We start from the raw sequence: 60,948 nt of genomic DNA on the forward strand, positions 1-60,948 counted from the left end.
ATGAAAACATTTCTTAACAAATTGAAATCAGTGACCTATCTCTACTCATATATATATATATAATATAAAATATATGTGTGTTTATATATATGTGTGTGTGTGTGTATGCGTGTGTGTGTGTATACACATTGAACCCGGGAGGCAGAGTTCATATATATATACGTGTATATATGTATATATGTGTGTGTGTATATACACATATATGTATATATACACACATATACATATGTATATATACACACACACATATATGCTCTGGTCTAATATTTATACTTATGTATATACACACATATATCTGTAAAATACAAAGTAGAATCTTTTGAGCTAAGGGGAGAACGTGGAGTAGGGGTTACCAAATAATGCTAGAATAGCTTCATTAAAAAGCAGTGTAAACAACTTCATTGAAAAGTAACGCTAGAGGGAAGCAATAAACCCTCTCATTCTGTAATTAAGAATTTTAATAGATAAAATAAAAACAATAACTTCATTTCTCAAATAAGATAAAAACAATAACTTCATTTCTCAAATTTGAATTTTTCTTTAAAAAGTGCTTTAGTTGCACTTCATTTCACATACCATATTTGCCTCCCAGCATCAGCTTTTAGGAAATCTACCAGGACAACTGACATGAAAAATGTATATTCCTACAAAGAAACTTAAAAAAAAAAAAAGACTTGCTTCACTTTTATTAAAAAAAAAAAAAAACTAACAGGCTTTTCCAATTTTTTAATATTTCTGCTAGTAGAAAAAGGTTTTCAGTTACTCGACAGATACACCTTATCTCATACTGCAATTCTCTCAGGCAATGCGTACACATTTTGTGTCCTTTCACAGTGCAGTTCACTTGGAGACAAAAGCAAGAAGAATTTGTTTCACTTGAACTATTCCCTTTTAACATATGCTTTCCAGCTGACTAACGTTATCTTTAAAATTGTAACAGTCAAAAGGGCATCAGCCATAACCATCAAAATCGTTATAGTTTTTTTTAGCATGATAATGCTCAATGAAGGGACAAGAAATTTGTTATAATTTGTTCATTAATGTTCTAGCATTCATAGTATGTCATATATATAGATAGCCCTATAATTACCTACAAATTAACTATATTAAAAGATACCTCAATTTAAAATATCATGTTCAAAAACTACCTCCTATGAAATATTACCACTGGAGAAAAAATTCTTATGTTACCATTCTAAATAAGAATATCTCATTGGCCTTGCTGTTAAAAGAACAATAGAAGACTAATTAGCTCAACTATGTATTAGTCCCAGCGAGGGAACCCCAAAGCCCACAGTAATTTTGACATAGATGTATGCCACATGATACCTTTATTATATGCTAATGATATTTGACCAGGAAACATAATAAAACTTTTTAAAAAATTCAGTTAGAGGCCGGATGCAGTGGCTCATGCCTGTAATCCCAGCATTTTGGGAGGCCGAGGCGGGTGGATCATGAGGTCAGGAGTTTGAGACCAGCCTGGCCAACATGATGAAACCCCGTTTCTACTAAAAAAAAAACAAAAAATTAGCTGGGCGTGGTGGTGGGCACTTGTAATCCCAGCTACTTGGGAGGCTGAGGCAGGTGAATTGCTTGAACTCAGGAGGTGGAGGTTGCAGTGAGCCGAGATCGCACCACCGCACTCCAGCCTGGGTGACAGGACTAGAATCTGTCTCAAAAAAAAAGAAGAAGAACAATTTTATTATAATTCTAAAAAAAAAAAAAAAAAACCTGTGTATTTAGTGTAAGTTCTTTAAACATATTTGCTAATTTAGTTATGTTCTGTACTTATCTGTTTATAATCAATCTAGTATAGTTTTTAGCTGAAATAACTATTTTATCATCTCTAAATATCCACTGATAATATGTTGAAGGACATAGAATTGTATACAGTCAGCTAACAAAGGATTTGGGATTTCATTAATTTTTTGTCTATGATTGTTGCTGTTTTGAATATGGTACATCATACCTTCTTTTCTGAAGAATTTCATCAGGAGATACGAATATATTTAATGTATTAGATAGAAGGAGATTTTTTGGTTGTTGGTGATGGGTGGTTTTAAGCAATATCAGGAATATAGCTTGGAAATTTTAAAATTTGCATCTTGGATCACAGATGTTGAAAATTAGCTGATGACGCCCTCTGTTTTTTTTCTATTCTGGTACATTGAAATTCTGTGTGATCAGAGTTATTTCTAGTTTGCTTACCTCTGTATCTTTAGCATTCTGCACAGCATCTAGTCTTTGATCAATATTTACCGAATATGTTTATTATTGAATAAAGGAAGAAGTGAATGCTAAAATTCTAGATTGCAAGGAGTGACAAAGCAGATATTCATTTTAAGAAATTTTCCTGGTGTGTCATCTACCTTCCAAAATTAAACATCAAATAAAATTATGTGTTGCTGTTGATGGAAAATGACTATGATTGTGTAAAGCATTTCACTCAGCCTTGGCTTTATTTGGGAATCACCTGGGGAGTTTTAAAAAATACTGTTGTCTGAGTCCCATCCCCAGTGATTTCATTATAATGGGCTTGGGGTGTGGCCTGGGATTGGGACTTTTCCGCTAGAATCTCTCTAATAGTTTCTAGTTTGCAACTAAGATTGAGAACCACTGTTATATATGATGACATACAGACAACTATGAAGAAGGGACATTTCAGAACACCTAGCTTACAACCTTAATTTATGAAAATACAAAGGAGTCTTATTTTTAAAGTCAATTTTAGATAACACAATAAATCAATTCCATCTGTGGGTGACATACCAGCACACACCTACAGAAATAAATCTTCAAACACCTTATTTTGTTCTCTTCGTTGTTTGTAGTTCAATGAGAAACAAGGTATAAAAACACTAATCAAAAGAGCTAAATTTGGCCTATAACTTGAATGATAACAACATATTTATGTGTAAAAGTAAAAAGCTTGGGAAGGGGAGAAACAAGTGGAGAGGGGATACTGTTCCTAAACCTACAGTTGTAAATGACCTATTTCCCACAGTATCAAAGAATCAGAAGATGCATACACACTCATGTGCTTTTCTGCTCAGCTATCTGCTTGCTGGCCTGACTCTTCTAACTCTTGGCTTTGATTACTTAACTCCTCCTACCTGTTCATCCAACAACTCTGGAACCAATCTCGTCACAAACCTAAAAGAATTTAAGAAGCCTAATCCTATAACTCAGAAGTTCAACCCTTTGCTGAACTTGGGGCTCTGGTTTGGGGCTCTGGTTCCTGTAAGTGGATTCCTATCTTGTATCCATATGTGTAAGTCCCTGCTGTCAATGACTTTTACCTGATTATGCACCAGTCCTTTCAACAGGGTTCTTTTCCTTCTTGGTTTCTCCGACTTCTGGGGAACCAGAACCAGGATACTGCTCTTTGTACTCTCCAGAAGGTCCAAGTTTTTTGTTTTTGTTTTAGAAATAGTATAACTTTGGGGCCAAGATTACCAAGCAGCAGAATTGATAGCCACCTACATGGTGTAACATACAGAATTACAAATAGACCCCACAAAATGTACCCCAAAATATCTGCTGAAGTACCTCTGCTAAAAATGGATGTACTTCTGTTCAATTCAACAAATTCATTGAGTATGCTAGGGCTACTATTATGGAAGCTATGTTTTCCAAATGGAAAACTGGGATGCATCTTGAGAGTAACTAGTACTAGGAGAGGGTATCTAATGCAAAGCTCAGTAAATCCAGAGGTAACTAACTATTTTTCTTAAAGTATTCTTTTTGGTCATTCATATACTAATCCTTGAGGTTTTTCTTGCTCCAAATCCTGGAAGTCTTACTGCATTTTAGTACAGGGAAGAGTGATCTAAGTCCTGATGCCAGAAATGTTTAGAGGAAAAAATAGCTATGGAAAGTGTTCAGGCAAAGGGTAGTAATTCAAACACAGTATTTAATCTTTTAATCTGTAATCTTTCCATTTGTTGGCTGTATGAGAAGGAGGAGATTTTTTTTCCACAGAATTATTTTATCATCTGTAAATAATAATTCCTATTTGACAGAGTTGCTATGAGAATCAAATTAGATAATGCACCCAAGACAGTGCCCAGAGAATTAGGTACTAAAATGCAATTCCTATCATAATAATTAATACTGTTGCTAAGAGTAGAAATTATCTTCCATGCTTCTTCAAAAGTGCATAAAAGTTTGTTTCATCATTTCACAAGGACTCTTAATCTGTGAAGTCTAAAATTCTCTACCTATAGTTAAATAATGGTGGAAATGTAGATTACCACTTTTGCAGCTAACCCCCTCCCAAGATGATGCCTTGGCTAAAAATGTAACAGATAATATTAATTTCTGAAAGAGAAAGGAGAGCTAACAAGATGATGTTTCCAACTATTTAAAGCTATTTTTTTTTTGAATATTTATATTCCACAGCAGGATTGCTTCAATTCCAACAGCTCTTCATATGCAGCTACCAGGCAGGTTAAGAGTTTAGTGCATTGTTATTATGACATAGTTTTTTGACAAGAGCAATCAGCTATTGTTGGTAAGTGAAAGTTGAAAAGATTGAATTGGTCAAATAAAAGCACTTTCTGCTGGGAATGCGATTGAGAAAGGCAACAGTCAAAACACTGCCAAGGTGATTCACGATGTTGGAATGTTATCTGGATTGGGTCAGAGGAAATGTTCCAATGGTGTCATGGTTTACAGCTCAACTAAAAATTTAGGTTCTGATAATCTTTTAGATGAAAGTCCACAAGCATGCTCAAAACAGAGTAAAGACCACAAAGTCTTGTTGAATGTTTATCATTTATAAAAGGGAACAGCAAAGTGGCATAATGGTTCTGCTTTAAATTCTCTATTGTCAAGGAAAAATAAGTGCTATACATATGTTATCATAAAATAGATTTTTCTGCTTTATTTTTGATACACTGAGGTTTTTAAAAATTGGTTTCTATTTGGCAATCCCAAGTTCTTACTGAAAGTAATTGTTTTGTGATAAATGTGGGTGATTTATTTGGAGCTATAGGAAAGTTATTAATATATAATGTATCTGTAGCATTTAAAGAAATCGGCAAACTCAGCATCTGGTAAGCTCTAGTAAAGCAAGCTAACTGGAGACAGTTTATCAAGTAGCTAAGGTCCTTTGATTATGGAAAAAACTGCTTACTGGGTCTATGCTAAGAGGAAAGGGAACAGGGAGCATGAGAAGATGATTTCTTTATTCAATTATATCAGATTAGTATTATTAACAGATTGCTTATGACTTTCAGAAAATACAGCTGGAAAATCAAAAAAGCTCCCTCAAAAAAGGAGGAGAAGTGATCAACACCTGTCATTTATTTACTCATCCAGTAAATTCATCCAATGCCAGTCATTCATTTATAGCAGACAGTATATTAAATGGTAAGTAACACACCCCATGAGTGGAGGAAGTCACAAAGAGATAAATTGAAAACTTATTTGCTAAAGAAGGTTTGTATCATGGCTTAGAACTGTGGCCAAAATTGGCCTTCCTACTCCACTTCCCCAATATTTGACCTTGGCTTCCATCCAATAGGTAAAATAGGATTTGCAAAGTGACACCAACCAGACCTGTGACACATGCTTTTCCATGCATTCCCTCATGGAACTCAGAGAACTGGGATATGGAAAGACAGCCTTCTAGATTTGCTTTGTAAAGGCAGGCCCTTGATCCTGACCCAGATGTGTTTTTTTATGTGTGTGTGAATCCATAAAGGGTAGCAGAAGCCATGCATATACCAGGCAGATAGATCCTAAACTAAACTAAACATTTCCATAAAAGCTGGGACAGGCTTGTTCATGGCTGTGTATCACTCTATTTTCCTTATGGAACAGGAGGGATTAAAAATGTTCTTAATCAATATTGCCTCCTCCTGGTAAGTGCAGAGGATACTCCCTTTCCTTTCTATGGAAATGTGAGGAGTGAGTTTATAATCATCTCTCAACAATATTTTTGCTAAGTTTGAATGATGAGCAGGAGTTCATCAAGAACACAACAAAGAAAAAAGCTGATAGATATTATAAGTAGAGAACTAAGGCTTCCAAGACTGGAACCTAGGATGTGAAGAGGCAAGTGGTAGAAGGGAGGAAGAAGATGAGATGGAAGCGTAAGAAGTGACCCTTAGATTCCTGATCCATCGCTCCAGAAATTCGGATTCAGTGTGCTTAGATAGTGGGGTGTGAGGGTTAATTTCAAGTGCCCACTTGACTAGGTTAAAGAATACCCAAATAGCTGGAAAAGCATTATATCTTGAGATGCTTTTGACGATGTTTCTTGAAGAGATTAGCACTTATATCAGAGGACCAAAGTAAGAAAGATCAGCTTTCACCAGTGTGAGTGACCATCATTCCATCTGTTGAGGGCCCTCATAAAACAAAAAGTCAGAGGAAAGACAAATTCTCTCTCTATTCAAAGGTGGGACATGCATCTTCTCCTGCCCTCAGACATCAGAACTCCAGGTTCTCAGGCCTTCAGACACTGGAGCTTGCATCAGTAGCCCCAGGCTCTCAGACCCTTGGCCTTAGACTGAGAGCTGTACTTTTGGCTGCCCTAGTTCTCCCAGGCTTTTGGATTCAGACTGAATTAACCTCTGGCTTTTCCGGTTCTTCAGCTTGCAGACAGCATATGGTGGGGATTCTCAGCCTCCATAATCATGTGAGTCAATTCCCATAATAAATCCCTTCATGCCTATATATATCCAGTTGGGTCCATTTCTCCGAAGAACCCTGATGAATACATAGGACCATGGAAATTTAATTGTTTGTTTGTTTGGTTTTTAAACAGTGATCAACTAATTCTAAAATAGGTAAACCCCAGGTTGAGAATCTCTCTTCTAGGTTGTGAAGAGATTTTAAAGAATTTAAACCAAGGATTAAAGTGGGAGAGAAAAGAAGGGTAAATATCAAAGAGAAAGGTTCTGTCTAGAGTGACTGAGCAGATGGTGGGGCTATTAACATAGACCAGACACATATCTTCAGAAAACTTTACATTCTCAAATAAAATATTCAGTTTAAGTTTAAAGTTATGTACTCACTCCTGGATGAAGTCAGAGTTCAGTTATGTTGTAATTTATAAACACTAAGAATGAGTAGATGGTTAATTTACTCAGGCTCATTAATTTATTGAAGAAAAGTGTATCGAACCAGGCAGTGTGAGGAGTCCCTATTCTGACCTTTGACATAAGAAACTGAAGATAAAATTTGGCCTTTCTGTCAAGTGGGGTCATCTGTGCTACTCTTGGTCTTTGGGCTAACAAGTCTACAGACAACCAACAGTTACTCAGCCAGGTTCTCATGGGAGTGAGTATATGTCATGCTCATCCTGTTTCTAACAGGACAGTATCATACCCATCACTACTTCACCAAGGTTCCAGAACCAAATGCTGGTCTAGCTGAAGAATATGAAGTTTTTCTATAGCAGGGTAGAGCAAAATTAACCAGAGTGGTCAAGTGTGGGAGTTATTTTTGGCCTCTCTGGCTAATGACTAGGGCCTTCTAGAAAAGGCTGACATACCCTCCCCTGGCTCCCTCCCTCCTCACTGTTGGCCTCAATCCTTTACATAGTCTCCTCTTTACCTTTGCCCCAAATTTAGTGTCAGATTCCCTTTTCTTCCCTGTAATTGAAGGCTGCAGCAAGTCCCTATCCCAACCCTTGAGAAATTCAAGCTCTGGCTAGAAGCTCTGAGAGGGTCTTCTGAAATAGAGAGTTGACTACTGAGCAGTGGGAGAGTGGGTACTCCTTCAAATTCACTTTCTCTACCAGTAAAATTTCTCACTAGGTACATAGGAAACAAGCAAGACCAACACATGTAGTTGTGTAAGTTGGAAAGGCTGTGCTCTGCACAAATGCCCAAATGAAGGAACACACTGAGGCTGAACTCCAGCCCACACTTTGTTTCCCTAGCCATGTGTCCTGACATAAGGTTGCATCTACCTAGAGAGATCTCTTTTGCTTCTCGGCTCAAAAATCCATCTGGCCCAGAAATGGCCCTAGAGCAAGTCTCATCAAGATTAGCCTTTATTTACTGCGAAAGGCTTGACTCATTCCAGACCCTACCCTGCACTAAAACAGTCATATAAACTGTAAATTGCTTTTCTCTAGTCTTCAGCATCAATTTCTGTTAGATACAATAATTGACAAGAGCAATTTGTTATCTTCTGCTCCGAGTAAGTAAAACATGCTTCTATTGCTATAGGAGTATTTTATCTAGCAAGTCAGAAAACATGTGCACAAATAACTAATCAAAACAGTGCCATATAAAAAGCACAAAGGCTTTCATGAGTTTGGAAAGTTTCTTCTAACAGAGGAAGTATTCCAGGAAACAGTAACATTTAAGCAGCCATTGAGAGGTGGAGAGAATTTTAATAACAGATGGGACAGCATTGTGTGCAGAACAAACAGCCCAAAGGCAAGATTGTCAACAAGCATGGAGACATAGGGAAACTGTAGTACTTTCAGGGAGGCTGCAAATCACTCAAGAGTGAGTGAAAGAAAGGGGAAATGTTACTACAGTGATCAAAAGAGAAGGTCCAGAGGACTGCACACAATTTCACCCTGCGATTTGAAACCATGCAGCCCAGAACTGCCTGTATGACCACTTTGACTTCTACCAGAAGAGCTTCACTTTATCTGTTATACATACCGGTGTCAGAAGCCAAAAAGGACAAAAAAAAAAAAAAAAGTTGAAATCGACTTGTCTAATCTGACTTCATCTTTCAGATGGAGATACAGGAAAAGATACAAGAGTCCTAGCTAGCATCACGTAACTAGTTAATAGCAGGCCAGGACAAGAACTCAAGGCTTTAGGTATTTTCGCTTCCCAGCTACTTATACTGGAATACTAATATTCTCTGGTACATAGGACAATGTACTAGAAAATAGGTTGAGCTAAAAAGAGTTTACATGGCACATTTTCTGGAGCATGGATTTACTTTGATGGGAGATAAGTAAAAGTATTTTTTCTATTAAAATAAAGTGCGCAATTGTTTAAGATAAAAGTATTATTGGTTATATTAGGTATTCTAGATTCTTGGGATATATTATGATTTTTGCTGGCAATAGAGGTATTTGGATGGAACATTTTATGAGGCACTTTGTTATAAGCCTGGGAAAATAGTTTGTTGCCAAATTATGGAGGGCCTCAAGGGTTGAATGCAGTTTACATAACATGACATTTCTGAAACTCTGAAATGAAATTACTGGACCTAATTTGTTTTAATTGCCTTGCTTAAATGTCCCTGTTGCTTATTTCTTTTATGTAAGGTATGAGCATTGCCTTTGCCTTTGTTGCTACTATTGTTGACCTGGAGCCAAATAATTTCGTTACCTGGGGTTTGTTTTTCCTTTTTCCCATTCTCTTTTTGTTTTTCCTGATTTACAGGTTCTTTGAACTTCTTTTGAATTTGAGGTGAGACCCAAGCTTAAGAGTAGCACAATTCCTCCAAAAATATATTTCTGCTGAGTATAAGAAACAAACAAAAAAAAATGTGATGACTGAGGGAGACACTCCTTTTAAAAAGGCCTTTTTAAGATTCTAGCTCCTGTATTAGGGGAGGTTTGTAAAGTCAAAAGCTCCTGAGAATAGATGACCCTGATTTGCCTTGGAAGGTTTGATCGTGGAAGATACTGTGGCTGCAATTGCACTGTCCAGCACCATGTGCACACTTTGGAATTTAAATTTAGAGATCATTTAGTCTCTGCAACTATGTCTGGGGAAACTTCCAAATCAATAGTCTGCTTTCTTTCAAAGGCTAGACAAGAATTTGCAAAATATCATCCAGTTTTCTCTGTATAGGTTGAATAAGGTAAAAATGCACAGTAGCTCAAAGAAGTCAAAAACAATTCAAAGCTGCCCTAATTATAGTGAAGCCGCCCCTTAGCCTCCTGGATGATGTGTCATCTATTTTCTCAGGAAACAAGGATCAAGAAACTCCATCTGGACTGAAACTGTTTTTTCTGGATATTTTTTAAACGTTTATATCATTTTAATATATCACTCTAAAATATTAGCTCAGACTCTCAAAAGGACAAAGTAGCTTTTATGGTTAATTTGATGTTTACTTCAAAAGTAATATTATATGATTAAAAAATATAAACACTTACTGCATGCAATCAGTTTCTGACATTTTTACTGTCTAAAAATTTTAAAATTTGTGAGAGCTCATACAAATGCAATTCAAGAGTAGTAATTAGAATGCCAAAATCTAAGAGTTCTTTCACTCCCATAAATTGTTTCTTAAAAGGCAGAATTTAACAACAGCTTCATGTAGGATGTTCTGTTGCATTGCTAAGGATAACTTTAATCAATAAATATATTTTCTAACTTTACTGAAAAATCCTAAATTCCTGTTTCTCTTACTTTACAAATGTCATATATTTTGTGGTGTTTTCTTATTAATGCTATTGTTTAAAAATGAGTCCCAGAGAGTCCTGATCTCAGCAAATATCTTGGTGAATATACCTTTGCTTTGGGGCAAATACAACTTAATATTCATAACTCTTAGAATTGCAGAAGCAGAAAGTGAAAAGAATCATTGTGATTCCCAAGCTTTAGGTATTGGGGCTAAATAGCTGATGTGAACAACTTATCAGGGGATTGGCAACATTATTAAAGTATCATGTAAAAGCCACGATTACTCTGAGTTTCAAAAATCCAGGGAAAGGAAAACTCTAGTACTAGTTGACATTTCAATAAAATATGGCTAAGAAGAAAATGCCTTGTATCAAGAGATCCTCAATGGACTAGTTTTGAGCAAAACAATAAAGCAGAGACAAAGCAGTAAAATGAAAGTGTATTCCAGTGATGACACTTGCAATCTGAAAATCAATTAAGGCAATTTTGGAACAACATGGAATTAAGTAATTTTATGAGAAGTTTAAACGAGAACCAAGTAAATGAGGTACCTGTGTGCGGTAGCACTTCTGCTCACGAAGTGTTACTGCTCTCTCCCCACGGTGTTCACCAAAGTCATTCTAGACGCTAGCGAATTTTTGAAGTTAGTTTTTCTACTCCATGAAATTAATGTTATGCAGTATATATCACAGTGGATAGCATAACTAAGAACTGGAAGGAATTCTTAGGTTTTTAGGGATGTGGGTAAATTATTTTCTGGAGAAGCCCAAAATTAGCTCTTTACTTTTAAGAAAGACTATTTCATTGAAAATCAAGAAATATGAAAGGATATCGCATATACGTATTTCTGTCTCTGTTCATCTATCTTAATCTTTCTTTAATATTTCAAACAATGGTCATGTGCCATTTATATTCCTATAATGTATCATTTGTAAATTTATAAAGGACGACACAAACAAAAAGATTACACCGAAAAATAGAAAACTGGGATGAGTTTAACAGTATTGAGAGGAAGAAGTAATTTTACAATTTCTAAGAATATTTTGAATATTGCATATTCCACCCTAATTTGGAGAAATTTGGACTGAGAGTGAATAGGCAGACTTAACCTCCGTCTCTAAAGTGAAATTCAGAGGAAAATATTAAAATGTTCTAGATAAAAGAGAATTCGATCATATTCTATATGAGCACTGAAAACATCTAACAGAGTTACTGATGTAAAGCATGCAAAAAAAAAAAAAACTAGAAATAAATGGCATGGCAACTATAAAAACATTATATATGGAAAAAATGATAGAAAGAAATAAGCAAATAAATATATTCTGGAAGGAAATAATCTAAGATGAGAGGATAATTCCTCATGAAGACTTTATTCTCCCTTCTATAGGAGATTATAAGAACATAATTTTATAAAAGAAGGGCATTAAGAAAATGATAAATGGGAACTAAATTCCAGAACGAAGGAAGCAACTTAGGTAGTAAAAGTCACTATCACAGAATTAATAAATAAGTTAGACAAAGTTACGTCCAACAAGAAAAAATAGACACAATAAAATATCAAACTACTAAGGAAAAGAGTGTAATTATGGTGACTCTATACAGGAAAAAAATATTGAGATTAGTGTGATTAAAAGACAATAATAGGTAGAAACAGCAGATAAAAAATATAAATCCAGCAAAATAAAAATTTGTGTCTCTAAAATAGGTAAGTCAACTAAGGCGACAGAAAAAGGCTTCCAAGAATAATCAAGCAAAATAAGGAAGAATTTAATTACAGATCATCCAAAAGATTCCTTACAGTCTAGGAAAATTTTCTACAGCAATCTAAACTAAGAAAGTCTAGATGAAGTTTTAAACTTTGGAGGTAAAGAAATAATTCTTTAGCCTGAAAAAATGTGTGTGTGTGTGTGTGTGTGTGCACACGCACTTGTATATGTGTATATAAATAATGAGAGATGAAATGTCAGACTGGTCTTAGACTTCTACTAAATCCAATGTCAAAAGAAATCAGAAGATAGGGCAACAAATGTTAGCAACCTTCAATGGTGTCTCGGTATGTTTTGTGTTGCTGTAACAGAATAACACAAGCTGGGTAATTTATAAAGAAAAGAAATATTTCTTACAGTTCTGGAAGCTTAGAAGTTCGAGGTTGAGAGGCCCCCATCTGGCAAGGGGCTTCTTGCAGTGTCATCCCATGGCAGAAGGCAGAAAGGCAAGGGAGCATGAGAGCGAGCCAGCAAAAGAGGGCCAAATGCCCCTTTATAACGGGCCACTTCCTTGATACCAACATCGATCCACTCAGAAGGGCAGAGCCCTGGTGACCTAATCACCTCTTAATGGTCCCACCTCTTACTACCATCACAATGGCAATTAAATTTCAACATAAGTTTTGAAGGGGACATGCAAACCACAGCAATTAGGAAAGACTGTAACTAAAGATTATTATGCCCAACTGAGGTTGTCAAACAAACGTAAGGGCAACAGGAAGACATTTTATAAACAAAAACAGCAACAATCAAAAGAATAGTCAGAGAATATACAAGTCTTGAGCCCTTTCTGTAACAATGGAAAGAAATCATTTGATGTCAAAAATCCAACCAAAGATGCTTGATTGGAGATGCTGGAGTAAAAGATGAAAGCCATCTGTCAACACACAAAGGCAGTGAAGCAAATACTACAAAAGCAGTAAAGAAAGTATGAATGAAAATGTACACGCAGCCAAATGATCATTCAAGAATAAAGGAAATCGGAAGACATTCTCATTCATGGAGGAAATGAAACAAGTATGCACCTTCTGGAGAAAAAAAAAAATAGAGCAGGCAAAACAAACAAAAAACCTACTTAGTGCTACAAAAAAACCTACTTTGTCCCAAGAGATGACTTTTACTAAAGTCCAGGACTGAAAAACAATGAAACAATGGTAAAAGAACTGACAGCAAGTTTTGAATCCACTAAAATAAAAACAAAGAGCTGAAAATGTAGAAATCAGAGAAAATTAATATCATTAACTTGGATAATGTATATGTAACAATATGGCTTAAAAATTTGAAAAAAGTTGATGCTCTGTAAATAGGTGTTTAGCCAATCTGACAAATGACTTTAATTTATAAAACAGGAATTTCCACCTACCACCATGCCTCCAAAATATTTCCCTTTGTGTAAGCACCAAAACTGCATAAAAGGTAGCTTTTAGTTCTTTGGGAAGTTGGATCAGGAGAGGAAATATGGGAACATCTTTGTGTGCTTATTTCTCATCTTTCAGCATAACCCACTCCATAAGAGAAAAAAAAATTGCAACATGTTTTAAAAGTTTACTTTATACTCTCGATATTTTTCATCATATTTCCGTTAATCTCAACAGATGATTTGGAAGTTATATCACAAGTGGTAGTAAATTTGTATCTAGAGCTCAGAAATTCCGTAAGTTCCACTTCAGTTTTTAAATTCTGTTAAAGGCAATCAAAATTATAAATAATATTTTTAATTAAAAAAGCATACTACTGCTATGAAATCTTTTATCTATCTATTCTTCTGCATACAAATATGCATTATTTTGAGTGATCATCCAGTTTTTTGTTGTTGTTGTTTATTTGTTTTTTGAGACGGAGTCTCGCTCTGTCACCCAGGCAGGGAGTGCAATGGCGCCATCTCGGCTCACTGCAACCTCTCCCTCCTGGGTTCACACAATTCTCCTGCCTCAGTCTCCCGGGAAGCTGGGACTACAGGCACATGCCACCATGTCTGGCTACTTTTCTGTATTTTGAGTAAGACGTGGTTTCCCCGTATTAGCCAGGATGGCCTCAATCTCTTGACCATGTGATCCACCCATTTTGGCCTCCCAAAGTGCTGGGATTGCAGGTGTGAGCCACCACGCCCGGCCCTGATGATCCAGTTTTATTAACAATGACTACTTCAGATATTTTGGTGGTTTGTTAATTTTGGTTGCTTTTTAAATTTGTCCTTTTTTTCTGTTTTGAATGCATAATTTATCATTGAAATACGTCATTTAAAAAGTAGATTTGAAACAGGAAGATGAAAAACAATTGAAATTTTAAAATGCAATGTTATGGGTAGATAACAATATAATTGATACTATTGTGTAAGGGACCATTGTTTCTTAATCTATAAAATAATTTTACTTAAATTTTATTTAAATTCTATTTCTTCATACAAAACCTTCAATGAGACTTTTATTTTTCATGTATGTTTCAACCCATATCTAGGATTTTAATATCTTAATCAAGAATAATATTTTATTGGAATCAGAGGTATGACACTTAAAAGTTTAACAGACATTAATTTCATTTGCCTGATACCAAATTCTGGATCCCTTCCTTACATCTTATACAAAAATTAACTCAAGATGAATTAAAGACTTGAACGTAAGACCTAAAACCATAAAAACCCTAGAAGAAAACCTAGGCAGTACCATTCAGGACATGGGCATGGGCAAACACTTCATGACTAAAACACCAAAACAATGACAACAAAAGACAAAATTGAGAAATGGGATCTAATTAAACTAAAGAGCTTCTGCTCAGCAAAAGAAACTATCAGCAGAGTGAACAGGCAACCTACAGAACGGGAGAAAATTTCTGTAATCTATCTGTCTGACAAAGGGCTCATATCCAAAATCTACAAGGAACTTAAACAAATGTACAAGAAAAAACAACGCCATCAAAAAGTGGGCAAAGGATATGAATAGACAATTTTCAAAAAAAGACATGTATGCGGCCAACAGATATATGAAAAAAAGCTCATCATCACTGGTCATTAGAGAAATGCAAGTCAAAACCACAGTGAGATACCATTTCATGCCAGTTAGAATGCCAATGATTAAAGTCAGGAAACAACGGATGCTGGAGATGATGTGGAGAAATAGGAATAATTTTACACTGTTGGTGGAAGTGTAAATTAGTTCAACCATTGTGGAAGACAGTGTTATGATTTCTCAAGGACCTAGAACCAGAAATACCATTTGACACAGCAATCCCATTACTGGGTATATACCCAAAGGATTATAAATCATTCCACTATAAAGACACATGCACATGTATGTTTATTATGGCACTATTCACAATAGCAAAGACTTGGAACCAGCCCAAATGCCCATCAATGTTAGACTGTATAAAGAAAATGTGGCACATATACACCATGGAATACTATGCAGTCATAAAAAAGGATGAGTTCATGTTCTTTTCAGGGACTTAGATGAAGCTGGAAACCATCATTCTCAGCAAAGTAGCACAGGAACAGAAAACCAAACACCGCGTGTTCTCACTCGTCAGTAGGAGTTGAACAATGAGAACACATGGACACAGGGAGGGGAACATCACACACTGGAGCCTGTAGGGAGGTGGGGGGCTTGTGGAGGTATAGCATTAGGAGAAATACCTAATGTAGATGACGGGTTGGTGGGTGCAGCAAACCACCATGGCATGTGTATACCAATGTAACAAACCTGCACATTCTGCACATGTATCCCAGAACTTAAAGCATAATTTTTAAAAAGTACAATTATGTTTTAAAAAAGTTAACATTTATCAGAATTTACACACACAGACAGACCATACCTGGTGCTATTCGAAGTTGAGGTAAGTGTAAACAAATGTAAAGATACTGATACAATATTATATAATAACTGCATAAAATTTTGTAAAAATGTATTCCAAATTTATTCTTCTAATTTCAGATTATTTCTTGTTGATCTGAAATTTCTTGTTTTCAGCCTAGTATTTGAAAAATTAACAAATTGTATGTTTCTAATGTAAAAACAGTATCTTCTTTTTTAAAAGGTAAGACCCATCCAGGATGAAGACGTCCTTGGCAAATAAGCTATGCTTTAGAGAATTCCTGAAGTTCCTCGTAATTGCTCTACATATGTTAGGCTCCTAAGCATTCCTCAAACCTTTGCACAGTCTAACCCATACCAATTATCATGTGCAAAAGTTCAGTTAGATGCCTAGCATAAGTTGCAATTTGTACATAACACATTAAGTTTAGTAGACAGGGTGTGGACTGTGGAGGCAAACTGCTCGTGTTTGAATCCCAGCTCCTTTAGTCACCAGCTGTGTCACCTTGGGCAAGTTATTATACGTCACTTCTCTGTGCCTCAGTGTTCTGATCTCTATAATGAGGATGATAACAGTGTCTGGCTTATAACATTGTTGTGAAGATTAAATGGGTTGAAATAAATCAAACCCTTAGGTATGACCTGGCACATAGTAAGCATGATGTGTTAGTTTTTAATCTTTATCATGGTAACAAGTATTAAACTATAACTTATTTATTCTTTTAAAATCTAAGAGTATACATGCCAAATATAAGTATTAGAAATACCATGTGTTAACTTGAAAATCAAGTTAGAGACTCAAAACATAGCCTCTGTAACTATAGGATACAATTTAACAGGCTAGACATACTGTTTGGATTGCTTAGGGCAAACAGATTGCCCAGGAACATCTAAGTTTCTGCTTATTGTCCTGGCATATTTTTAATATATTTCTTTCACTGTTAAAAGAAAGCCAGTTTAGATGATGTGATATGATTGTGCTGTAATTTAAAGGACAGAACTGTGCCACTTGGATGGACTTGGTTAAGGTTAGAACCTAACCATAGTTTTTAATTAATGTTACCTATAAGAAATTAAAATAAAATGTTTCTTTTAGTCTTCAATTAAATATTTGTTAGCAATTAGTAGTTCATTCATTTGTTCATTCAATAAATATTATGGAGTCCCTATTTTGAGGATAAACTTGTGAATAAAACAGATAAGCTCTCTGCTGATGAAGCTTACCTTTTTGTGAAGAACATAGATAACTAAAAAGTAAACAAGTATCTAGAATAACATATGACACATAGTAGACATACAATAAGTACCATTAATTCTTTATTTTTAAAATATACAAGATGTGATTAATTTTGGTAAATATTCTGAAGAAAATAAAATGATGAGGAAAAGGCAATATTTGAATGTTATGCAAATAACAGGACTGTCAAAAAATGGCCCTCGGTATTTGATCTGGAGTGCCTGGATTTGGACAAGGTAGCTGGGCTCAGCCCCACTCCCTTGCTCCCAGCCCTTCTTCTAATAGCTGGTCTGCTTCTGAGCTCAGCTTCACCAGTCCAGTGTATTTCTCTACCTGGGTCCCAGCGTCTTTATATGCTGTCACTGGAAGTTCACAGACAATTCCTATTCCTACTTGGCCTCTCAAATCCAGATTCTCTGGTGCCCAGACAGTCTGGTCTCCTTTATTAATGAGGTCACTCTAATGTCTAACCCATTAAAAGGGAGAGAAATGAGAGAACAAGGTTTTTCCACTTGAGTATGGAACCACACTGCATTTACAGCAGAGCTCCTTGGCCCAGTATCTCTCTCTCTTACTCTAGATGATGGAAGATGCCTTCTCTCTTGAAGATGTTGACCTCAAAAGTTTTGCATTTCATTCAAAAAATAGTAAGTAACCATTGGAAAGTTTAAAACTAGAAAGTGATGTGATTTGATTTGATTTTTAAAAATTATTTTGATGGTCATGTAGATAGCATGGATTGGAGAGGAACAAGAATGAATTTAGGAAGTGACTGTCACTGTCTTAAAATAAACTATGTGGCTTTGACCAGCACGATGGTAGTGAAAACTGGAAGAAGTGAATCAATTTGAGATCTATTTTTCAAGGTTTGGAGATTATTTAAGTGTCAGAGGTGGGAAGATGAGCCAAAATTACTTCTTTCTTTTATTGATCCACTGGATGGATTGGGTAATATTATGTGAAGGGAACAGGTTAAATCAATAGCTCTCTTTTAGATATATTATGTTTGAGATGTCTATTACCCATTCAAGTGAAGATACTATACAATGTGGATGGAAACATAAAACTGAGGTTTTTGAGGAAAGTCAGGTTAAAATGTAAATTTGACACTCATCAGCATATAAATTATATTTTAAAAGCCATGCGACTGCATATAATCACCTGGAGAGAAAGCAAAGAAAGAAATAAAAGGAGCCAGGATGGGACCCTAAGACACATCAACATTTAGGGTTTAGTTAGAGAAGGAACAAGCAGAAAAAAGAAAAACTAGGAAAACCTGAAGAGTGATCATCAAGAAAGTCAAGAGTGGAGACTATTTCAAAGATAAGGAATGAGACAACTGTACTGAAATCTTCTTCTAGGTCCAGTAATATGAGCACTCAGGAGTGTACGTTGGATTTGGCAATATAGACACGTTGATAAATTGACAAGAGCAGTTTAAAGGAAAGGCTGGAAATTGACTAGGAAGTTGATTGTCCATAGAAGAAAAAGTGGGCTCATTGAAAGCTTGCTTGTAAATAGAAGATACCAGAGCATGAGTGTAAGCTGAAATAAGTAAACAGTGGAGAGCATGTGATTGATGATATAGGGAAGACTAAAGGACCAACCTTTACAGGAAGGTGCAAGATGATGAGACGCAGAGAACATTTGAAGAAATTTTCCTTTGAGAGTCAGTTATTTTTTTATTTGTTTTTTATTCTTCGCTATTCTTAATTTTTTTTGAGCACATAAAAGGTATATATATTTATGGAGTACATGAGATATTTTTATTCAGGCATACAATGCACAATAATCACATCAGGCTGGGCACGGTGGCTCATACCTGTAATCCCAACACTTTGGGAAGCCAAGGCAGGAGGACCACTTGAGCCCAGGAGTTCAAGATCAGCCTGGGTAACATAGTGAGGTCCTGCCTCTATGAAAAAAATTACAAAATTAGCCAGGCACAGTGTTATATACCTGTGGTCCTAGTCTACTTGGGAGGCCGAGATGGGAGGATTACTAGGGCCAAGGAGGTCATGGCTGTAGTGAGCTGTGATTATGCCAGTGCATTCCAGCCAGGGAGACAGAACTAGAACCTGTCACAAAAAGAAAAAAAAGAAAGAAAAGAAAAAAAAGAATAATTAGGGTAAATAGAATGTCTACAATCTCAAGCACTTATCATTTCTTTGTGTCACAAACATTCCAGTTATGCTTTTAAGTTACTTTTAAATGTACAATATGTTATCATCGACTATAACCACCCTATTGTGTTATCAAATACTATATCTTATTCATTCTGGGTAACTATATCTTTGTAACCATTAACCATCCTCACTACCCCCAACACCACTCACTACCCTTCCTAGCCTCCAATAACCATCATTCTACCCTCTATCTCCATGAATTCAATTGTTTTAATTTTTTGTTCTCACAAATGAGTAAGAACATGTGAGGTTTGTCTTTCTGTGTCAGGCTTATTTCACTTAACATAATGTTCTCCAGTTCCAATCATATCCTAAATGACAGGGTTTCATTTTTTTCATGGCTGAACAGTACTCTATTGTGTATATGTACCACATTTTCTTTATTCATTGGTCTGCTGATGGACATTGAGGTTGCCTCCAAATCTCAGCTATTGTGAATAGTGCTGCAACAAATAAATAAAAATATGTATATCTATTTGGTACATGGATTTCCATTTCTTGTGAGGGGGTATATAGCCAGCAGTGGGATTGCTGGATCCTATGGTAGTTCCATTTTTAGTTTTTTGAGGCACCTCCAAACTGTTCTCCATAGTGATTGTAGTAATTTACATTCCTACCAACAGTGTATGAGAGGGCTCCCTTTTCTCCACATTTCCACCAGCATTTGTTATTGCCTGCCTTTTGGATAAAAGCCGCTTTAACTGGAGTGAGATGATAGTTCATTGTAGTTTTGATTTGCATTTCTGTGATGATTAGTGATATTGAGCACCTTTTCATATACCTGTTTGCCATTTGTATGTCTTTTTTGAAAAATGTCTATTCAAATGTTTTGCCCATTTTTAAATCAGACATTAGATTTTTTTCCTATAGAGTTGTTTGATCTTCTTATACATTCTGTTTACTAGTACATTGTCAGAAGGGTAGTTTGCAGATATTTTCTCCCATTCTGTGGGTTGCGTTTTCATTTTACTGATTGTTTTTTGTTTTGCTGTCAAGAAGCTGTCTAACTTAATGTGATCACATTTGTCCATTTTTGCTTTGGTTACCTGTGCTTTCAGGGTATTACTCAAAAAATAATTGCCCAGACCACAGAGTTAATCTTTTTGGAAAAAAAAAAATTGCTGAAGGGGAGTCAGAGATGATGGATACCAGTGCAGGAAAGTTTGTATTACTGGAAGCATTCCCTTCTGAGAGTTTGTCATTTCTTGGTGAAGTTATGGAGTATTGGAGTTGGGTGAGGTTTGAAAGGGAGGAGAAGGTATGGCATAGGGTTGTAGACAGAATTCTAAGAATGACACCCCCCAAGCTCCTCATGCCCGCCCCCAACCAACCCTCTCCCATGTACAGTCACTTCACCTTAGAGTAAGGCTGAAACATATACATATGATAAAATGTCATTCATGTGATTATGGTATGATATATGTCAAACTGGAGATTATTTGAGTTGGCCTAATCTAATCATAGAGACCCTTTCAAAGCAGTTTTCTCAGGGTGCTGAACAGAAGAGGAAGTCAGAGATTTGAAGCATGAGGGAGATTCTATGCATTGTTGCTGACTTTGAAGATACAAGGAACTAGGGTCCAAGGAACAAGGGAAACCTGTAGGAGCTGGCAGTGGCTCCCAGTTGACAGTCAGTCAGGAAATAGGGATCTCAGTTTTACAACCATGAAGAATTTTATTTAACCACAACCTGAATGATCTTGCAATGTATCCTTCCCTTGAGCTTCCAGATAAGAGCCTGCCCTGTCCATCATCTAGATTTCAGCCTTGAGAGATCCTAAGCAAAGAACCCAACCCATCTCATTCAGGCTTCTGACTTACAGAATTATGAGATGGTAAATTGGTATTGTTTTAAGCCAGGACATTTGTAGTAATCTGTCATGCAGCAATAGAATACTAATAGAAATAGTTATTCTGGGATTGAGGAAGTTAACACACTAGGAAAGGTAGTAGAATCTTAATATTGTTCAGTGTCCAGTAGGGATATGTGGTCAATAATATAAAGTAAAACCAGATATTCTATATGTGATATGATTTTTGTATCATCTGGTATTCATCACTTCTGACTCTCTTCAGCTTCAGGCATAGAGATGTAGGATATTTGGGTTAAATCAGAATTATGATTTTGACAGTTAAGTATGAAAAAAGACAAGAACAAGCATTTTGCAAGGGAGAGTTTATAATAATGTACAATGGGAGCCAGGTGGGGAGAAATTTAAGACGGGCATACTGGATGGTAAGAAAGTGAGTTATAGTGATCTCAGTGAAGCATAAAAAACATGACAGAGGAAGAGCTGGTGGGAGATGCGGATTGCCAGTGGCGTGTTTAGAGTCCATGTTGGTGATATCAAGATCCAGGGGGGTGATCATGGGAGTACAAGGAAAATGTTGTTAGGGGTGAAAAAGTGGAGGAACTGGCAAGATAGAAAGTGATGATTCAGCCTTATGGATGACAAATTACCAAGAATGAAAATGCAACTAAGAGGAGGACAGAGAGACCAAATTCTCTAATAAATAGAAGAATCAACCAGATAGGTCATAAGTTGATAGTACCAAGGAGGGACAGTAAGTATAATATCTTCATGGAAAATGTTTTAGTTTTTCAAAAAGGAAAAAAGATAAATGTCTTGGAGGCAACAGGAGAGAGTAAGAACACTAACCTCCTAGTCCTAAAATACACAAAGGTTGAGAGAAAAAGTAATCTTTACTCCAGAGTACTACAGGGAGACCAGTACTCTCAACAGGTGGCCAGGTTTCGCTCACAGTAAGATGATGAAGGAAACTTTCAATGAAGACATTAAGTATATAATAGAGTTGACTGATCCCAGATCTTGAATCTCAGAGGACATAGAGAAAGAGTTTGGGATGAGAGGTTCAGGTGGAGACTTAGTGGTCATGGCAGTAGATATATGAGGCTAAGTCTTAGAGACAGCGGGTGACCTGAAGGCTTAGACTTCTGTAAGCAATGGTAATAATATGAGGCAAGCTGGAGTCAGTGCTGATTATCTCTTACAAGGAGAAAAGTAACAAGTTCAAGCTGTCTTCTCAAATACTTAATGTGGCTGTTTAGGAAGCTATTTCTCTTCCTGGGCACTCTCAATGCTATGAAGGCTTGGTGGGGAATACTGACCCAGAGTGACTCCTGTACCATCCTCTAGTTCACCATTCAGTAGTAGTAATGATCCCATAGAAGCGTAAATGGGAAACTCTTTTTGTAATATTGGCATCAAAGAAATTGTGTTATATGAATGGGAATTTAAATACGAATGGTGGAAATATTCATAGCTGGTCCCTAGATTCAGGATCACGCAGTGCCAACTTGGCCACTGGGATTCACCTTTCTAACAGGGATTGTGATACAGGACTTCCAAAGGAGGGACTGGGATTTGGGTCATGGTTTCTATTTATTTCAGTATTTCTTTAGTCCTCACTTATTTAATTCTAGCTTTTCTAGTTCCATTTACACATACTTAGCCTAATTTGTAAATAAAAATTGTATATATTTAAGATGTACAAAATGATGTTTGATATTCATATACATAATAAAACAATTACTACAGTCAAGCTAATTTACATATCTATTTCCTCACATAGTTGCCATTTTTTAAATTTTTTGTATGATGACAACACCTAAAATTTACTCTTTTAGAAAATTTCCAGTATATAATACAGTATTATCAACTCTAGTTCTCATGCTGTACATTAATCTCTAGACTTATTCATCCTACGTAACTGTAACTTTGTACCTTTGACATACTTTTCCCCAACTTGCACTTCACTCTCCCTCCTGCCCTTGGCAACCACTGTTCTCTCTGTTTCTGTGTATTTAATTTTTTAGCTTCCACGTGTAAGTCATATCTTAGGGTATTTTTCTTTCTGTGTCTGATTTATTTCACTTAACCTAACTTTTAAAATAAGCCTTTGGTCTTTAAGTTCTTAGCCATTTGACCAGCAACTTTCTCTTCTTCGCAGGCAACGGTAGGTAACTCAGCTCTAGAAAAAGATTGACTCTGAATGGGAGAGACATGTGGGCCTCAACTTTTTGAATGTTTTCTTCTGCTTCATTTAAGGCAAGCTCTATAGATAGATGATGGATGGATGGATGGATAGATAGATAGATAGATAGATAGATAGATAGATAGATAGAGAGAGAGAGTATACTTATTATTACACATATATAAATATACATATTTAAATTTTTTACATCTTAATTATAATTCAATATGACAATTATTTGAATTTAAGACCATATTGTTAAAAATGTAGAGTTACTGGTAAGTATAATAATTTTACAACTTTCAGATATGATGCACTATTGGCAAAACATGTTGAAGTACCTAAAAAGAAAAGGGTCAGAAATGATTAATAGAACTTCACAGATATTTACTTTTTTCTCAGCTGTCTTTCTACATTGCACTGAATTTGGTATTATTAAGTGTGACATTTCACCTATCATGTTTTAAGCTTCTTCAGGGAAAATATAAAAATACAGCAATTTTTATCTTCAAGAGTAAAGTACCAATGTTATGTTGTTATGGTAACTAAAGTTGTAAAACATTTAGAGAAAGGTGGTTTTTCAGAAGTTGCCATAACTTTGTAATCATGCACGAACAATACCATTTTGTTTGAATGCACTCATTGTTACATGATTATAATTGTTCCCAGAATGTTCCAAAGGATTTCTAGAATAATAATTTCCTAAAAGCCTTTAAAAAAGTTGACAAGCCAAATATTTATTACTTTATTAAGAAAAATATTCCCAGCATTTCACTGAGTTTAGTATACTTAAACTGATTTTCCAGTAATCCTTGCATATTTAGAAACTTTTCTATTGAGAAAAAGTATGCATCACTGATAGCTAAGCAGGCGTCGATATAAAATATTTATCAGACATGCTTATTCTTACTAACTGGGTTTTGAGTGGAGGAGAAAGTCAATATTTTTGGTAACCCATTCTGTTTTAACTGCCTACTTGATATCACAAATATGTGATATAACTTTAATGTATAAAATGCAATGATTATGTTACATCATATATGTGTATAACATTTAATTGTCTATTGGTTGTTACATTATTTTTCTAAAAGTAATACTCTAGTTATATAATCCTCATTTTTATATCGTTATTTAATATATGAAATTTTTATTAACTACAAAATAGAGTCATTATTACTACATTACTTAGAAGCTCAACATGAATATTTATACTTATCCCTGATTTTAGTAGCAAAACACAACTGAACCTCCCAAAGATTAATGTAGTAGTTCTCAGTTGTGCACATAGAGCTTTTCTAAGCACCTATTTCAGTTTCACAGCCCTGCAGATTCTGATTCAATAGGCTTGAAGTGGTTCCGTGCTATCTATATTCTGAAAGTTTCACAGGTGACTCTCTGAGTAACATCTTTACTCTTGGAGACCCTTTACACTAAAGTATAAAAAGGAAGTATCTTTTTAAATATGAGAACATTGCTGAGCATTCTGAAATGAGAACATATGAGAACATCATGAAACTCATGCCAAATCTTTATTATTTCACAACACTAAAAATGCTTCAAAGAACACTGGAAAAAGATTCTCGCAACAATATTGTCCATTCAACAGAGTTTGTCAATAACTTTCAGTTGGAAGATTCCCCTAGGGTCAATAGGGTGAACCACTGGCCCTCACATCAGGCTGGACATGCAGCCTTGCCTTTTGGCCTGTCAAACATGTTTTAACTTGTTTTTAATTGAGCTAAACAATTTTAAATTGTGAGAATTCAACTTCAGTCATTCCATTTCTAGCTTCTGTTGGCAAATCAGAAGTTCTGACAGCGTTGGGCCTGTGCTCCCACTGGGGATGGACCATGCTGCCCCTTCAGACGCAGCTGGGCTCTCCTGGCTGCCATGGTCCCCATGGTCCTCACTTCTCAAACCCTGTGGTGAGGCACACATCCCTCTTTGTCAGGACTGGCTTCCTGAGCATGTGGCCCATGCCCTTGAACAGGGATCTGAAAATTAGTGGTTACATGTAACTGTAACCTTCTCCTGGAAGACTGGGGTTTGTACTCCTGCATCAACCACTGTCTTTTTAAACTAACTCCCCAACCACTTTCAAAATTCATCTCAACTATTCCCCACATCCCACACCAGGGAACCTTATCAGAATCACCAACCTAACTTAAGTGCCTATTTTTGGGCTCCTATAGCCTAGATTTATTTCTAAAACAAAATGCTCACAACATTATATTGAAAATGTTTAGTGGAGTGTATGTCTCCCACTAATTCAAAGGTAGGAGAGTGTTGCATATGTGAACTGTGAGTAGGCAGAGAAAAGGCTGGGAGCAATGGTATGTAAGTCTCATAAGAATAAGAGCAGGAAGAGTGTCTTCTGTCTGTCATTTATCCAGGCATGCGTGTACAAAGATGTATTGAGTTTTGTATGCCATACATGTGTTATTTTGATGAATATCACAATGGTGATAGAGGCAAAGTCTCTGACCTCAAGGAGCTTTAGAAATGATTGAATTAGGTCAGGCACAGTGGCTTCATGCTTGTAAGCCTAGCACTTTGGGAGGTGAAGGTTGGAGGATCTCTTGAAGCTAAGAGTTTGGGACCAGCCTGGGCAGCATAATGAGACCCTATCTCTAAAAAAAAAATTTTAAAAAATTAGCCAGAATGTGATAGCGCATGCCTGTAGTGCCAACAACTTGGGAAGCTAAGACAGGAGGACTCTTTGAGCCAAGAATTCAAAGTTGAGTGAGCTGTGATCATACTCCAGACTGGGTAACAGAGTGAAACCCTGTCTGAAAAAAAATGAATTAAACTCTTGAAATCAAAAGAAAAGTGCCATTTTTGAGATATTCTAATATTGAATTGTTTTGCTTTGTTTTCATCCCTGTTATGAAGATAAAGCTATCAATGTGCTGCAGGCTTAGGGTAGGGAAACCCCGTCAGCTAATAGTTTCTCAAATAAAGATTAAAGATCAAAGCCAAATATTTGGCAGCAGGTGGGATAGGAAATTGCCATAACCAAGGTGCCTCACTTAGGAATGAAGATAGGGACAACATAGGGAAGGAAAATAGTTGAATGAGTATACAGCTGCAACTGATGGGGGAAAATAGGGCAGGGAAGATTTGTGTAGAGAAATAAAGTACTTGATTGCACTTTATTTAAATAAATTCCCGTAATATGCCTCAACAATAGCAGCAGCAACAAAAAATAAACAAGAGAGAAGAGCTTAACTGTTAAAGACAGGATAAACAGTGAGTTAAGGAATGATGAAAAGTCTTCCAAGGCTCTCCAAGAAATAGATGTTGAGTTCTTCTTAGTTCAGATCATTGTGAAAGTTTATAGCTTTATTCCCTCAGAAAGAGAAGCTCTGTAACATGAAGCTTTTATTTTGATCTTGCAAAGAAATAGGAGAAAAAAGAGAAATGAGGCGAAAAAATCCACAAAAATGACGTAAGTAGAAATTCACCTGTATCAGAGATTCTCCAAGCCAATTTTCATTTCTAGAACTATCCATCCATGTGATAGCCACTCAAATAGTTTTGAGGATAAAGTAATGCTTTGGGGTTTTAACACTTCACAATTATGTTGGTTTTACAGGTCTCCCTCCTTCAATTCTGAGAGTTTGGGTGCAAAAACTTGGAGTAATTCACTGTTGGATGAAATATTTTTATATATCTATCAGTTCATTTTACAAAGAGATGCTCCAGTTATAATTGTTATTTTTAAACTCTGGAAAATAAAAGTAAGCTAGAAGCCTGAAACTTAAATTTTAACATATATTTTCTTTCTTTAAAAACAACTTACACTCAATAGAAAGAGTATAGCAAACAGAAGAAACATGGAAAATTAAATGCTTATTACTTCTATTCTCCATTCATAAAACCTGTTTGCATTTTAGTGCATGTTTTTCCAGACTTTAATGACATAAGTTTTAAAAATATTTTATCTCGCCAATAGATATTATTCTATATCAACAATTTAAGATATGCAAAATTGCATTTTTTTAATGCAAAATGATTTACTTAACCAATCTTCTACCCTTGAACATCGGCTACTATACATTCATCATTAATGTAGCTAACTTTGTGACATGCATCCTTCTCTCTGTGATGTTTGTGTGCAACTTTGAATATTTTCGGAGGCAATATCATAGAACTTGACATGTTTTCTGAGCTTGATTCAGTTTTCTCAATTTCCCTTTTAGACAAACTACATGGATTTGAAAAAGAGGGCTTATATTCACACTCCCAGACCAGCACTAAAGAGCACTGTTCTTTTTATTCCACACCAAATAAATAATTCTGTGTAAAAGAATAACTTTTATAGTTTAAATTTGCACAATTTTAATTATTACTGATTTTGCTTTATTAATAATTACTTATATTATTTTTAAAATTTTTCTAATTTATGCGTACATTTTCTGCTGTGTTTGGGTTTTGTATGTTTGGCAAGAACATTTTAATATTAATATTAGCACTTTGTTATGTGTACTTTGCTCCAAGCTTGTCATATTTCTACATAGTACTTTTTTGAATTTCAGAAGTTGGTGTGTGTGTGTTTTTTTAAAACATGGCTTTATATAATAATAGAATTTAATGAATAATTTCTATATGCTGTACTCTGGACTAAGGATTTTGAGTACAGATATCAGTTAAAATTCGCACTATAATCTCAGTTGGGTACTTTTATTTTCCCTGTTTATAAGCCAGGAATCAGAAAGAAGAGGCAGTAGCAGGAAATATTTTCAGAATTCAGAAGCCAGAGCCATCAGGTGGGAACTAGAACGAAAAAGTGAGGGTTGCTCAGTGGTAGATGGGACCACTTGGGAGGAGCTGGGCCATGAGCGAGACAAAGCTACTGACCTGCCAGAAAAGTCGCTGAAGTAGGAAGAGGTGGCTCCCGGCTCTTCCCTTCCTTTCCAATCTTTTTCTACTAGTAGCTCCCCACTCTGAACCCCAGCAGACGCTAACTGACACAGGAGCATGGGAAGCAACAGTGGACAGTGGAAAGGCAAAGAAAGGATATGAGAGCAGCAAGGCAAATGACCAGCACACATTCATATTTTCATATAGTAAGTATTCCTGTATTATTGGATCTTTCTTTTGTTTACAGTGTTTTTATTGCACAGGTACAATAATCTTTAGTAGTTTTAGTTTTATATTTTAATATCTATATGCTATATATTAAAGTTCTCTCTTGTTCTTTTTTTTATGTATTCTAGGCTATTTTTGCCTGTTTATTTTTTGAAATGAAATACAGAATCACTTTTTCCAAGGCCCTATAAATACTACAGGGAAGTTTAGAGATTTCTGAAGGATAGGGAGCAGTTTAAGGGGGAACATACAGATATCTTGCTGAACCTTATTAATAACACCTTGTATGAACAGATTTTAAAGGTATTAGTTCTAGCCAAATTTATGAATTTAATGTAATTCCCACAAAAATAGCAAAAATAATTTTCTATGCTACTTACAAGCTGATTCTGAAATTTATGGGGAAAAGGAGAGTAGAACAATATTTTGAAAGAAAAACTAAACTAAAGTGAATATGTCCTTAAATTTCCACACATTAAAACATATTATAAAGCTACAATAAGAAAAATGGTGTCAAAGGACCCTAATTTATTATTTTTTCTAGCATTTTTATTGCTATAGTGATTATAATCTCTTTTATTCTCTTTTCAAGTGTTTTTTTTTTTTTTTTTTTTTGCTCCTTCTTGAGTTTATTTAGGCAAGTTATTTTTCTAAGAAAACAGCACTTTTATCGAGATTTTCAAACTCATCTTCATTTTGTTCTTTTTTTAAAATTAAAAAAAGTCCTTCTAAGCCTATCGTGTCATCACCCCATCTCATTTCTAATTTAGCTTATATACCAAGTAAGACGCTTTTGTTTCAAGTGACAGAAAACTCCACTCAAACTGGCTTAAGCAAAAGTGGCAATTCATTTATTTGTATTGCTGAAAATATGGTTAGATCTCACTTGAGGCATTATTGAATATAGGGGCTCAAAATATGTTATAGAAAAATCATTTTTTTCTGCTTTCACATCTACTGCCTCTCTTTGGCCTGCAGTCTCAAATATGTCTTAAGACAGCAGCCACGATCTCCCAAGATTGGATATTTCTAGCTTCAAACGAAGTATAAAAAAGCAAGAGCTTTTGTACCAACAAATGTCCTGTGTCATTCTCTTGGGACCAGCATGAGCTATGTAGCTATACATTATCCAATTACTATAGGTAATGCTGACTGGCTTAGGTCTAAGAAACAAGCCTGGCATGTTTCTTCTCCAGGCTTGGGTAGTAGCCCTTGGTAGGGTGGGGGTAGCTTATCAAATGAAATTCATGGCTGCTGCCAGGAAGAGATATTGAGGAGGTAAATAAGAAATAGCCATTATAATGTTGTCTCTCAGTGTTTGTTTTCATTATTTCTTGATAAAACCAGCTTGGTGGTTTGTCTACATTATTGTTTTCTTCCAAAGAATCAGTGCTTGGATTTACCTGAAAAATGTAGCTTTCTAAAACATGAATCTCTACCTTTACCTTAATAATCATTTTTACTTACTTTAGTTTTAATTTATTGGTGTCTTATTAACTTTTTGACTTGAATATTGTAAGTTTCTTATCTATTTATGTATCAATTTTTAAATTAAGGTAAAACCACCTGGATAATATGTTGATGATAGTTCTACAGATGGATCTAGCCCTAGATAAATATCTGCATCTTATTTTTTCCAATTCTGTTTTCCCTTGATGAACAATTTCCAACTATCTTGTGACCCAGGAATACAATGAGGAGAAATTTCATCAAAATCAAGGACAAGGATGTCAGTTTCTGATGAAAGATGCATGGCAAAGTAGCATCCTAAGGGAGTCATTTCTATATCCCTGTAAAGGAGGTATCATTCACAATCCTGAATTGAGTACCCTTTTGGCATAACATGAGGTATGTTACAAAGTGAGACTAATGGGTATAATAAACATATGTAACATTTCTTCTTTGAAATGAGGAACATAATAAGGTTAATTCAAATTGTTTATGAAGACAAACATTCAGCTATTTAATGTTCAATTTATAAACTAGAATTATATACCAATATACTTGTCCTTGAGTTTGCAATGACACTTCTTTAACTTATACATGCTAAACACTGCCTGGTTACCCCTTAGAAAATAATGAATTGCTTAATATTAAGAGTACTCTTGGCTAGGAGGAGACACAATGGAATGAAACAGTTCATAATTATTTTACTCAGGCATTTAATTTAACTAAAAACAATTATGCCATTTGTGTCAAGAACATGTTTTTTTCATGGAAATAACAGCATGAAAGGCCTTATCGGCATATGCTTCTGAATAACCCTGACATATTTCTCACTGAATATTTTTGAGCATTTTCTTGAAATTATGCTGCCAAACATCACCAGATCCTGTTTTATTTTTGTACTCCAAGAGCCTGTATTGCCACATTTCAATTTTCTAAATAAAATGAAGTAATCATATAGCAGCGTTTGTTAAATTATAGTTAAGAAATAAGCCACTTGGACACAGCTGGCATTGTCTGTGAGTAAATGAGGAAGATCCAAGATGAAAAAGCCTTTCACTTCCCAACGCATTTTGACTAGAGCACAACCAAGGTTCATTTACAAAACAGCATGGTAGTTGACCCTGATGAAACTTCAGCATATTCATATAGTGTCTAAGTGGCAGACTACAGAAGATCTCACCTAATCCACCTTACGAAAACACTCTACATAAACCAGAGTGAGGTGAAATATATACATTATATTTAAATACACCTTTCTGTGTAGTGGTTAAGAACACAGCTGGTACAACCAGATTTCCTGGGTTTGAGTCCTGCCTCTGCCACATGTGGTTCTGTGACTTTGCTTCATTTCTCTCTGCTTCAGTTTCTACATTTGTAAGATGGGAATAATGATAGAACCTACCTCATAAAGTTATGAAGAAAACTGAATGAGTTAATATATTTAAAGTGCTTGTAACCACATCTGCCCTTGAGTAAGAGCTACTGTTTTACCTTTTTTTTTTTTTTAATTAAGCTGCTCGCATGCATTCTCTACCTTTGTCTAATGTTTCAGGCCCGTATATAGTTATAATATATAATAATCAAATATTTAAAGTAATGAAGCCTGGGACTTAAAAGGACATTCACCTGATGAACCAAAAATCAAACGGGTGTTACGGCTTCTGTGAATTGACCAGCTCCTCCATCTTTGGAGGAAAGTGCCAGAGATAACAGCAGCAAGGATCTGGTGTCTGATTCCTCAGAAGTTCAGTTACTTTCAGTCTTCTCAGACTAAAGAAAGTGACTCCAAAAACCAATAGGCGGAAGTACTAAGAACCCAATAGCTGCAGAAGGAGAGTAGGTGGACATGACTTCCTGGTCCAAGCCAGAATACTGCACAAGCTCCGTAAGTCTCTCATAACAATCACCATGAAGTACTGTTCTCTCCTGATTTCCAGGACCCCAGATCCTAGAGTTCTACTTCTTTATCCCCTCAGCAACAATTCCTGACCCTGCTATCTGGCTTCAGAGTAGCAGAACCAATCAATCTGGCCTTGCTGTTTTCTTACGCATAATATTTGAGACCTGAGCTGAGCTTGTGTAACCCTGATGAGGTATGCAACACAATCATGAACATGAAATTCTTCAGGTAAATCCTTGAGAGCAGGGAGGCTATTACTCTTCCAAAAACAAACAGAGAGAATGCATGGGAGTTTCTGTAACACACTCTCTCTAGATATTAGTTTTTTTCTGCCTAAAGCAACTGGCTATTAAGAACATTCTTAAAATCATAGTCCAGGCTTAACCTTCAAATTAAAGAGAGACAGAATAGAGGCCAAAAAGTTAAGATCTTAGCATACTGCCAGACAGGTGCCAAATCTTCTATAAATAGTAGTTGCTACTTTATTATCACTATGATTATGACTGAAGGGACAGAGAAACCTTTTACAAGGACAAAAGAAATTAATTGCAGAGAATTTTTCAAGAGCATTGGAGAAATCAAACCTCCCTAAGAATAGCATCAAAAACAGTTGGTACTTAAAGTGAATGGAAGAACTGAAGCAAAATTGGACCACTGTGGATAAGAAGCAAAAATTTTCACTGCCTAGACATTTCGTTAGACTCTCAGACTCATCTCCACTTTCACCCTCAATAATCTGCTTTTTCCTTGATTTGTGGGATTCTTCCAGTTGGCAGTCACTCACGGTTCCAGACCCACTTGGCTTGGAATTTTGGCTCACACTTCTTGTCTTATTCCATTTGGACCTGTTAACAAGGATCCAGATTGTCTACTTCACAAATAGCTTATAAAGCACAAAGCACCCAAACCCTAGGAATTGTCCCCAGTATTCCCCCTCACAGGCTGAAGGGGGTCCTTAGAATTCCCACTATAATAAACAACACAAAGATGGTCCCAGGAAAAGAGCATTGCATTTTTGCACTGCCAGTTTGGACGAACAACCAAGGATTACCAATATCTGGATAATTTATAAGGTCAAGAAATGTATATTGGCTCAAAAAGTGATTATGCTCCAGAACAATGGACTCAGTTTTATCAATCCCCAGTAAGGAAAAATTCGATATTTCTATTTTCTATTTTAACTTTGGATGTTTTTGTTGTTGTTGCTTTAGAGACAGGGTCTCACTCTGTTGCCCAGCCTGGAGTGCAGTAGTGCAATCATAGCTCACTGCAACCACCAACTCGTGGGCTCAAGCAATCTTCCCACTTCAGCCTCCTCATTAGCTGGGACTACAGGCATGCCCCACCACACTCAGCTATCTTTTTAAATTTTTTTGTAGTGATGGGATCTTGCTATGTTACCCAGGCTGGTCTCAAACTCCTGGCCTCAAGTGATTCTCCCACCTTCACCTCCCAAAGGGCTGGGATTACAGGTATGAGCCACCAGGCCTGGCCCCAAATTGGATATTTCTATTACAGCCCCATTATGCAGGACAATTGATTATTTTAAGTTCAGTCACCGTAAACCAACATTTTTTGGTTGCAATTAAAGTATCCAAAAGAATGAATTAAACATATTTCCTAAAAACTTGACTGCATAAAGTGAAAGGGAAAATGAAGCAGAATCCCAAACAAGAATTTTTAATATATGAGATTCTATTAATCGAATAATAAGCCCTTCAGGAAACTATTGTTACTTTATATTGGTGTGTCTACCTGGTTGATTTTTATAAGATTGAGATCAGGGTCATCTGAAAAGCAAAAATCTTGATTTCTAGCTATTGTCTTTTACCATCATGGCTATCCCCATCCCATGTTTTTATTGTAACAATCATCAATTATTTTCTTCATAACTTTTATGACAATTTGTACTTATTTTCTTTATCATTTTTTCTGTGCTTTGTAAAGTTGATTAGAGAAAAGACTAGATTTTCAGCTTCAAATGCAGAGCCAAGTAATAATAAGTGCTGTGTTAATGTTAGCTAAATAAATTAACCTAGCCCAATTTTGTAATGTTACATTTACAGATAAGGAAATGAGATTCAGTGGTAGTATTTGATGTACTGGAGATCATGTTTTGTCCAATGGCAAATTCCAGAAATGAGCAATCTCCTGACTCTTAGAAGTTATTTTCCCTTCTACAACAATTTGCCTCTATTAATAAGTTTAAAAGACGGTTCTCAGCCCTCACTGCACATTAGAATCATCCAGGGAGCTTTATAAAATTCCAGTGTCAAGGCCGCACTCTTCATCAATTACTCACAATGAGTATGCTTAAAGTTCTCTGGCAGATTCCAAAGTGCACTGAGGTTGGCACTCACTATATATGTGTGTGCATGTGTGTTCACATGAAGATGTGCAAAACAAGTTTTATTTAGGAGAAAATGAAGAGGCAAAACTGTGTTTTGAAAATGCTCATCAGGCAGCTGTGTAGGATGGTTTTGGACAGAGGCTGAATAACAGCAAAATGGCCAGCTACTTGTACAGTTCACTAAACAAGAGATAAGAAAGAAATGAACTCAGATTACAGCAGTATCAGTATCATGGAGGGAAGAGGAAGGATAGATGAGATGCCTACAGAAATAGCTCTACAAGATTTGGAAACTGATTGGATGTGAATGCTACGGGGGAGAAAACTCCAGGGCCTCAACAATTGTGCCTAGCCTGATTCCAGGAGTAATTTGTTACCCACATGTGGTAAATTAACACTTTGAGTGACAGTGTACCAATTTGCAAATTACTTCTTTCAGAGCATTAATGACTGAAGAGTATAATCACCATGGCATTATTTTTATTGGCATTAGCATTAATAAATATTTCATGAGCAACCAAAAAATTACAGTGACTATACTTAGAAGAATAGATATTGTTCCAAAATATGAAATCCAGATCTTAGGTTATCACCAATGACAAAAATTATCTAAATATTTATAAATAAAATAACAATTTATTGAGTAGAAGATTAATTGAGATGAGTTGCAATTATGCTTAATGTTAAGTAGTTTTGTTTATGTAATTATAAATTGGAGGGCTTGAAGAATTGAGCAGCATGAATTCTAGCAATAATTTAACTATAACATTGGAGGAGTTAATAAACTCTCTAGATCTCAGTTGCCTTATCTGTAAATTGGAAAAAATAATATTTTATCCACCTGACAGCAACAGTGTGAACTAGATTTTTTCTCCTTGCTATAGATCTTCAAGTTTGAAAAATATGGAAGATGATATAGTCTGGAAAGGACACTGGACAGGGAGTCTAATGCCTTGTGATCCAGACTGTGTTCCAAATGATGTGTGTACTAAGTTCTGAATGTTTATGTTCTCCCAAAATCCATATGCTAAAATATTAACTCCCATGGTGATAGTATTAGGAGGTAGAGCCTTTGATTAAGTCTTGAGGGTAGAGCCCTTATGAACGAGATTAGTACCCTTATAAAATAGGAGCAAGTGAGCTCATTTGCCCCTTCCACCGTGTGAGGACATGGCAAGAAAGTGCTGTGTGCTGTCTGTGAACCAGAAAATAGGCCCTCACTAGACACATAATCTACCAGCACCTTAACTTTGAACTTCTGTCTCCAGAACTATGAGAAATAAATTTCTGTTGTTTATAAGCTATCTAATTTGTGGTATTTTATTATAGCAGCCCAAACAAAGACAATGTGAGAATTATACTAATAGTTTCTAATTTTCTTTCTAGCTCTAAATTTTAAAATTCAATATCACGAAATATGATACTCTTGTGAAGGTACCAAAGGAAACTAGCATACTGAATTTCTAGAAAATTGAGAAGACAGTGGCCTAGATCTAAAAAGAAAAGAGGAGAAATCACACAATTGTTCTTTAGCCTTTCTTCATCCACTGGTTGTATCCATGCTCTTGAAGTTTTGTGGTGACATTGCAAGACTTTTCCACAATATTTAAAAATTTGTTTTGATATGAGTGATTTCATAGCATTTTCAAATTTAGGAGGCCAGGCCTTTGTTTTACAGAAAAAATTTAAGAGAATTTACAAGAGAAATTTTCTGTTGTATACAAAGGGCCAGGTTTGCAAAATAAAGAAGGCACTTTATTTTGTGGCATTTTTGAAGATCCCTCTTCATCATGCCTGTAGAAGCATGTGAGCCAAAAAAATTAATGATTTAGTAGGATTGAGTTGATAAGTGCAGCAATAAAGACTTCCAGGTAAAGGAATAACTCAGTCTTTTATTTTTAGCCTCTCAAAAGCTATAACATGACGGGGAACTAGTCACACCACCAGCAAGTCCATAGAAAATGCCCCCAGACCATTGGAAATGCTCTGCCAAATTTCTTGAGGAATTAAGAATGAACCAGACAAATAACTCAAGCATGAAATATCAATAAGGCAGGTGTGAGATACTGGTGAGCACCATTTCCCAGACACTTGTCATTTACACAAGCAAAACAGGTTTATATAAAATGCAAATATAAAATGATAAAAATCTTAGCATGAGGACCACTGCTCCAATAAGGTTACTTTAAGAGAAAAATAAAAATCGAATTCTTAAGGGCCTGTAACTGAGCTCAAGTAAAAATGGCAAAGCTATTTAACAGAAAGAGTGGAAAGAACTGAAGTTAATCAGTTTGTAGGAAATAAATAATTCAACAAATATTTTATTGAGCACATACTATCTGCCTTGGTGGGGCTGGAAACAGAAAACTCAATGTAACAAATCAGTCTGTTAAAAGGGAATATGCAATGCTCTTCCCTGTTAATTTCTTCTAAAAAGAAGGAAGAGAGTGAGGGGCTTAGGTTTTGTTTCACTCAGAGGAGGAAATAGAATAGTCAGGGTGAGCTTCATTGAAAATGAAGCTTCATTCAGGGTGAGCACAGACTCAAGAAATCTGAGGTCATTAACCATGTCATAAAGGTGAAGGCATGTAACAGGTAGAAGGCCAAGGTACTGCAATGAAAGTTGAGGAAGAGCTTGTTGAGGAAGAGCAAAGAGTCTACTATAGTTAAAAAAGCAGGAATAAGTGGGGAAGTGCATTCAACCAACAAGGTCAGAGAGCAGAGTGGGTGTGAATAGAACAGAAAATCCAGTCAGGACCGGAAGCCTTCTTGGAAAAAACTTTGGCTTCTACCTGAGGTTTTAGGCATAGGAACTGTATTATTGGCACAGAGGAATTAGAACTATGTTGAGAAGGGACTGAAGGTGCAGCAAGGAACCTATTAGGAGGCTGTGGAAATCTATTAATAGAAAAGGAAAGCAGCATAACTGTCATGAAGATGTTCTCTGAGCTCATTGCTTGTAATAGGGAAGAGTTTTGTGGTATGATATCCATACCTGCTTCCCCACGGTAACTCATATCCAAGTGCATACAACACATGGTGGATTTTGGAAGGGGTGAAGAGAATTGCCCACGTCTGAAGTTTCTGTTCCTTTCTTTGTAAATATCTCCTTCCAATAATTCATCCCTTTTCTTAGTTCAGGTACCTTCTTTCTTCTCCAAATCCAAAGCCATATTGCTGGCTGCCTCCTCTAGACTGAACTCTAATTCCCCACCTCCAAATACCTGCTAGTTTCCACTTGGTCATGTGTCCATTTCCCCAAGTCAATGTTTCCAAAATCTATGATCCTACTTGATCTTACCTAAGACTCTTCTAAAAACTATTTTCATTGATAAACAAAATACTTCGAAGGTCCACAGTGTATACAACCTAGCACCTAAAGAGTAAGAATCATTTAGTGTGCAAATATTGTTAGAAAAAAAAAAAGAAAAACGTAAATAATTTTGATTGTATGAAAATTAAATTATGTTTATCAAAAATGTAATGACTTCTAAGACAAACCAGAAAGAGTAAATAAAAGTCTTTAAAAATGAGATTCTATGTTTCCATAATCAGTTTTGAAGAGTGCTTTTCAGCAACGCCATCCACTGTCAGTGGGCCATGGGTTGGATGTCAAATGGGTACAATCTTTTTGAAGAGCAATCTGGTAATATCTATCAAGTGCCTTTTAAAAGTCCAATTGGCAGTATAACTAAAGTTTTATTCATTTTCTTAAGAAAGGACAAATTCAGAATGTGTTTATGAAAGTGTTTTCAAATAATTCGTTACAAAAACAGAGAATGAGAAATTACCTCAGTGTTCGACAGTAGATCCAGTAGTTGATTTTTACACAACAATTAAACATATAATTCTGTAAAAAAAAATTTGTTTCCCAGCTACTCAGGAGGCTGAGGCAGGAGAATCATTTGAACCCAGAAGGCAGAGGTTTCAGTGAGCCAAGATCATGCCATTGCACTCCAGCCTTGGTGACAGAGTGAGACTCCATCTAAAAAAAAAAAAAAAATTGTGGGTACATAATTGGTGTATGTATTTATGGGTTACATAAGATATTTTGATATAGGCATAAACATATAATTCTTGAAGAATACTGGCCATAGGAAAATACTTATAATTGAATGTAAAATTTTATGAAATGTAAAATTGCAAATATAGCATATATTTGTTTGTTATTGTTGCTGTGACACAAAATACTACAAACTTAGTTGCTTAAAATAGCACTATATATTATCTTACAGTTCTGGGAGTCAGAAGTCTGGAATGGGTTTCCTTCGGCTGAAAAGGTGTTAGCAAATCAGACTTCTTTTCTAGAAGCTATAAAGAAGTTCAGAAACTCTAATGTTTTATTGCCTTGTCCAGGTTTTAGGGCTGTCATATGTTTAGGCTTTCTGTCCCCACTCAAATCTCATCTTGAATTGTAATCACCAGGCGTTGAGGGAGATACCTGGTGGGAGGTGTTTGGATCATGGGAGTGGTTTCCCCCATGCTATTCTCGTGATAGTGAGAGAGTTCTCACAAGATCTGATGATTTTGTAAATGTCTGCTATTTTCCCTGCTTGCATTTCTCTTTCCTGCCACTATGTGGAGAAGGTCCTTGCTTCCTCTTCACCTCCCACCATGATTGTAAGTTTCCTGAGGTTTCTCCAGTCATGTGGAACTGTGAGTCAATTAAACCTTTTTCCTTTACAAATTACTCAGTCTTGGGTATTTCTTTATAGCAGTGTGAGAACAGACTAATACAGGCTGCCTGCATTCTTGGGCTAATGGCTCTCTTCCAACTTCAAAGGCACTAACTGCTAGTCTTTACTGCATTTTATTACTCTGATATGTATGGACTCTTCTCTCACTTCCAAATTAAAGGGCTTTAGGATTACAGACCTAGGGCAGACCTAGATAATCCATGATAATCACTTTATTTCAAGATCAGTGATTAGCAAATTTAGTGCCACCTGCATCCTTAATTCCCCCTTGTCATATAATATGTAAATTGGTAATATATAGACTAATGTATTCACAGGTTTGATGGATTAGGACATGGACATCTTTAGGACCCTTTATTCTGTGTAGCACAGTATGTTTTAAAATTTTATAAACTGTAATACTTTTATACACATGAAATGATTTGAAGGAAATGTAATAAAATATCAAAAAACCAATCCCAGTGGTTGGATAACAAGTAGTTTTTGTTGTTTTGTTTTTTTCCCCCCTCTATACTCTTTTTTAAATTCTTTCCTTTCTTTCTGGTTTTTTTTTTTTTTTTTTTTTTTTTTTTGATACAGAGTCTTGCTCTGTCACCCAAGCTGGAGTGCAGTAATACAATTATGGCTCACTGCAGCCTCAACCTCCCAGGCTTAAGCCATCCTCCACCTCAACCTCCCAAGTAGTTGAGACTACTTAGCATGCCACCATGCCCAGCTAACTTTTTTATTTTTATTTTTCATACAGATGGGGGAGGTCTCACCATGTTGCCAGGGTTGGTCACTAACTCCTTGGCTCAAGCAATCTTCCTGCCTCAGCTTCTCAAAATGTTGGAATTACAGGCATGAGTAACCATGCCCAGACTACACTTTCCTATCCTCCAAATTCAATGCAATGAGTCTTCTAATTTTTAAAAAGTAGAGAATAAACTTTCTTAATGACTTTATCTTTGCTATTACATTAATCTAAATTCCTTTTTATAATTGTCAAGGCAAATATTTTTCACTTCATAAATCAGACTTTCACTGATATATTCCCACCTTTTTCATCTTCCTCTCTTCTTGTTCTTCTACTATTTTAATTTTACAAATACCAGCTGTCCTTCAAAGTTTAGAGTCTTAAAATGCTTCCTTAGATTATTACAGTTCTTACTCATCTAAAATTCTCCAACACAGTCTGTACCATGAAATTCAACCAATTGCTCGCCACTGTGCTTTGGAAGCTCATACCTGGTATCACTAATGAAAGGTTGCTTCTCAGAAGCCAGGAGCCCCATGCTCTGTATTGCTGTCATATTTATTCATTGTACCTTGAGACATGTTAGTAATATTATATGTACTCCTAAACATTTGTTGAAGTATGCTTCTAAGATTTTGAAGTAATATTTCTTGGATTTCAAATCATTTTATTAACTTCTGAGGTTTTTGTTTGTTTGTTTGTTGTTTTTTGCTTATCTTCTAAATGAAAACTGTTTTAGATATGAAAAGAAAACCCATTGTTATCACCTTCTGACCACTAAATACTTAAAGTCATCCAATTTGTCTGCTGTTAATCCTGTAATTTCATTTTTCTTCTGTACTGATCCCCTTCTCTAGTCTATAAATTAATTAAGTCACTTACAATTAAAATAAAATTCCCACAACTCTGCATTTCCTCCCCTCTATGCACCGCCTTGTCCCATTGACAGCCAAGCCTTTTAAAAGTCTGTTTTCTCTATGGCAGCCTCCTTAACTTTCTCCCATTTCTGCCTTTGGTCTCCACCAGCTCCACTGACACTGATCTGACAGGTTACCAACCCTGCTGATAGCCAAATCAAGTGGACTAACTTTAATCTTCACGATCCTTAGCTGCTCAGCAGTACTCAACAATAGTAATTGTTATCTTCTGGACACTCTTCCTTGACTTCAAAAAATGTTTTATCAACTAGACTCTAGTCTTATTCCCACCTAGTGTGCCCTCCCTGCTTGTCACTATGAACTTTCTTTTTTTTTTTTTTTCTTCGAGACGGAGACTCGCTCTGTCGCCCAGACTGAAGTGCAGTGACCCGATCTCGGCTCACTGCGAGCTCCACCTCCTGGGTTCATGCCATTCTCCTGCCTCAGCCTCCCGAGTAGCTGGGACTGCAGGCACCCACCATCACGCCTGGCTAAAATACAGTTCAGCATGGTGCTTTCTACAGTATTGAGAAGGTCCTATACCTTTAAGGTCCAATATAGTAGCAACTAGAAACATGTGACCACTGAGGACATACTATGTGGTTAGTGCAACAAAGAAACTGAAGTGTTAACTGCATTTAATTTCAATTAATGCTAATTTAAATGGCCACATGTAGCTAGTGGCTACAATATTAGACAAACTAGTTCTAAAATATATGTTACTTTTTTATGGCTGCCCATTGCCAAAAAGTTCTCAAACTTTAACATGCCTAAGGATTATGTGAATAACTTGTTTAAAATGTCTATTTCAGGGTTTTAGCCTATCTATCTATCTATCTATCTATCTATCTATCTATCTAATCTATCATCTTTCTATCATCTATCATCCATCTATTTACTTTAAAAGCCAACAGCCTATTGAACTAATAGTCATTTTTCTCCCCAGATACTGAAGGTGAGAGGGATAGATGAGGTGATCATTATTCTTCTTTAGATATGGACGGAGTCAATATAAAATTGTAATAGCCTTGAGCTAGGCTCAGATGACTGGTTGATACATGACATACCCAGCTCCAATCACCCTCAAATTTAAAAATTTGTTGACATTATGCTTTAAACACTTCTCTAAGCACTATCCTTTTCCCAAGTTTCAAGGTATTAAAACCCAGATCTAGGAATGAAACAACTTCCCTACTATTAATTTCAAGGGCAGAAGTCAACATGACACAAATTAGAAACATAATCAACTTTATTGCATTAGAAAAATTAGTGTAAACCAGATGAGTACGTCACATCTCTATGGTTAGGGTCCCGGAGTATAAATTCTCAATCTCAGGTGAATCTAATGAATACTGTAGCCTAAAATTTAAAATACAAATTCCCTACCAAGTTCTAGGAAAACCTTTCATGACTTTCCAGCTTCATTTTATTTATTACCACCACATTTTTCCTACCATCCTTTATCGTTTTCACCAAGTTATGGTGTGTGTGTGTGTGTATATATAGCATATAGTATATATATATGTGTGTATATATATACACATACACATACTACTTTATATATATATAATATTGCTATTAATTTAAAGTATTGCTATTAATTGAAAATTTACTATGTGTTAAGTATCCATCATGCATTTGATCATTTAATTTTTATACAGTTTCATAAAGTGGACACATCATCCATGATTTTATTAATAAATTGAGCCTTTCTTTAAGTAACTTATCCCTCATTATATAATCAACAATTAGTATGTCAGTAGAAATTGTATGCAGGAGCAATGGATTAGATATGCATAAAGCAGCATAGGTAGATCTCTTTTTTTTTTTTTTTGACACAGAGCCTTGCTCTGTCACCCAGACTGGAGTGCAGATCTTAGCTCACTGCAATCTCTGCCTCCCAGGTTCAAGCAATTATCTTGCCTCAGTCTTCACAGTAACTGGGATTACAGGCATGCATCATCATGCCTGGCTAATTTTTGTATTTTCAGTGGAGACAGGGTTTCACCATGTTGGCCAGGCTGGTCTAGAACTCCTGACCTCCAGTGATCTGCCTGCCTAGGCCTCCCACAGTGCTGGGATTAGAGGCGTGAGCCACTGCGTTCAGCCAGATAGATCTAAAATATTGTTCTGAGTAGAAAAAATAGGTGATTCAATATGCAATATCATTGACCAAAATTTAAAACTATATGCAAAAATTCAATAAGATATTTGATAAAATGTATCCAAAGATGATTGAGTGAGAAAGAATGGGAATATGGTGTGTGGATAAAAGAAAACAAATGAATAGATAAAACAAGAGAGGGACTTTGTTTAAACCAAGTATAATATACTACAACCTGGAGAGAGAAAGAAAGAGAACTCTTACTAGCATTACGATATGTTGATAAGAATAATTGTGAATTGCCCTCTGAGGTTTTTAAATATAAACCTACAACACTTTGTGTGCATTACTGAATGAAGGCACTAGGTGTTGAAAGCTGAGACTTTAGCAATATCCCCTTTTTACTCACAAATATACTTATGTTTCACTAAGGAAGCTGAGAGAGCAGTTAATTTTGTCAGTTTATGGCTTGTTCAATGCTTATTTTCCAGTTGTCTTAGTCATTCACTACATGCTTGTTTTAAGCATTGTTTCTCTTAGAATCAAAATATCTTTTTGAAAAGAAAAGAAAAAGCTGTTAGGTACTTCATTTGCTTGGTATATCCCTAATTTATTCATTCAACAAAAGCATATATTTATCTGTCTTCTAGATACAAGTGCCAGGAACTATGCTAAGTTCTTTAATGAATGTAAAGTGTTTGTGATGATTATGAAGTATGAAGTAGATGGCCTCCCAAAGTTGGATCATTTACCATCAAAGCTTATCATGGTTAGTATTAAATTTAATCCTTATGTCTAGAACAATCAAATTTATGCTAGCACATGCAGGTTGTTTTAATTATATAATCCCAACCCTTCATTCCAGAAAAGAAAAACACACACACACACACACAATCAAAGACACATTAAACTGTAGCCTTGAATTGCAGAAAGCGATAGTGGAAAGATCTTATATGTAACGTATTTGATCCATATTAAGTTACTCTTCAATATATTTGTCAACAGTTTACCTTCCTTGGTGTTCATCTGTATATATATATTTCTCACCGGAATGACTGGCATAGGGAGAATATTTAAAAAGTGTTATCTAGTCTAAAAAATGAAAAATTTAACATTCCGTGTTGTTGTTGACCGACTAAATCTGGTTCTAATACTGAGTGGAATTTCCAAACATGACCCTGGGGCAAGCAGAAAGCAAACGTCAACATATTTCCCAAGGTATTAAAACTATCAGAAGGAAGTACTAGTATTTCCTTAAACATACACAACACAAAATGAATCAAGAGATGATGTCATGCTTTATCGAAGTATTTATTTTCATTACAATTCACACAGTTCTTCAAGGTCAAAGTGACACTAGTCTTACTAGAAAATATGAGATTTGAGTTACATAAATCATTCTCTACTGTTTAGAAAACAATCCGTGAACTTTCATGAATTTGGGAAACAACTCTAGGAACTGGATGGTATCAAAATTCAAAGATAAGTGGCAATATTTCTTGTTTCTTTTTTAAAGCTTTCATTGGAAAAAAAAAGTTAACTTTTGTGGTTATGTTGAAAAAAAAAATGCAAAGACCAGTACAGCCTATCCTTTTTTCTTTTAGAAGTTGTGGAGGCCTTTTTTTCAGCAGTGTGATTCCCTGACATCCCCCTACCCTGCCATTCTACTAAATTTCCTCTCACATCTTCTATACAGCCCCCTCCCACATACACAGGACAGAAGTGGAACAAGTGGAGAAGAAAATGATGAGAGTAATGCCGAGGGAAGACAGCAGTGTGTTTAACATCACAAGATCAGAGGGAGCCCAGAAGCAGAACCTAGAAAAATCCTTTCACAGCATGCAATATAGAACAAAAATCCCCAGAAAACTCAAATACTACTATTATCATGTTTCAAAACAAGAAAGCTAAGAAAGGTGACAAAAGGACCCAAGAAAAGATAGCACATACTTTCAGCCACCTGTGTGTCGAGTGGAAAGTTTTCATCAGAACCCTTTAATTCTTTCTTTTGATGTATAAGCCCAATCAAGACGATAATATGTCCTTGAACCAAAATGAATCCTCTATGATAGACTATCACTCTGGGTGATAAACAAAGCTTTTAAAGACATAAACTAGCTCTGTAGGTGGCCTTCACTCACTCCAAGAAAGCCTTTGATTAAAATAAAAATGTATGTAGGAACAAACTTGAATGAAGGCATACAAAAGTTTCATTCCATTTGGGAGAAATAAACATGAAAATGAGACCTTTTCAATACCCCTACAAGGAAAGACAAATTGATCAAACCAGACAGTAAAGAAAAAGGAGAAAAAACAAATGCCCTTCAACTGCCTCAAGATTTTTAGGGAAATAAACATCAAGGGTTGAACTACCCTAAATAATTTTTTTCTACAGTATTCCTTAACATGCTCAACAACAAATATGAACATCTGTTCAATTGGCTTGCCTCAGAGTGCTGAAAAGCAAACAAAAGTTAAAGGAAGCTTGTGACTTCTGACCTAATGACAATCTGAGGCAGCCCTCTTAGATGAAGAGATGAATACTGGCGCAAACCAAGTGAAAGAAATCAAAAGGCAAGTGAGAAATGAAAGAGCAATGGGAAACAAAGAGACGAAATTGGAGCTCAGCTGGATTTTCGTATTAAGAACAGAACTCCTAATGGACAAACATTTCTTCTGGTTCATAACTATGGATGGCTATAATTAATAATGGAATCCCTTTCTGCCTAGTAAAAACATGTGCAAACATAAGTTATTAGGTAATTCACAAAGAAAAGCAATTATAATTATTGTACATTTAATCACCTAGGAGAGTATCCTGTTGGATGTTGAATATAACATAAACAAAACTTTCTAAAGACAGTTCTCATAAAGTGAATTCATAGCACAATCACTAGAAGCACAACCATTTTTCAGAATCTCAAGCGGATAAGAGAAATTCAGAATTGAGGGTACTGTTAGTAAACTCACCATTCGATGTCTCGAAGAACACCAGAGTACTCAAAAATGACAGAGGTCAGTGGCAAACCATTCACTTTAAGTTCTCTAAAAGTACATTAAAAAAAAAAAAATACCTATAAGCTTTTTGGGGAAGAGAGGTTGAATTTGGCTATTGGTTGATATGGCTAGGTATTGTTTTTCTAGGAAAACCAAAAGAAATAAAAACTGTACATGAACAGACATTTTTTAAGCTATCACAAGTTCTGTTGACAGATTTGATGGTTCATAGAGCAAAGATGTTGCAATCTGACCTTACTGTAGAGAAAATACAAAGTAGAATTTTAATTTTTTATTGCTTCATTTTAGCATATTTTTAAATTTTAAAATACATGGAAATGCTGAAATGCTATCATATAAATAAGATAGAATTTTAAATTAATTTAAATGTTCCCTTCTCATTTATTACCTCACACTGAAATAAAAGTGAATAAATAAAAACACAATAAGTTAAATACTAATTCTTCCACAATTCAAATTTTTTTGGCCGATTCCTAAAATCATGTGTGATGAGATATTAGCAATTCTTGGTTTGTCTTAATATTAGGGTACTCGTAAGACAAGAATAATTTAAATCAATATTTATTGCCCAAATTTATTTAAACTAATATTTTTTCCTTTTAGCTCATCAAATATTTCTTATTTTAAAAATCAGAATTACTAATAATCAAAGACAGTTATTAATACACTAACAACTGGGGCTCTGTGTTTTTTTAAGTTACATATAATATATTTTATTTTTGAAAAAGTACAAAATGCTTGGAGGAAGCATCAAAAATAACTATTAATTATTGATATCCATAAGGAAACCATATATAAATGCATTTAAGCACTCTTAACTGTTTTACTGAAATAATTACAAAGATTCAGAATGACTGCTTTTTGCCTTGCATAGTAAAGAATACTAATATAGATAAATTATCAATTTAATAATAATTTTTAAACTGCCTGAAATACTTGGTCTCAGCAATTTATTTTTTTTTCTGGCATGCTGTTTAGAAATCTGGGAAACACAGATCACAGAAAGAAGAACAAAAATCACTAAAAGTATTCAAATCTCACCAATTAGAGGCAACCACTATTAAGCATTAGCGTATTTTTCTAAAAGAGTGAAAGTGCTAGAAAGAAAATTTTATGAAATTAGGGATTTACTATTTTTTTTTTTTGAAAAAGCATTGTATTCTTACATGAAGGATATCAATACCTTGTATCTTAATGTTTGTGGTAGCAATGTTCCCAGTTAGCCATTTTGCCTAATAATTTTGTTTCTGTGAAATTCATGAAGTGAATCATCTTCCTGAAGTGTAATCTTTTGGAAGCAGGGACTTTGTTTCAACATTATGTCTTTTCTCCATTGCTTTCAAACCTAAAAAGTCACTAAATATTTACATAAAAGGTAATGGTGGTTTGATCAGAGCAGTTTTTTGGGGCAGCAATTTTCAAACATTTAATTTCAGGTTCCCATTACACTTGGTCATATCTGTCTATAGTTTCCATATTAGAAATTAAAACTAAGATATTTTGTGAAACTATATTTTTAAACTCATTCTATACAAATATCATGTTTTTGTGAAAAATAACAATATTTTCCAAAATGAAAATATTTATGAAGAAAAGTTTCATTGTTTTTACACATTTGCAAAACTCTTTCATGTCTGTCTTAATAGACAAGAACTGGAGTCTAATATCTGTTTTTGTATTCAGTCTATTGCAATATGGTGCTTTGGTTAAAGTAGGGGAAGAAAACTCCAGTTTCACACAGATATGTTGATATAAAAAGAAAGAATATTATGATAGTCTTTTAAAATAATTGTAGGTATTCTTCTTTGATGGTCCTTACACACAAAATATTGCATATTTAATTGCACACACACTAGTTTCTTAAAGGTTAATTGCAACTAGAAATCTGGAACCATGTCAATAAACTTTTTGTACTGTTGCATTAAAATCTATTGACCTGCGTTGCACTTTGAATGGTCTTTCACCCTCACACAATCCTATAACATCATTCATTTATCTTTGGGAAATTTGGTTCCCTTAGTTACGCAGAGCTTCCAAATACTAACTTTCATTATATTTCATTATCAAATGTTTTCAAATTGCACTTATTGTTATTATCATTGATTTTATTTAAAAAAATATTCTGAGTAATGGATACAAATTTTCAAAAATTCAAATTTTCACTTGAAAGTTCAAATTTTATTACTCACAATAAATGCTGACCGTTGTTTCCCTTGAGGTGACAGATTTACTTCATCCATGTTTGAGATAAGCCTGCCAAATACCATACCAGCCTGAAAAACTGTAGGTTGTCTATTAGTAATTGTTTCAAGTAAAAATGATTCACCATGAAAGTGGCTTGTTTAGCTCATGATTGAAACACACAAGTGTTTTTCCTCAATATAGTCATTTGATTACAGCATGCAGAAGTATTCTTCCAATTTTATCAAGCTGAATACTTAGAAAATCTTGTGCCTAAGGGTCAAGATTGCATGCAACTAGTAGGTATTATTGCTCCATCAAAGATATTCTTAAGGGAAAATGGCAGCTTCTTTTAATATCAGCTTGTGCTGACAGAGGAGACAATGATTAATTTTGCAGTTTGGTGCCAATGTCATGCTTTGTGTTAAAGATCAGTTTTACTCACCAATGCTTTTGCACCATAAGTATACAAATATTGACATGATGAAAAACATCAACTAGTATCTTCCTGTTACTATGAAAATAGTTTTAATCTTGAGGACCCACTGCAAGGTCCTCATGGGCTCCCAGGAGTACGCAGACTACATTTTGAGAACCTCTACTTTGGATAATTTTTCTGACAGGATTCCTGGGGAATGCATATGATTTATCCAGTCCTATTGCTCATTTTTAGAATAATAGTTTGTTTTATTTAACATATAACATTAATCCAAAGAATCTTTAAAAATCAGATTGGCAAGCATCCTCCTCCCATCCCCAGCCAACCACCACTACCAAATAACCTGTCTGCGACTACCCAAGATTGCCAAGGTCATAAAAAATAAGGGAAGACTGAGAAACTGTCACAGACCAGAGGAGACAGGGGAGCCAAGTCAACTTAAAGCAATGCAGCACCCTGGACTGAACTGTACAACACAAGGATATTAATGGAGAAACAGATTAAATCTAAATGAAGTCTGAAATGTGGTTAATAGTAATGTAGCAATGTTGGTTATTAATTTTGAAAAATATGATGTAAGGTATTACTAATGGGGGAAACTGGATGATAACAATATAAGAACTCTCATTGCTGTCTTTGCAACTGCTCAACAAATCGAAAGATTCTTCTAAAATTTAAAAACAATAAGTTTTTGAGGGAGAAAAATCTTAAGGCAGATCATGGACCCACACACAGAGCTCAAAATTACTCCTCTGCTCAAAATTCATTTGTTAACTATTTTGTACAAAGTTAGAGCCAAAGTGCTTAGCATCCCTATATAATCTGGCCACCCACCAACTTTCTAGTATTTTTCTTAGGTGGTCTTTCCCTAGCTCACTTTGCTTCAGCCATGCAGGACACTGGGCAGTTCCTCTAACATCTTAAGCGTGTGTCTGTCTCAGGGACTTTGCTCTTGCTTTTACCTCTGCCGGGAACATTCTTCTCCCAGATAATGGAAAGATTTATTCCCTCACTTCCTTCAGGCCTCTGCACAAATTTCACCTTATTGGAGAGGTCTCCTTCATCTATTCTATATAATATAATAAGCACCCCATCCCACTTTGTCACTCCTTATTCCATTTACTCTGCTTTATTTTTCTCCATCTGCTATAACATCACCAGCTAACATATATTGTTTATTGTCTCTTCTTCCTGAAGTGTAATCTTTTGAAGTCAGGAACTTTATTTCAACTTGATGTCTTATTCCAACATTATATCTCTGATTAATTTTGTGTGTGTTTAAAAAGTATTTTGATCATATGAACTAAAATTAGCAGTTTTTTAAAACAATGTATTTTCGTAACAAAACAAAAGAGTTGCAAATCCTGTTTATTCTTAAAACTGTTTCTGGAATTGTTACTGGTTAAGTTTGATTTTAAATTTCTGCATACTATAAGGTTCTAGGGAGATTCAGGGGGAAATATAGACTGAATATCCAAATGAGACAACATTTTAATGGTCACCATGATTAATTTAAATATTGCTAGTATAAAATAGCAACATGAATATTATAGCTTCTAAAATCTTATAAATCTGGTAGCTTCTCTAAGAAATTTCAGGTAGAAAAACCTCTCAATAAATCTTATCTTCTGAAGGGTATTACACAAAAATGAACTGGGAAACAATTTAGGTCATTTTTCTAAGATAAAGATTTAGTTGAGAGATGTGTTTTTGATATTTACCTAATCTTTCCACACTGAATATGTAGGTATGCTGTATATATATATATATATATATATATATATATATATATTCCTTATTTTAATTCTTATTGCTAGATAAGTGACAATCCAAGTAAAAAGTGCACAATATTAGAAAAGAAAGTCCTTCAAGGTCTGATTGCATTGTCCTTCACTAATTGTGCCTAACAATTTATTCAAACTTTGAAACCTTTTTAAAAATTATATTTTACACCATTTATAAATAACAGCAGAAAATTAAATGCTACACTGTTGTATTTTGAGTTACCGTATTTCTTAAAAGACAAATGGTTTTCTTTCTACATTTGTAGAATTCTAAGTGATAAAAAGCTTTTGCTGAATTCTGAGCTATATTCAAATGTCATTTCTTACTTTTGGAATTTTTAGATTTGAGATACAAAGACGGTTATGATTGGCCCAAAAATAGTGTTCATTTTTTAATATTGACAAACCTTATATATTTTTAAACTGAGCATATTAATTCCTTATTACTCCTGTGCCAATACCCTCTTCTGTCCCTGCCTCCCAGGACATCTGTGTCTGGATTCTGGGTAATTATAACTTGGTAGAACTTACAGAAATATTTAATATATGGCAAATACATAAGTGTTTTCAAGTCATCAAATTATTAGGGCAGAAAGAAAGTTCTGAGATTGGAAATAAAATCAATAGTTTCAACAAAACTATAAATTTGTTCTCCAAATATCTATATAGATATATATTATCTATGTCTCTCTTTATATATAGATAGACAGATCCTATATATAGGAAAAGAGAGAGAGATTTTATCTCAAAACAAGCTAGATGGTGGATCTGTAGAACAGACTGAAACAGGTACATGAAGTCATAAACGAAGTCGAGGCTGTGGCCCCACTGAGCTCAGGACCCACACACAGGTCAAGATAGCAGAAAGTTCTTTTACTGTGATGTAATGAAGACCCCACACAAAGTGGGGAATCTACACCGAGGTTAGTTCTTGACACAAGTATCTGGGAAGTTGTTTCCTGTTCCCTGCCTTCTGCTCCCACTGTTCTTTGAAAAGAGTATGAAAATAGGTGCTTTAAATTACTTGGGATCATAGTTTATAGGATAACATATGTTTTGAGAGGCAGGAAGAAGGGCATTCAGACTTGAAGCAAACTCAAAATCCAACTCAGACACTGGGTGTCTCACATTTCTGCATGAATAACAAGAATGTTTGTAAAATGAACATCCTTGGGAGATAGAGTTAGCATCTCCCTCTGAAGCCCTGGTCATGTTTGCTTATTCTTCAGTGTAATAAATATAACATATTTCTCTAGGACAAAAGTAAAACATATTTGCTTTATGTGTTTTAGATTAGAAAACATGTGAGTTCTCTAATCTTGGGTAACCCAGTCTTCTTCATCTACAGGCATTGCCTGTCCCTCTTTGTTTTATCCTGTGGGAATTGGAGCTCATAGACCTGGTGCAAATAATGTTATTTTGGATATTGCTACTTCTGTCAGTAATTATGCTCTTTGTCTTTAGCCCAGGAATCTCATGTCTTCTGACAGCATCTATGAAACTGTGGCAGGCTGATTTTTAACATGCAGATAGAGTAAGCTCTCAGACTCTTCGCAGTTGTAGGCATTGTTAAAGGATTGAGGTAAGTCTCCATCAAACGATGTGGAAAGATCTCCAAGACATATTGCTAAGGAAAAAGAATCTCAAAACTACATATGCATATATTAATACATACACATGATATATATATAATCATACGTACATATATAGATGCATGATCACATATGATATACACACGCTATAAACCCATTCTTGAACTCAACACACACAAATAAGTATGTAAATATTCAAAGAAAGTTCCAGAAGAATGTGCACCAAATAATTACAGATGATTATTTATCTACCGGAAGAGAAATGTGATTGGGCATTTGGGTTGGAGGTGATAATCAGGTATTGAGGAGAAAAGAGTTTAAGCAGTTGGCTCAGGATATGTTCAGCCTCTTTGCCAATGGGGAGGACCTCTGGTTTCAAGAAAATAAGGAAAAGTGATTTGATCTAATCTCCTTGTCAGCTGGACTTCCATGCAAATAGACTGATAATATTAGCTAGGAGAAAGAGACCTTATTCACAGAAATCTCTTAGCAGGATGTCCCTGAGGAAAGGATTATTTATAATCATTATAATCCATATATAATAAATACATCCAAGTAAACCTATGGATTTATGAGGCATGACTTCTAAGAGAATGTCCCATAAATTATAGAATTTTCTTGGGTAAAAAAAAAAAAAGAATTGAAAAAAAAAAAAGGAAATGTCGTATCATTTAAATGCTTCTGACTGTATCAAGTGACGCTGCACGACCTTTCTTGGATGCCTCATATGACTCTGGGCCAAAGATAATATGCGTAATCGAAAAAGAAGGACCCAAGGAGTCACATAGAAGTCCCAGAAATTTCTGCTTCTAGATTGAGGATATCTTTAAAATTATTTGTAAAGTTTAATACTGGGTGTGATGTCAGATTTGTGTGAGACTGTTTTGATAATTCAATACTACATTCACCAACACACTACTTCCCTGACCACCTCTACACAGCCCATACATTTTGATTATTCTTGACAAAGTCATCAAAAATGCAGTAAGCCCTTTTCAGTACACTTTATATATTTGCCTAATTAAAATTATATTTGCAATTTTTTCTTGAATTCTGTGATACTCTTTCTTTATGGGTATTTTTCCACCTTCTAACAATTCTACATACTTTTTTTTCTTTTGAGACGGAGTCTCGCTCTGTTGCCCAGGCTGGAGTGCAGTGGCGCAATCTTGGCTCATTGCAAGCTCCGTCTCCTGGGTTCACGCCGTTCTCCTGCCTCAGCCTCCCGAGTAGCAGGGACTACAGCACTGCCACCATGCCCAGCTAATTTTGTTTTTGTATTTTGGTTTCACCGGGTTAGCCAGGATGGTCTCGATCCCCGGACCTTGTGATCCACTCGCCTCAGCCTCCCAAAGTGCTGGGATTACAGGCGTGAGCCACTGCACCTGGCCTAGTGAGCATTTACTTTATCCTTGGTACTTAGCCCGTATTTCCTATTTTATGCTCACAACAGCCCCATAATATATGTTATTATCTGCATTTTATCTCTCCTACAGAGGAGCATAATGAGGCTCAGAGAATGCAGTCATGTGCTCAAATGTACACAGGCAGTGGATTATAGAGCCCAGATCAAGCCCAATTCTTTATGCTTCCAAAGCCTGGGCGCTTACTTCTTTCCTTATTTTCTCTCTGACTCTTAAATGTTTTCCTAAAATTTCTTTTCTTACACTTCTATGCCTGCTCCAAATTTGTATTCTTAAGCTATTCTGGATCAACAGCCACTTTGAAAGCTTGAAGAAAATGATGGACTTATTTCCCAGAAAAGTGCATCTAGAAATAAATGCAAACCCATTTCATACTTTCTATGACTTTCCAGTGAAATCTGGCCATGACAAGAGGTGCCCGTCTATGTGTTTATTCTAGTGATCTTAAGTCTAGTAGCTTCAACAAGCACCTGTTTGTGGTTGCCTTTTATAGCAAACGCATCTAATGCCCTGACTCACCATTAAGCACTCTAAGAGTGCTACCTCTGTTTCAGCTGTGGATAGCATCAATAGTCCCCTGAGGGCTTGCCAATAAAATCTAGCATCAAGTAACCCCTTACTAATGTTCTGCATCAAGAGTTCTAGCTCAGACCACCATGGAATCCAGTCTGGCCAGAGTAAGTGCAGCTTGGCAATGTGGGATCTTACCACTGGGAGCAATGTCAAACAACGGAGTAGGAGTTTCTGGATTAATGTCCCTACTTTCTATCCTTTAGGTGCACATTTCTGGGAAACATTGTGTCTCTTTTGAGTGGTGGAATGGAGCCCCACTACCCACAGTGACAACCTCAGTGACACTCAACCTGGCTTTTCCTCCTTATCTGTCTCACTCTTCCTGCTCTCTCATTCCTGCTCTTGGGATCACCTCCCAAATAAACTAAATATGAATTCTTGCTTCAGACTCCTCTTTCAGGCCAACCCTATCCAAGCTAAAACAACTCTCAAATTCTCAACTTCATTTTTCTACTACTGACCTCTTTTGAGGTACCATCCAGCATGTCAAACTGCATGAATAATTTAACTTTCGTGTTGTATGAGGCCTTCATTCTTAGCACATTCCATTTCATCTAATGTCCCTTATATTGGTTAGTGACATCATTATAAGGAAGTTCTTCAAGATTAAAACAAAACAAAACAAAAAAACAACTTTGGTGTCGTCCTTGACTCCTTCTCATTCTGTTTGACCATCAATTATCTCCCAAATGTCTCATTTCACCCACCCTCCTCCTTTCCCCACTGCCCTAGTCTTAGCGTTGAGTTCGAGACAATCACTTACCTCTCTATACTAACAGCCTCATAATCTGGTCTCACTTTTTCCCTTGCCTCTCCCTCATTTCCAGTATCTTGCACTCTATTTGCCTAATGATCTCTCTAAAACACAAATCTGAAACTGCACTTCTGGCTTTAAATTATTGCAGAGAGAACAAAATATGAGTTACTTGGCAGGGTATAAAAATTTTAAAAACCTTCACAATGTAGCCACAGTTTATTTTCAGTTTCATCTTCCACTTTGTCCTTACTGTAGAAGTTGTTTTTCAGTCACATTGAACATACCCTGGTCTTAAAACAAGTTTGTGCTCTTCACTACTTCATCTATTCGTTGTAGTTGCTATTCCTTCTGCCTGAACAATCCTCTCTCGTGTCTGCCTGAAATCATTTTTCAAGAACTAACTCAAATAACATTTCCATCAAAATTCTTGCTCCTCCCAAGCTTTGGTCTTCTGCAATCCCATATGATTTTCACATTTCTCTGTCTTTTCACAATGTATTTGAACATTTGTTCACTTCGTTATTTTCCTGAGTCTACTGTGTGCTCCATAAATGCTGCAATGTTGATTATCTTGTCTTCTCAGTGCCTAGAAGAAAGTGACTGCTTAAAAACTATGTGCCAAACTCAATTGAAAGGTATGGAGAATGTCAAGAGGGAAGTCGATGTTGAAGAAAGGCACAGGGAAAGAATGATCAACTGAAGAGACTTTATTTATGAACAGACAGTTTGGGAGGAGTAAAGAGTGGTGAATGAAAATGGAGCTCAAATATAAAAGGAAAGCCAGAAGTCATAAGAAAAATGTCCACACCCAGAACACAAAGAGTAATATACATGGCACAGACAAATGCTCAGGTCCAGAGGTGTTGCCATAATTTAAAAACAAAACTTGTCCTGCAGTGATTAATGCTAAATTTCCAAAGTATTGCTGCTATTTATACAAACTGCTATATTCATAGGGTTAATCTAGCCTAATACTTCAAATTATTCTTTAAAAATTTATTGTGCACATAAAGGCATTATATTGGCAATAATACTAAGTGATTGGAATGTTATTTCCTATTTTGAAATGTTTTATAAATTGCAATTTCTCTTAGGAAACTTGGTACTCCAGGCTTGTGTGTCAGAAAGAATGTTGAGCATCGGTTTCTGAGTTTCTCATATTTTACCTGATTTAAAAGCCAGAGGTGGAACCCCAGGAGTAGTGGTATTAGGCTACAAAAAGTCTCTGAAACTTTCACAAATAAAAAACTCAACATGCTTTATCATGTAAGTAACTTTAGAAGAAACCGTTTTGATTTATGGTGTTAATTCTCCTTGCCAGACTATAGTATGCAAATAGATAAGATTTGAAATCTTTTTTTGATTTCAATATAGAAGAAATGTTGGAAAGATGCCAAATTTATTATGATGTCCCTACATTCTGAATTCATATGAAAAAAGATTTTCCAGAGTTCCAATAAAAGTAATATTTCCCTAAGAGTGCAGTGATCCTTTTCTGTTGTTCTGCAGTGACGCGATAGTCTATTGTGTCACAATTCGATGTTCTACAAATCCTTTGGCTTAAACACTGTCAATCGTCTCTGTTAATGTTTTCTTAGTATGTTATAATTGTATTTACCTGTTCTCTACCTGTCCATGTTTTCTGTTAATCTGGGCTATTTTTCCATGGGTTCCCCCTCTTGGGAGGAGACAACTTTATTCCTCATGCCTATATTATATTCAGATTTTGCTACAGTAGTGTCAGCGAATTTCCTCCGTATCAGATATTCAGAATGTTCTTCCAGGATATAGGTGGTTACATCATACAGGGAGGTGAGATAGACAGATGATAGATGATAGATAGATAGATAGATAGATAGATAGATAGATAGATAGATAGATCTCCTGTATCCTAATTATGTGTGTATGTATGTCTTTGTATCAGTACACCATTAAAAGTTTATTATTTTCTGGAATCTCTTTATATTTAGCTCACCAGAATATAGTAAAAATCAGTACTTCTAGCTGAGTTGGAAGCAACCAGAAGATAGAAAAGGCAAACTGGAAAATGACATAAACCTAATTTTTAGACCGAGAGAATATTGTTGACATCTTGTACATATAAACACAAAAAGTGATTGTATGATTTTTTATTATTTTCCTTTGATGAGGTTCAATATAGGATATTAATTTTTCTTTTGCTAGAGTTTTTCTACATACGTATATATACACCAGTTTCTCCCATTACCTTGTAAGAGTTCCTGGACCATAAACTATCCCTGAGAATTGATTCCACACTCCCTCAGATATGACTTTTCATAAGCCAAGTCCTTTAAAAATACATTTCATATATTTCTCAGACTACATGTCAAATCAGTATCATGCAAACATAATACTTTTACTACTTTCTTAGAGCATGGTGTTGAGAGGAAAGAATTTAATATATCTGTGCGACATCTACATTAATGCAATGGTGCAATATTGAAACTGCTTTTATCTGCCACACTTCTCAAATGAAAGTGGCAGCTAAATTTTATGGTAGTTAAACTGTGAACCTTGCTCACAATCTTGCCTATGTGGATGTGGCCCTTTGGTATTATTAAGGCAGTAGTCTTTATTCTGCATCTTAGACTTTAAAAGTTGCTATGGATATAAGAAGTCTATCATGTGGTCATGTCTACACCGTAAAATCTTTCCAAAGTGTGCAGCAAATTCTTGATAGAATTCACAGGTCTTTCAAGAAATTAGAGTAACATTTCATCTGGCATTGCCACAGTGCGCTGCAGAGGAGACTGTGATCTAGCAAGGCTCCCAGAGACCCTGGAAATGAATGTGTCACTAGTTCCTATTTGAGTTTGGACCACTCTGCCTGTTGTTTGCCTCTCCTGCTGTGTCCCTTGTAATAACCTTGTACTTCACACACGGAAAGTGTACCTTCCACTATTTGAACAAAAAAAAAGGTTGTAATTTGGTATTTTGAGGTAAATATATCCTTTATTAGTTATGAAGCTAATTCTTTCAGAGAAGTATACCATTAGCAGAAAAATGGGCTACAGACAAGCAACTTCCCATGCGAATATGTTTAAGTGGCTTGGAAAGGGATTATGTTTTAAATATCCTTATACGTTTATGCAAATTGAGTATGCTAGAATCCTTGCTGTGATGCTGATAAACTCCTTGCATCACCCACAGTCAACAATATCTTTTCTTTAGCTGTCCTGATTAAATGAGTGACATTCACTGTTGGTAAATCCCCCACAGAGTAACTGGAGCTCACATGTGCCTAGCCACAATACCAGTAATGACATGATTCTGAGGGGATTTGAAACCCTACCTCAACAAATGTATTTCTATTTTTCAACATATATTCAAAGCAATACTTTGGCATTGTAATGTGATTCTTGACAGGGCTAAGGTAAATTCATCATGCTAAACTGAAATGTTTCTGGCAGATGTCTACTTCATAACAATCAAATTGTGTGTACTGTAATATATGACAACCACAGTGTTACTTCTGCTTGTAAAACTTACAAGTATAATACTTTATTAATGCAAACCTGGAATGTAATTATGCAATACGTTATCACGCCACATTTTCTCATTTGGAAAAAACTTCTTGAAGACAGTCTGCCAACTTATAAATAATGTGAATTTTTAAATGAATATAGAAAGGATATAACTTTTTTATCACAAAGATATTCTGGCATTTTGATACTTTTCAAAATTGTATATTTGTTGAAATTTAAGAGAGTGGAAAAGTGAAATGTTTTCTCTTATTAAATATTAACTTTGGTCCCCCTGGAAATGGTTATTTGTCAGAGATGGATGCTCTTCTTTGAAGAAGAAATAATTAAAATGCTGGCACTAAGTAATGAAATATTTTAAAAATAAATAGATTTTGTGATAACCTCTGCCTAAATATCTGCATTATCTATGTATTTAGTACAATTCATCATATTTTAGGACTAAGGGCCTAAAAATATTTGCTTGAGAGAAAATCTAATCCAAATAAATGGCAACCTTTTGACTTCACTACAAATGGAAAGCCTCAACCCCTTATTCCTTTTAGTCTATGGCATTCACTCAACACAAAAACACTCATGGAATCAGAATATAAAACCTTTCAAGATTCTGGTAAATTTAAGATTTTAAATTATGGTTAGGATTCCCATTGTCTTGTCTCCCATGCTTTCAACAATTACTTCAAAATAAATATTTGCAAGAACAGATAAAAGCTCTTTATTCCTATTTGGTGATCTAATTGCCAGATGAAAATTGAACATCTGCCTGGGAAGCTGCCTTGTGATTTCCTTTAAGTATCATCCTCTACCACTAGAGACAAAAATAATCCACGTGGCTTGCTTTTGCCCTGGTGGCGCCTCTTCTCTCTTGTTTTTCTTAGTAAGCACCTGTATTTTAAAGACCTTGAAATTTCACTTGTATTTCCAATGCAAATTTAAATATTTACATTTTAGCATAATTAGTTTTGAAAAAAACCCACAAATTTTCATTCCATGACCCTTTTGTAATTTATTGTGAAAATAAAATTGTTAAAGCAAGTTTGGATTATTTTATTCGGACCAAGAAAACAAAATGTGTGTTGCACATAAATTATGACAAATTAGGCAATCTCTTGGGGCCAGTAAACACCCTCCCAGACTAACAAAATTGAGAACATGCCCATCTGAGAATTTGAATCAGGTGGTGTAAAAAGACAAAGGCTGGCAAAAACATAATTTTGGATTTACTCACTAACTGCAGGGCTGCTAGAGGCCAACCAAAGAGATTTGGACCATACAATACCTAAGACTTGTGACGGGAACTGAACTTCATTAAGCAAGTTAAAAATCAGTTAGCAACCAGTTGATTTAGTTAAAAATGGTCAAGTCAGTGTGTGCATATAGGTTGGTGGAAAATTTTTCTCTTTCAATTATTATGCTTGCAATTGTCATGCAGTATGCATCTTAGGACTGCATATTCAATTGTTCACATTATTTAGGTTATTCATACTATAATATGCATATATATTTACCAATTCATTCACTTAAAAAACAACAAATATATAATTGTACATCTCTTATATACCAGATACTCTGGATATGCCTTGTCCATCTCTCCTTGGCTTCTTGTGTTTCTCCCACTTCTGCCTACCACACCCTCCGGCTAATATACAACATTGGCATACTAGGGAACTGGAAGATTTTACTCTGGCACTTACTTACTAGTTCACCCACCTGAGTACCACATATACTACCATTGCCATCATGTAAACCCTAATAGGAATTACGATGAAAGTTCCTAATGTTGGTGAAACTGCCTACGAATCACTTTCAAATCCATTGTGTTGCTTAAGGAAAATATAACATTTGTCACCTGAAACATGAATGTACTTTATAACTTCTATGAACTTGACTTTTATTTAACATTCATAGAGTCAGTTTGTATGCAAACACTGGGCACGTTTAATATGTTTATTCACCTAGGGATAGTCTTTCAATATCCTTCCAGAAAGATATTACTTCAGTTCCCTCTCACCCATCTGTCCCTACAGCCAATGGGTTAGTTCAGGTCCTCACCATCTTTTGTGTTTGTAAATGAATGGAAAACCTTTCAACTGCCTATCCAAGTTCATTCTTCATCTCCCTGAGTTCATCATCCATACTGCTTCCCCCATAAAAATGTGATCAAAATATAAATTTGATCTCACCATTTCCTTGATTCAAATCTTCAGAAAGCTTCGTGTCACCTACAAGACAAAATTGGGAGCCTTCAGCAAGACATTTAAGGTGCTGCCTCGCTGGACTCAGTTCTGCTTCTTCCTATGGCTCCCTACTCTCCATCCTGCTGCAACATAACTGTAAATGCACAATGTATGGATAAATAATGCATGGATGAAAACTTCTCCAAATCCAAGTATGAATGCTTCCTCTTCTGAGAAAATTTACTGATTCTCCTAAGGAGACTTAGTCACTCTCACTTCTCAATTCTCATTGCAATTACACTTGTTTCTATTCCAGCCATGTAATGCTATCGAATTAACATGCATTGTCTCTCTTTAGGCCAGGCACAGTGGCTCACACTTGTAATCCCAGCACTTTGGGAAGTCGAGGTGGGTGGATCACTTGAGGTCAGGAGTTCGAGACAGGTCTGGTCAACATACTGAAACCCTGTCTCTACTAAAAGTACAAAAAATAGCCAGATGTGGTGGCACACACCTGTCATTTCAGCTACCCAGGAGGCTGAGGCAGGAGAATCGCTTGAACCTGGGAGGTGGAGGCTGCAGTAAGCTGAGATTGCACCACTGCACTCCAGTCTGGTGACAAAGCGAGACTCCATTGCAAAAAAAAAAAAAAAGAAGAAAAAAGAAAGTAGCGAGTTTTCTAACTTAAGATTGAACCAGGTGTTTAAGATCTGTTAACAGACCTACCTTAGTTTAGAAATGTTTGGTGCCAAAGGCATATAGATACCATATTAACTTGTAACCATTGGTTAAATTTATATAGAATCCCTAAATATGGCATTTCTGGGTGGATCTGTAATCTGTAAGCTAAGATTTCTCCAATGGGTATGTTTATGCTGATAATGATACTGAGCCATTTTAGGTTGTGGGGAATAAAGGA

General features: G+C 35.6%; 1 long non-coding RNA gene across 3 annotated transcripts; it reads left to right on the forward strand.

Annotated features, from left to right (window-relative positions):
• Positions 1-28,181: 28,181 nt before the first annotated feature.
• On the forward strand, positions 28,182-58,832 carry LOC105475780 (uncharacterized). Of its 3 annotated transcripts, XR_983655.2 has the most exons (6): positions 28,182-28,406; positions 30,115-30,276; positions 43,232-43,350; positions 44,278-45,596; positions 51,468-51,585; positions 54,933-58,832. It is a non-coding gene; the product is annotated as an uncharacterized lncRNA (long non-coding RNA). The 3 variants fall into 3 exon arrangements; XR_983651.2 differs by lacking the exon at positions 44,278-45,596 and having other exon boundaries at positions 54,933-58,830; XR_983653.2 differs by lacking the exons at positions 30,115-30,276; positions 44,278-45,596 and having other exon boundaries at positions 54,933-58,830.
• The last annotated feature ends 2,116 nt before the right edge of the window (positions 58,833-60,948 follow it).

The sequence above is a fragment of the Macaca nemestrina genome, chromosome 4 (genome assembly GCF_043159975.1).
Source record: "Macaca nemestrina isolate mMacNem1 chromosome 4, mMacNem.hap1, whole genome shotgun sequence".
Taxonomy (NCBI): Eukaryota; Metazoa; Chordata; class Mammalia; order Primates; family Cercopithecidae; genus Macaca; species Macaca nemestrina.